Source organism: Podarcis cretensis (genome assembly GCF_951804945.1).
Source record: "Podarcis cretensis genome assembly, chromosome: 6".
NCBI lineage: Eukaryota > Metazoa > Chordata > Lepidosauria > Squamata > Lacertidae > Podarcis > Podarcis cretensis.
In genome coordinates, this window is record NC_137175.1 from 52,270,015 (window position 1) to 52,341,796 (window position 71,782).

At 44.0% G+C, this 71,782-nt stretch overlaps 2 protein-coding genes and 1 long non-coding RNA gene across 4 annotated transcripts in view; 1 reads left to right on the forward strand and 2 right to left on the reverse strand.

Annotated features, from left to right (window-relative positions):
• Nucleotides 1-4,489: 4,489 nt before the first annotated feature.
• DMAP1 (DNA methyltransferase 1 associated protein 1) lies at nt 4,490-39,383 on the forward strand. 2 transcript variants are annotated; one of them, XM_079980421.1, is made up of 11 exons: nt 4,490-4,684; nt 6,999-7,108; nt 8,139-8,230; nt 8,685-8,880; nt 10,066-10,224; nt 12,137-12,304; nt 13,444-13,629; nt 17,741-17,812; nt 30,706-30,778; nt 31,785-32,068; nt 36,352-39,383. In XM_079980421.1, the coding sequence occupies exons 2-11, from the start codon at nt 7,007-7,009 to the stop codon at nt 36,409-36,411; spliced, it is 1,392 nt and encodes a 463-aa protein (XP_079836547.1). In that variant the 5' UTR covers nt 4,490-4,684; nt 6,999-7,006; the 3' UTR covers nt 36,412-39,383. The 2 variants fall into 2 exon arrangements, with proteins under 2 accessions (XP_079836547.1, XP_079836548.1); XM_079980422.1 differs by having other exon boundaries at nt 4,490-4,679.
• A 996-nt stretch (nt 39,384-40,379) lies between these two features.
• Nucleotides 40,380-71,782, reverse strand: part of ERI3 (ERI1 exoribonuclease family member 3) — a 200,039-nt gene continuing 168,636 nt past the window's right edge. Inside the window, exon 8 of the mRNA XM_079980539.1 lies at nt 40,380-41,801. Within this exon, the coding sequence (XP_079836665.1) occupies nt 41,719-41,801 (83 nt within the window). The 3' untranslated portion in view covers nt 40,380-41,718. The remainder of the gene's footprint in view (nt 41,802-71,782) is intronic.
• LOC307218343 lies at nt 44,079-48,917 on the reverse strand. Its single transcript, XR_013839925.1, has 2 exons — nt 47,587-48,917; nt 44,079-47,195 (listed from the first exon to the last, which is right to left on the reverse strand). It is a non-coding gene; the product is annotated as an uncharacterized lncRNA (long non-coding RNA).

Here is a 71,782-nt window from a genome sequence, read left to right on the forward strand (position 1 = left end):
AAGAAGGAATGCAGAGTTCCTTTTCCCTCTGATATTTAAGCAGGAATTAATGCTGAGAGGAGAGGCGGACCTGGTAAGGGTGATACTGTAGAGCAAATAGCTAGAATCAACATTTTGGCCCAATAAACAATAAGTCTAAGGCTGTGTACACACTATACCTCTAAAATACATTTGAAGCACATTTATGCCTTCAATGAATTCTGGGCACTGTAGTTTGCTAAAGGGTGCTGGGAAACTGTAACTCTGTGAGTGGTAGACTACAGTGTACAGTGCCCATAATTATTTTGAAGAAAATAATGTGCTTTAAAGGCAGTGCTCTCCCCCCCAAAAAAATAATGTTTAGGGGTACTCTCATTTTCCTACTCATATTGAAATACTGCCCCTCAATGAAGCCAAACTTAGATTCACAAAATGTTTAGGGGGTATGCGTACCCCTGCGTACCCCCAGAAAAAAGCACTGTTTAAAGGTATAATGTGAATACAACCTAAAGCACATTGAGAAGGTTTAGATGCTGAACTGGTATATGGAGCCCACGGGAGAAATAATCCTGGGTGACTTGAGGAAAGGGGCTAATCAAGAGGGGATAGCTGCCAACCTGTACTTCTACAGTACAGCTCAAAGTCACAGCCTCTCTGGAGGTCTATCTCAGGTGTAGGGGTTGTTTGTAACATATCACTTTTATTGACCTAGGTAAAGGCAGCTCTGTTTCAAGAAGCAGGCAAGTGCACAGAGTGGACTTCAGCAGGAAGCTTCTAACTGTCTTTGTTTATTGATGCACACAGTGTATTTATACTATAGACAGAGCCTGGGTTACTCCCAAATTGGAGAAGTTGTGTACAGGAGATGTGAGGGGTGGGGGCTTACCAAAGGGTATTGTGGAGGACAGAGAAAGGAGTTAAGGGTTGAAAACTAACAAAAACCACTGTGCAAAGGCAAAAAGGCTCCTGCATACACAGAAGTGACCCAGCTGGAGAGAGTGTCCCCTGGGAGCTTGCACTGAATTTGGATTGAAGATAAAAAGAGGCTTTCAAATAATCCAAAGTGTGACATTCTAAAATAGCTTCCCTAGCAAAGTTGTGAGAACAAAGGATCTAATTCATTTGAAAACTCAGCAGGGTGTATTTGAAAAATATTCCATGTGAGGTCTATCTGATGCTTCCACATTTTTTCCTGGTGCTTTCTTATTTACTCCCTGAAGTTTTAAAATATACACCTCTGCCATACATGTCTGCGAATTGTAGAACTCACAACCAGCATAGCTGAAGCACCCAGCTTATGAACACTCAGCTTTTGGATGTGGTTTGACAGATCGCAGGATTTCTCCAAGTGGTGTTTAAAAATAAAAACCTGCAGGAGTAAAATGGACTAATTTGGACTATTAGTAACATTATTATAGTTATTAATTTCATTTAAGAATTGCTTACTATGAGGCATTCTGAATCAATATAAAATAGAATAGCAGCCATATATAAAAAATTGTATATATAAAAACCATTTAAATAAAACAATTATATATATACAAAACCAGTTTAAAACAACAAGAGAACATACATAAAATCAATTCAAATCCAAGACAGATACCCGGAGCTTTTTTTTCTGGGGGTACGCAGGGGTACGCATACCCCTAAACATTTTGTGAATCTTCATACTTTTGTCCATTTACTGTACTGTATTTATTTTTCCTGATTTGAACTATAATGGTGATTTTCTTGAGTCAAAATGAGAGTACCCCTAAACATTTTTGTAGAAAAAAAGCACTTCAGATATCAATGGGGATGAATATTTTAGAAGGCTTGTTGAAGGAGGAATTTGAAGCTACATGTCACAGAAGCGCATCTCTCTCTGTTAAAAATAAGAGCACAGATAAAGACACTTCTCCCACCCCCTTCCCCACAGAGAGGGTAGCGCCAATGTATTTTGTGGGGGTGGGTGTTGGCTGGATTACACCTAGCATTAGTAAAACATGGATAGCAGGTGGGGGACCTCAGGCTTGGGGCTGAATGCAGGATTCTCCTTAAGCCAAAGCTCCTCCTCAGCCACACCTCCATTATCCAGGCCACATCCCTCATTGGTGCTGCTTTGCAATCTCTTTTGAGGGTTTGCCTGGCTGGAATGTGCGTTCGAAGTCTCTTCATGCCTCTTACTTATCTGGATGGAGACTAGCGAGGGGTGTGTGTGTGTATAAAAACAAGCCTAGTGTACAAAGCTAAAAATTACATTAATTGCCCCACCCACTTTTGTCTGTCACCACATGGTCCCTGGAAGGTTGCCCAGAAGGGAATGAGGCCCTCAGGTGAACATGGTTTGCCACCCTGACTTAACACTAAGTATGCACTTTAAATTTGTTTTAATATATACAGTATACAGTTATGCTCCTTGGTTTAAGAGAACACCAGAAACTTATTAGCATGGCCGGAAAAGAAATGAAAGCATTGAGGCAGTAGTGGGTGTGGAAAGGAGAAGAGCAGAAATTGATGGTTGATCCTCCCACCCCAAAACACCAAAGCAAATTTTCTGTAAACCCCCGAGCGGAACAATTTGGAGCCCAATTTCCTCAACTTTTTGGATTATCTCCATATTGGACAAAGTCAAATTTACAGGGGAAAGCATAGATTTTTGTGTTATTTGACTGCACAAATTAAGCAACCACACAGTAAATTCTGTGTATACAAGCCCTTAGTCTCTCTGTGGAACACAATACTTACACATGCTACTGAGAGAGAAAGACAGGACAAATACATCCACTCTCCACCCCAACAATGAGATGTGATTGCATATGTGAATACATTTTGGCAAAAGTTACGTCTGCTCAGCAAAGGATGCATCCCACAGCTCAGCATGTGAGAGTCTGTGTTCTGGCAGAGGGAATGTGATCACCAGCAATGGTTCTTTCTTGTGGTGAGTGCTGCTCTCTTCTGGTGAGGGTGCATATATGCACTGTCTGTCTCTATTTGCATAAAATTGTCCAGGAAGTTATTGTGATTTTTCTATCTCTGCAGTTTCTTTCTCCAGGCAGGAAGGAAAAGATTCTGCTAAAAGCTTACTGAGCATGTAACCTGACACAGAATGTTCCCTGGATAGTGTGGTACCTGCAATGAGCATGTGGGTCTTTCTGTCTGTCTGTCTGTCTGTCTGTCTGTCTGTCTATCCATCATGGGTACAGTGAAGAAGTATGAGCAAAGGGAAATAATTATTGTGCATCAGATTGGTTTTACTCATATGTACAACTAAATACCATTTGCGGTAAGCAAATGCTACTTTCAGTATTGATATCAACATATGGAACCCACATTGATAGGGTAGCCATCATGGGAACCAACTCCTAGGGGTTGAGGTCTCTTCGTGCCCCCCTAAAATATTTCAGGGGCTCCCTGCCAAGTTGATGGGCATTGCCATTCAAATGGTGTGTGTGTCTCATGTCTTGTGATTGATTATGTGGGGAGGGGCTTACCCGGACCCCCCTATTTTATTCAAGTTGGCACTCCTGGTGGCTGTGTGTCCTATTTTACAGAGGATGCTCCTCTATTTCCCACCCTGCACTTTTATTTACACCTGGAAAAGAACTGGCAGTCAGTAAAGTTGGAATAAAATCAGAGTGACATGATACGCCATTGAACTGACTCTCATAAAAAGCCTCATAACTTCAGTTTGAACCAGCTGCATTTTTGGGATGCTTTTTGAAAGGGATGTGTTACCCTGACTAGTTTTGCTTTTTCCAGAAATCAGTGCAACTGGCATGATAACAGCTGGGTAAAAGTAGTCCTGGCCACAACAGCCATTCAGTAACCTAAAGCACTGGATCCAGGAGTGCCCAATTGCAGAAGTCGGCTGCAAATTACTGCATAGACTCTGTGAGGCGTCTGCCCTCCTCCCCTCTCTCAGTTAACCACTGTCTCTTCAAATTATTGCATAGATTTTCCAGGGGGTCTGTCCTCCTCCCTTGGATTTTTCTCCTCCTTTGATGGACTACAGCTCTCATCACATCCTTTGCCTTTAACACAGATACTGGGGAATAAATTTTTTTGTCTGTTTAAATCAGACTGGATGTGTTTGATTTGTAGCTATTCTATGGAAATACCACTAAGATCACTTGTGGGAATAAATATTGTACTAAAATTCCTAACTTTTTTAAAAAAGGAAAACCGTTATGGCGATCATCCAGTTTAAGAATTTATGCAGCGTGCCTTAAGGGGAGGACGGAAAACATGCTGTAAGATGTTACAGGCGCAGTAGCATTCCCTGCTTTTACCTATATTGTAAAATGTAGCTTCAACATACAGGCAGTCTTACTTTTTAGTAGCGATGCTCTGACATCGACTGAGGGGCGATGCCTCTGTTTGCAATGTTTGTATAGTGAAAATCGCATCAGAATTTGACGCAAACAAAGCAATCGCCATCTGCATTCTACTTTAGTGATATTAGTTTTACGGCTACTCTCCACCCTGTACTTTATCGTCAAAATTTTAGAAAGTTTTTTCCACTTCAAGCGGGGAAACGGAACCAGCAAGTTCGAACTCTTGACGCTAGCCGAGCCACAATTGGTGTTGCACGTTCGGACCCAAGTGGGAAACGATTCTCGGATAAACGGGGACCGGAAGTACTGGGATTCCCGTATCGGCGCTGCACAACCGGTGTCCGCTGCTGCTGGTTTAGGGTTGGTAGCGCGTGAAAGGAAAGCGTGAGGTACGGGGGAAGGGAAATGGGAATGTGCGTGGGGGATACGCTGGGAGTTGGGACTGAGTAAGAAACCGTGAAGAGCGGGAAACTTGAGGCGCGCGGAGTTGATATATACGGTTTGGGGAGCCTGGGGACATTTGAGCGGGCTGCAGCGTATATGGAGGAGAGCTGGGGGATGTATCTTTCATTAGTATCCGGTGTCTTTTCCCTTGGGGCTCCGGAACTCCAGAGCTACCATTGGAAAAAGTCCACGCCAAAACATCATGAAAAACATATATTTGTCGAAATGTAACGCTATCTCAATACTATTCCAGAAATATTGTTCCATTCATAATGCAACAATTCAGGCCGAAGATTGAACTCCCGAATTCCAACTAAGGCTGCCGTCCCAGCCCCACATGCTTGGGAGTAAGCTCCATTGAGTTTAGGAGGACTTCTGTCTGGGTAGACATACAGTGGTACCTCGGGTTACATACGCTTCAGGTTACATACACTTCAGGTTACAGACTCCGCTAACCCAGAAATATTATCTCAGGTTAAGAACTTTGCTTCAGGATGAGAACAGAAATCGTGCTCCGGTGGCGCGGCAGCAGCAAGAGGCCCCATTAGCTAAAGTGGTGCTTCAGGTTAAGAACAGTTTCAGGTTAAGAACGGACCTCCGGAACGAATTAAGTACTTAACCCAAGGTACCACTGTAGTTAGGAATGCACTTGACGTTCTTATCAGGGAGCAGCGGGGCAATCTAAACTGCAGCCAGGCAGTAGTGGGAGAGGGCAGATGGGCAGAGACACTGCCTCCTCTGCAGCCCCGTTGTTCACAGTGGCTTGGGCAGAAGACAAGAGGGCAGGCAGAAACCTGCTCTGGGAACTGCTATAGCTTTTAGGTCCAATATCATCAAGTGACTGCAGGAGTGGACAAAGCAGCAAATAAAGTCTGTGTTATTGTGTGGGATATCTTTAGGCCCGTTTTTAATAACGGGGATTAAGTTTGTGCACGTATATTTCAGTGGCCCACTTTGCACATCTCATTATACCATAGCTTACAACAAGTAATGGTTTAATGTGAATGAGCGGCATCCTGGTGCAAATGGACAAAAGTTCCCATAGCACTCCTACCCCATTTCTACCAGTGCTGTGCTATGGATATGGCTCTACACAAAGCATAAGTGTACCTAAGAATTGTTGTGGTCACCCACTCATGTTTCGTTTGGAGAGGAACAAGCCACGAGCCCAGGTTTGGATCACATAACTAGCCAAACCCTGACTTGTTTTGTCTGCAGTGCAGCAGGAACAGAGTAGGAATGCTGTGAGAATGTTTGAGCACTTGTCATGGATGTAGCCAGGATTTTTGTGGTGGGGGGAGGCCTCAGCTATGTATTTTTACTGATTTAGAGGGGGCAGCTTACCCCCCTTGGTTACACCCTTGGCACTTGTTCACTTTAAACTATAGTTTGTTTTAAACTATAGTTTGTCACATTAAACCAATGTGACATGCAAACCAGGCCAGTATCCCCTTCCTAATGCTTGTCTACCTCCATATTTTAGGATAGTTGTTTATATAAACAGAATTGTTTTGTTATGATTTCTTATTCAACTTCTTTTTCTATTTTATGTCGTGTCTGGGCCTGGATACCATTATATATTGGACCGTGGATGCAAAGGAGCTCTTTTATTTAACTCTTACTAATCAAGTTTGACATCAGGCATGTGTGTAATCTACTAAAATTTATAAATTTTGGTTTGGCTAGATTACATAGATGTGACTATGTTCCCCCCCCCCCTCAGAGATTCAGGTTTTCAAATAATTCGTCTGCTGCTTTTGACATAGACTGTTAGGAGGGAATGGCAAGAAGATTGATTTGTAGATAGACTTGTAGTGATAGAGATAGCGAGGAGCAACCATAGTAGACACAGACACATAGCTGACACGAAACGTCCATCCCCTAGGGGAAGTCTAGAAACCATGTTCTAGGATTCTAAGTCTTTATCAGATGCTGCCTGTGCTTTTCACATAATGCCAAATATCAGGTTCTGCAGTTTGGTGGAAAACACCTGGGTGCATGGAATAAATAAAGCTCTGGTCATTAGTCCCATGGGTATAGAAGTTTCATGTGCCTGCCAAGACTGTTGCAGGTGCTTGTATTTTCTGTAAGTTAACTGTATGGAGAAGAGAAAATTAATTCCTAAGTAAGTAAGTAAGTAACAAGCAGTCTGTTGTATGTAGAGGGAATCAACAAATTTCGCAGCTAATTTTGTGAAGGCTAGTCTGTATCCTTTTGGTTTTCACTTAATTTTTAATTATGCCTTGCTTTTTATTTCAGGTGACAAAATGACTACAGGAGCTGATGTCCGGGATATATTGGAACTGGGGGGCACAGAATCTGAGAACATAGGAACTATTAATAAAAAAGATATCATCAATTCTGATAAGGTACAAAAGGGATGAGGAAAGGGGATAGGAGGAGGAGAAGCTTTGTGCTTGTAATTCTAAGCTATATGCATGCAACATGATCTTCTTCTTTTGGATCTTGCTAGCATGATTGCTGCATACTGCAATATTGTTTACCCTATTCTTGAACAAGTTGTGAGACTACATTCATCTTAAAAAATAGAAATAAAAGACCAGATTCTTTTTCTTTTTTGAAATATAACACATTTTTTCAGCATCCTCATTCTGTGCTGTCCCTATAGATCTGCATTTGAGTGTCTAAAGAAATTAATATCTCTGTACCTGCTGGTGAAAGCAATGTGGTATCACTTATTTCAATTTTGTTTCATCTATATACAGCATAAAGCTGGGATGCATAATTTGAATGTCCTTTTTGGGCATAAGAAAAATATCAATCCATTCTACTTTTGTTAATGATATTTACATTTTGAATAATATTCTTTACACTAGGATTTGCAGGGTCTCAGGAAACCTCTCAGGCTATATTCACTGAAGGGCTTCTCTCTTGCTTTTTGCTGCTTCCTGTTTATATTTGCAGCATTGTTTACATTGTTGAGTATAAAAGAGAATCACAACTGCAGCAGAATGACAGAAATGTGGAGGGATGGGAGAATTAGGGAAAGTTGGTTTGTCTGCGGAACTTTGGGAGGTCTGGTTGGCACTGCAGGTATTGTCTGTCATCAAATAGAAATTGTGCTATCCTCTTAATCCCCACCTCCAGAATGTTCCTGCATTTTGAGAACTATGAGTAAAGTAGGAAGTGAAGACTTTGCAGGGAAGCAAAATACAAACAACATCCTCTTGCTGCTCATGTGTTTTTGTACCGAGAGTTTAAGCTTGACTAAAGTTAGATCAATAAAGCTGGATTGTGATGTTTTGAGGCATTGCATAGGGGAGAACAGATGCAATCTGTCAGATGTAAAAATCAGAATAAACAGAGGCTGATGTTTATGCTCCCACATAATTTTGGTGTTAAGATTGCACAGCCTTTGATAAAAACCTTATTTTTCAGAAAAAATCCAAGAAGTCATCAGAGACCCTCACATTTAAGAGACCAGAAGGAATGCACCGGGAGGTCTATGCACTGCTGTACTCTGATAAAAAGTAAGTTTTGTTACCTGGATAGTTGGTGTTTTCCATAAACCAGCCTCTCGTCTCCTAGGTATTTGGCAGGTGAAAGCCTTGACAAGTCTGTTCTTGAAAATTTACTTTCTCCAGCTTTCGATAGTGTTTTTACCTTTAGCAAGCAGAGCTGCTACTAGCCAATGCACATCCAGGCTAAATAACGGGGGTGGGGGTGGGGACATTGCAGACTCTGTACCTCACTAGCCTATGTTCACGTAAGAGACTAATATAAATTATGATCCTCTTTGGTCTGTGGAGCTTTGGGTTGTGTGCTGAGTATGTAGGATCAATCTACAGTATACAGAATTGCCCTGGCTTTACACTGATCTTTCCTCAGAGCATTCCTCAGAGATCATAGAAGGGGATTAAATATGCAAAATGAGCCTCATGCAGACAGTAGGTTCCATTAATTTGTACCCTGTCTTTGTTTCAGGGATGCACCTCCCCTTCTTCCAAGTGACACAACGCAGGGCTACCGCACAGTTAAGGCAAAGCTGGGATCTAAGAAAGTGCGGCCTTGGAAGTGGATGCCTTTCACCAACCCTGCTAGGAAGGATGGGGCCATGTTTTACCACTGGAGGAGGGCAGCAGAAGAGGGCAAGGATTACCCTTTCGCCAGATTCAACAAAGTATGGAGGCTTGATCAGAGCTTGTATTAAGTATGAAGGCTTGAACAGGGCTTGTGAAATGGGAGTGGGTGGATAAATTTGTGCCAAAGTATCTCAAAGGATATCTCCAAATACCCTCTTTCTTTCACTTGCTATCTCTAGGGTTAATTCCCATATCAACTTCAGAAGTGTAAGACTGATTCTGGTATCACAGGACATTAAACTCTGCAGTATTCTTTAAATTTTTTAAATACTTGAGTCCTGTGGGGCATGTGCACTGTTGCTACTTATCAGTGTCCACACTGAAAGTCCTGATTTGGAAGGCATCTAAGTAACATTGGGTTGTGCCTCAAAGCCACAAGTTAAAGCTAGCATGGAAAAGTCACGAAAAGTTAGCAACTTTTCACTTAGGAGTGTGCAGGTGTGAACACACACACAAACACACAAAATTATGTGAGGTCAGATTGGACCAGGAGCATTGCAAACTTTATTATACTGTGACAACAGAAACTGAAATTCTTTTCAGTAGAGTTGGCACCCCCATGGTAGAGTTGAACATTTGTTGGATGCCTGAACAAGCTTTGCACGTCTGCTTTTTATACTTCTGATGTAGTGCCCCGAGTGGAGGTTGTGTTAGGAGAGAGGCACATTCCTCAGATGTGATAATCACGTGTACATCTTCCCCCTGTGTTATGTTGAAAGCAGAAAAAGTAGATTATCAACAGGGAACACATCTGTGGCAGTTCATATCTTTAGTCTAAGGAGATAGCATTGAGTAAAGGTGCAGTTGCCCCAAAGATTGAGGGGGCCCGCCATGTGTGACATCACACACGTAATGCATGTGCAATGTTGCATCGTCTGGAGGAGGCCGAGTGCTCTGAAGGAACCGGCCACTAAAGCTGTGCCACATTCGGCTGTGTGCTCAGCCTCCTCTGCCCCTTAAACATTGGGGGCCCAGGATTGAGTAACAGATAAAACTAATGGATGGAACTAGCGGCCCCCACTGTATCATTTGGGTGGCAGCGAAGATGGGATGTGGGAAATAAAGTTTACATTTTGAAGATACTTGTGATTGGGGCAACTGGATTTCTTTCCTGTGAAATCATGGGTTTGTTTTACCTCAAAGTAATCTTGCTAGATGAAACAATCCTGCATGACGGGGAGCATGTTGTGTGAGCAGTCTCAGTCTGTGCTTTCCTTCTGCAGACAGTGCAAATTCCAATTTACTCAGAACAGGAGTATCAGATGTACCTTCATGATGATGCTTGGACCAAAGCTGAAACAGACCACCTCTTTGACTTATCCAGACGGTTTGATCTTCGCTTTGTGGTCATTCATGACCGTTATGACCACCAGCAGTTCAAAGTAAGTGCCTGTCAGCTAATACAGTCTACAGTGAAGTTGCCATGGTGCAGTTTGTTGAATGAAACTTATTTCCAGTTTAAGGATCTGCAGACATGGACTATGCAGTGTGCTGGTTAAAATAATACATGCCTGTTAAAGGTTCCTGAATTCTCTTCCTGAAGTTTTGTGTGAAACATTATAAGCACCAGCTGTGTTGGGTAAGAGACTTACAAAAGCAAGGGAAAGCTGGGTTGTTAAGCTCTGAGGGGCATCTCAACAGTGTGTATTTGAAGGTGGGATGGCTAGGACAGAATAGGGATTCTGTTGGTGTACTACCCACCCTGTCACTCAACAGTCTCATTTCTAGCAGGGGTGTTGGACTCCTCTCAGCTTGTTGTGCTGGAGAACTTCAACATTTGTGCTGATGCCTTGTCAGAACTGGCTCAGGTTCTCATGGCTGCCATGACAACCATGAGTCTGTCCTAAGTAATCTGGCCCTACCCATGCTGCAGGGCACATTCTGGACTTGGTTTTCTGTGTTGGATCGGATTATGTTGATCTTAGCGTGGAGGAACTTTCTGTTAGTTCCACTGTCATGGACTCGCTGGAGCTCATAACTTTAGTGGGTGTGTGGATGTGATTAAGATGGTCCACCCTAGGAGGCAAGGTATCTGGAGTGTGTGTTGGCATCTTAGATCATGTATGAGACAGATTATCTAGATCTATTTCAATCTGGTTTCAGGCCTGGTTATGGGAGAGAGATGGCTTTGGTTGCCTTGGTGGATGACATGCCAGGAGTTGGACAGGGGGAGTGTGTCCCTTTTGGTTCTGCTGGACTTTTCAGTGGCTTTCAATACCAACCTGGGATGCCTTGTTGGAATGCAGCTTGGAGCCACTGTTTTACAATGGCTTTGTTTCTTCTTGGAGGGGTGAATCTAGAAGGTGATGCTGGAGGACTCCTGTTTGACACATTGGCTGTTGACCTTTGGGGACTCTCAAGGTTGTGTTCTGTCCCCCATGCTCTTTAACATTTACATGAAACTGCTGGGAGAGGTTGTCTGGAACGTTGAAGTTCAGTGTCACCAGTATGCTGTTGACGCCCTGCTCTATTTCTCCTTTCCACCTAAATTCAAGGAAGCTGTCTTGATTCTAAACCAGTGTCTGTCATCAGTGATGGACTGGATGAGAGTGAACAAATAGAAACTTAATCCACACAAAACAGAGATGCTCCTGGTCAGTCAAAAGGCTGTGCTGGATGGAGTTGTACTCTCCCTGTAGACACGTTTGCAGTTTGGGTGTGCTCCTTTATTCAGCCCTGGGCCCTCTGGTTGGGAGCCTCTCTTACTCCAGCAAATGAACAATCAGCAACCCCCTTTAAGCTCCCAGTAGCTCCTTTGAATCCTCACCCTTACTTGCCCAACACCTGATGTCATGTGCAAGGAGAAGAACTAAGTTGATTAAGCTAGAAAAATAATTGTAGGGTTTCTACTGCTGGGTAACTGATTAAGTGAGATGGAGAGTGTTAGTGAAGATGTTGCCATGGAATCAGGGGATATGGAACAGAGGATTTTGGAGAATGGCTATATTTTTAATAAAATTGTATTGGTGAGGGAAGATCCCAGAATATGCAGTCCTGTCTTGATTTGTGATTATTGAATGAAGAGCAACAAAGCCTTGTTTGTAGCATGGGACCACCGTCTTGTGATACCTAGGCCTGGATACTACTGCCCAGAAAGCAATAAAGTTATTGGATGCTGTGCAGATACTGGAAATAAATATAACTATTTCCTGTGATAGAGTTCACTCATTGGCACTGATTACAATCATTTTCCTAACATTTCTCTGATGCTTTGTTCATGTCGCATAACTTTAAGCTATTTTTTCATGGTGTTAGATTTCCTTAAGCTTGGTTGTATCCTTGTTTTCTCCTTAGAAGCGGTCGGTGGAAGATTTAAAGGAGCGCTACTATCACATCTGTGCCAAGCTGGCCAACATCCGTGCTACCCCAGGCACTGACTTGAAAATCCCTGTTTTTGATGCTGGCCATGAAAGGCGCCGGAAAGAACAGCTAGAGAGGCTATATAATCGGACACCAGAGCAGGTAATGTCAGGAAACGTTGCAAGGCAGCCTGGCCTCACATTATCTTACACTGGATCTGTAGCAATAGCTTGTCATTTCTGGGTACTCCCCAGTGCCCTTCAGGGCTGCTAATGTGACTCCTGTTGGAGGTAGTAGTAGGTGCACCTGCCATCCTTAAAGCGTGATTTATCAAGTAATGGGCATACACGTATTAAGTGATCAATGTGAATAATGGAATAACTACTAGAAAACAAAGTGTGTTAAAATACGTTTTATTTGATTTTTGTCTGAGAAGGATAGAAGCGTAGTGCTTGTCAAGTTCTATCTCTGGATTTCAGACAATGCATTTAGCATATTTTTCTTTTCAGTAATGCAGTGGTGTCCACACTTTTTTCAAAGAGGGCCAGATTTGATGAAGTGAAGGGCTGTGAGGGATTGAAGTTGTTGAGCTTTTTTAGGCGGACCGGATTAGGTCCCCGAAATGGATTTTGGACATGTTTGCACTTCTGTATGGGTACTTGCATTACCTGGAGAAAAACAGTTGCTTTCATGAAACACCCTGGACACACCATCATTTTGTAGCTTGTAGTTTGTATTTTGTAGCTCGTAGTTTGGTGGTGAAGGTGCTGGCAGCAACTGCCTGATCTGGTATTGGCTGAGAATGTTAATAAACATTCATATTTCTGAGGAAATGAAACAAAGTGAGCAGGAGTATCTGTGAGGGTATAACTAGGGCAGCCTGTGTGTTGAAAATGGGGGAAGGGGTCAAGAAAGGAAAGGAAGGGACTTGTAAATTATGTGTGGTGGAAGAAAGTGAGACTGTGAAGAGCCCTTATATAGGCAGGAGATACGAAAAGAGAGACAATGAGATAGTGACATTAACAACGTAGAATCTATATACTATAGCCTGCTATATACATAGTGAGAGCTTTGGAATCTGATTGGCTATGGAATCTAGTGTTTCACGGCTTCATGAGCCTTTAAAAATTGCTTGGGTGAGAACATTGTACTATTTGTTGCTGCTTTTGTCTCTCTAGTAGTATATTACTTGGCTCCCAGAAGACCACAGGGCAGGTGAAACCCAGGCCAGAAGCACATCTGTTGCCATTAAGTGGTCCCTTTGGATTGCTTTTCCAGTCATGTTTCCGTTTCACCTGTAGGTGGCAGAGGAGGAATATCTAATCCAGGAGCTGCGGAAAATCGAAGCCAGGAAGAAAGAGAGGGAGAAGCGAACACAAGACTTGCAGAAACTCATCACCGCCGCTGACACCACCACTGAACAAAGACGTGCAGAGCGCAAGGCACCCAAGAAGAAGCTGCCACAGAAGAAAGAGACGGAGAAGCCTGTAAATATCTTGTGCCTGCCCTCTTTGTTAGGGCTCTACCTTGCCATTTGTCTGCCACGGCTTGGGGCAGGGAGTGAGGGGTGGTTTGCCGGTCCTTGCCATATAAGCATTGTTTCTGTGTTTTTGTTTGTTTCTTTTTAGACCCTCATATCTCTTGGGGTGTGGAGACAAGTTGGGTTTCAATCATATTGCAAGCTGCAGAGGGATTTTGGTTAAGCTGGAAGGACTTGAAAGTGCTGCACTAGGAAGGAGAGAAACTGGACTCATGCAAAGCCCTCTCAGAGACCAAGCAGTTCAGTGGTTAGTGAATACACAGCAAGGAACTTGCTCTTCTTTGTGCCATGCAGCATAGCAACACAAGGGGAGATTAGGGAAATTTGAAAGAAGCACATTTTTCAGCTGGTTTCTTCTAAAAAATTACAATTACAGGATGAGGTAGTGGTCAGACTCCCTTCTCGGGTTTCCCAGAGTTTCTGGGACTGGCATAATTGACAGGCTTGCAGAGGAATTGAAGCTCTTCCAATCTAGGGTTAAGCCAATATTTTTGAAATGTTAAAAGAGAATGATCTTTAGTTGATGTTCCTGCTCTATCCTAGAACAAGTGTTTTTATGCCTTCCTAAAACCTCAAGATGGTAGGTGTAAATGGATAACATAAGGAGCAGCATTGACATTCATTTATTTATAAAGCAAAAATTATATACAACCACACACAGAACACCAAGGTGGTGTACAAAAAATACCAATGTAAATGCAATGCCTCTTTGCTTCTACCTTTCCTATGTTCAGTTGTGAACTTCTCACTCATTCTATGAAATATTAGACCACAATATGATTTACATGTTGTGAGTGGTGGAACAACGGAATATCTTAATAATATATGAAATGTCTAGCACTGTGTTTTATTTAGAATACACTGTGGAATTACCGCACTGACTCCATGCAGTTTCTGGGGAGAGGACTCTGCCTTTCAGATGGCTGTAAGGAGTGAGATGAGTAGGAAGAAGCCACTACACATTTAAAAAAGAAAAGGAAAAAAAGTTTGCACCACTTTGTGTCACTACAGGCTTACTGCTTGTTAGGACTGCTCTGCTGACTTGGGTTGGGCTGCCCTGAAAGTTTGTGGTTTCAGTTTCCCTTTGCCTCTTCGTCAGCCAGATTGTTCCATGCCATGCAGCATGTGGAATCAAATAGCCACTCAAAATGCTTGAGGCATGTTTGGCTGTCTCCCCCAGTATTGCCTGGGGCCCTTGTGCCTGCCTATAGGTAAGCACCTCAGGGCTCCTGAAGGCAGCTTCTGTTGTTGCACTAGTGGTGTTTCAACCATGACAGAGTCCATTAGGAGTCAATTACCAACTGTAGCAGGGAAACGTGTGTGTGTGTGTTTTTGAAAAAAAAAAAGCATTTTAACTAAGAATTTGAATTGAGGGCTGTATCAGCATCATCTCAACAAAGGGAAGTCATTTACCAAAGAGTCAATTGAGGTTGAAGCATTTACAGCTCATGCTGGCGTGTGAGGGATAGCAACCTGTTTAATTGCTCTGATGTGAGGTGAAGACAGACTGTGCAGTGTGGGAGGGAGTTAGTGTGTCCCTCATTTTCATTAGGGTTTAGGCAGATAATTGTCAAGGTAAGATGGCAGGGGCATGCACAAAACTGCTCCAGGATTCTCTTGAACAGAATAACATGGAGAAGTTTGGTTGCATCAGTGCCTTTAGTATGGAGCGGAGTCTGCAGGTCCCAGGATGCATTGCTGCTGATCCAGTCGGTGTAGAGTTTATCTGTACCCCCTCCTGCTGCCATCACGGTAGTCCATCTTTCTTGCTTTGGCTTCAGGTCACCCTAGGCACTAGGTTAAATTTATTAACTAGGGACTGCAATAAAGTGTTCTTTAATACTGTGTGTGTCAGGCTAAAGAGCCCCCACAACAGATTTTGACTCTTTGGTGAAGGGCCAAATGATAAAGGGAATTTGTCATATTATCTTCCCTCCAGTGTCCCAAAGGGATAGAATAACTAATTTGTTGTAATCAACACAGTTTCCTGGGCTGTGAATGGGGGCTTTCCTTTGTTTGCAACGTGGGAAATCAAATAGCATAGCTTCAACAGGTTAGGTCTTGGCCAAACACAAGTAAGAAAGTTTGCTGCTAAATGATGGGAGATAATTCCCTTCTCAGCAAATTATCTCAGTGATTATTGTACTAGTCATCAGTATTTCCTTGGGTTCACAGAATATATCAGTTGTCTCATGGATGATCCATGGTATATCTCTTTACAATATTGAAATTTCTGGGTGGAAAGGCTTTTTTTTTTTTAATGAATGTTCAATAGAATGATGTGTTGGACTGGTGACAATTTTTCTTTTGAGAAGCATATATGTATCCAAACATATATGTATCCAACTCAGCCCCTGTCTTCTGACTTCCAGTCAGCTTTAACAGCTTCCTAGGATTACTATAGCTCCCTTTTAATTAAGCAAGATCCACGTTATTTGGAGGCAAAGATAAAGGGATCTGCAATAGAGCTTATTATGTTGGGTTTCTTTCTTCCTCTGCTGAGGATATGCACACACGCTTTTAAAATTATAGCTTAATTGTCCAAGAATTTATTGTATTGAAGCATTTGTGAATCTGCAGTGTTTAAACAGCGGATAAATTACATGCTTAGCTTGTAATGGGAAAATATTTGGCTAGAAGAGAAAGACATTATTCCTGGTGAAAAATGCAAGGCACTATGAGATGGGTATATTTCCCCACAGCATGAAGTTCATGCAGGAAACAAATAGCTAGAACAAGAATAGTAAAGTTGTTTAGTACAAATGGTACAGAGGTTAAATAGTTAATGGAAAGTGATACTAATCCTGGTTTATTGGCCGTAAACATGGAACAGAAAACATGCAATGATCAGGTGGGGAAAGTTTAAAGATATTCTTAAAGAATTCTTAGATTTGTTTTGCATTTCAGAGTTGCACTCCAAAATATATCCACGCTTGGGACCACGCAGGGTTTTAAAACCTGCTTTATATCCAGGTTTGTAGTTATACTAGCGTGTTGTGAGTTCTACAGGTCAAGACTATAAGGTTGCATCCAGTGTAGTGTTAAGGTGAATGTTCTGTCAGTTCAAGGGTTTCCTTTGCTCAACTGAATGTTCTTTTCTCTCCTGATGCGTCCAAAATTCTGTTCTGGGGGGTTCCCCCAACCCTCTGGATCAGATTTGGTTCACAGGGAAGAGGAAGGAAGAAATCCCATTGTGCTAGAGCTAATCCTTGCACTTGTGCAAGAATTTAATTGACTATTGCTATAATGCTTTAGGGCTGGGGGCCAGAAGGCATACCCTCCAATATTCCGCATGAAAATAGGGACATTCTATGCTTTAGAAATGTCCCTATCTTCAGACTGTTCAGGTAGCAATGGGCATTCTACTTTATGCAGCATAGTAAAAAGATTGAGGCTAAAATAATTCAGAATGGATCAAAGCAAACAGATTTTAAACCAGTGAGCAAATCAGTGTGGTGGTTGACTAACTTTGTGTAAAATGATTCATGAAAGTAATTTTATCTATTGGAGTCTGTTTTCAGGAATTGGGCAAAACAAAGATGTAGAAGTTAATTGAGGTTTTGGAGACCTAGGAGACCTGAATAGCATTCTTACAGTCCTGGCTAGTGTGAGGCCCTGTAGATTTTAGCCTAGTAGAATCTTTGTGGTTCATCCAGAAGAGACTGCTGTTAGGGTAGTGCTGCTTTTAAGGACAGTGTCACATGTTATGTCAGTATAGTTTGTGCTATTTTGTTTCGCCTAGCGCTATGAAACCCTTTCCATGTCCCACTGGTTGTTTTAGATGCAATTTGCCTCCATAATTTTTAGTACGTTCCTAGTACGGCTAGATTTGTACCAGCAGAAATTGTTGATATCTTAACATATCAAAGCCACCTTTGGCAATTCAAAAGGCATTAAAATTAATGGGTGCAGTTCTCAAAATCCATAGTTTCCCCCAGTCTTGCTTAGCAGGGCCTTCTTAGTGCAGACATTGACAGCTGCCTCTCTGTCAGAGAGTGGTCTTTGTACATCCTTTTGCATTTCCTTTTCTCAACATATGCTGTCTCTTTCTCTTTTAGGCTGTTCCAGAGACTGCTGGCATCAAGTTTCCCGACTTCAAGTCTGCAGGTGTCACACTGCGGAGTCAGAGGGTAGGCTACCATGTTGGTCATTGTTGCCCTGTGTGGATGCTTGATTGCTTTCATTTCCTATTTATTCTCCTTTTAAAGCTGTTAAAGGTCCATTGGAGTCTGGGCTGTAATATCAATGTGGGTTCTGGCTGGTCTCAGAAATAATAGCTGTGTGTTTGCACTAGAGGCCCACTAGAGGTGCCAGTTGTGCATGGCTGAACTTGCTTCTTTGCTCCTTAAGCCTCAACTGTTCTGACTATGTCTCTGCGCTCTTATGCTTCCATCTGAGGTCAGGTTATCATGCCTGATAATGGGACCCCAGCAGAATATGTAGCCAGGAGAAGAGTCCTGGGAAAATCATTGGGAAATGGATCACAAGCTAGCTCTGTCTTCTGCAAACTGCACTTTTCCCACAAGTAGTTTTAAAATAAAAATTAGACATATGGATTTTGCAGCATTCTTCATGAGAAGAAGCAGTTGGGACATGGAACTAACTTTCTGCCTCTTTTGAAGTTAATCAGAGGGCATTTTTAATATTACAATGTTAACTCGTCAAATAACTTTCTGTTTCCCCATTCTGTTGATTCATTCCCCCCCCCCCTATTTACATAATGGCTCTTTTTCATAAAAGATAAATGAGGCAAAGGTGTTAGGTGCAGCTTAGGCCCACTCACTGCCCAGCAGTCTCCCAGCCTGAGCTGACAGAGCTGGTCTCAAAGATTTTGTTGAGGACTCCCAGACTGCTAGTTTTGAGGGACTTCAACATCCATGCTGAAGTAACTGGCTTTGAGGTGGCTCAGGGCTTCATGGCCACCATGACAGCCCTGGGGCTGTCCCAACATGTCATTGGCCCAATGCATGAAAGTGGGGGATATTGACACAAGTCCCTTGTTGTGGTCAGATCCCTGTTAAGATTTAGACTTTCAGCACCTTTTCCCCTGTGCAGAGGCAGGGGATCTATTAGGATGGTCCACCCTCAGAGGCTGATGGATCCAATGGGTTTCCAGTCAGCGCTGGGGTATTTTCCAGCTGATATGACTGGTGCTCTTGTCAAAGCCTCAGCCAGCCTCTGGAACATCTGAATGGCTCGGGCTATTGACATGATTGTACCTGCTTTGTGGAGCTTGCTTGGCTCCCTGTTATACTCCAGAGCTTAGGGTAAGGAAACAAGATGGGAGATAGCTTGAATGTGAGTGGAGGAAAACTCCAGTTGAATGCAGCTTAACACTGGTGAGGGCTCATCATTGAGCCTACACAGTGGCAGTGAAGGCAGAAAAGAAGGCATACTTTGCTATCTCCATTGTATCCCTGTTGAACCGTCAGGCAGAGCTTCTTGCATTCTGGCCTGAAGGAGGTGATAGAACCAATGGTAGCTTACTGTGACTTGCTTGCAAAGCATTTTGAGGACAAAATCACCTGCATCCGCTGGTAGGATCTTTAGTTCACGAGTACAACATATGAATTTCAAAGGGTATCCTGAGCACTGTCTAGACCTGTTGTGTTGGATGAGTTTTAATTTGGAAGGCTTGATGTGGACAAGGTGCTTGGATTGATCAGGGTGACCATTTGCGCTATGGACTCTTGCTCCCCTTGGCTGATAAAAACTAACAGGGAGGGGACGGCTGGCTGGGCCAGGCAGGTGATTACTGCCTCCTTGCAAGATGAGGTGGTCCCTGCCTTCTTGAAGGAGGCAGTGGTGAAATCATTCCTCAAGAAACCCTCCCTGGATTCGGAAAATCTAAGTAACTACCAGCCAGTTGTCAAGCTCCCCTCCTTGGACAAGGTTCTTGAGCAAGTGGTTGCAAATCAGATCCCTTACTGAGCAAGCTAGTGACTGATGGCGTTGTCAGGGTTGTGGCTTTGCTGTATGACATGCCTCAGAACTCCTAATACAGTAGGAAGAGCGAATTGGCTACAGTGCATATATGAGAAATCTGTTGTTGACAGTAGGTTAATTGGTGTAACTTTGGGATATGCCTTGGAATGCTACTTGCAGCAGCAGCAGGGAGGTGAGTGGCTATTGCTTGGTTCAGCCTTAATAACAAACCATGGTTTGTTTGCTTTGAGCATGAGCCTTGGGTTTACATGGTCTTCCCACCTCTTTGCAAGTGAGGAGATGAGATTGAAAGCAATTTCTTGTTTTGTCCAAACCTGAGGAAACTGTAGTTTCTTCCCTTTAAAAAAAAACCCAAGGGAAAAAAAGGAAAGATGGGAGAGTGCATGAGACTTTCATTTGAAACAACTGTCTCAATCAGGCCAAAGCATTGAAGTGAAATGTTCTGGCAAGGTCACCAGGTTTTCCACAGTCTTCATCATACTCCAGCATGGACGGCGACTTTGGCTTATTAGGGAGGCCTGGGTTTAGTTTTGCAGAGATCCTAGACTATTAATTATTTGAGTCCCTCCTTCTGAACTCAAACCTGTACCATCTTTATCAGCTTCATTTTATGCTCAACATAGTAAGCAAGATTTTATATTTTTGGTTATTTTCATGCAACTATAAAACTAAAGATTAAAAAACCCATCCACCAGCAAGGGTTTTTCATGTTCTATATTATTAGAAGTACTTCATTAGCAGAGTTTGTCTTTTGCCCAGGACCATTTCCCCTCCCTTCAAAGATCTTGAGATGCCTAAAATTTAAGACCATAGTCATATGCCAAGACTGGTCATTGGTAAATCTACCTCCATTACTGAGATATGTTGTTATTAAATATCAACATTGTTTTGGCTAGGGAATCACTGGGTGAAAAGATATTGGGTGATGAGAATTGACCTTTGACCACTCATTTAACCTTGTCTGAGGTCCCAGTTCACGCATTAGGAGTGTAGCACGGCTGCCATTGCTTTGTAATTGGATCCTTTGCTTCGCTGGCAAGATTCACAGGGCAGAACTGCAAAGAATGGAGGAATAAAATGCTAAGTTAACATCAGTTCACTAGTGCCCAGCCGTTCCTGCAGCCATGCTATATCCATAATCTCTTAATTGGGCCTCTGTTTTCAAGGGTTAATAGTTTTCTCTACGTTGCTGGCACTCATGGAGCCTGGAGGCTTTACCAATATTTGTGTGGCATTTCCAAAGCTTCTGCAAGTGATTGTGATTCTAAGTGTTGGCCTGGATTGGAAAAAACTGGCTTTATTGGGCTGTTATTTCTGCCAGTATGTGCTTTGGTGCCAGCACTCCCACCTCTGTTTTTGATTGACAAGGTTTGGAAATGGTGTGCAGTGTGACATACGCAAAGGTGAGCAGACATGGAAGCCCTGGGGAGCAATCGGGAGAGGATTTGTTAACTGCCTGGATTAAGTCCTCTTTCTAAACAGCTTGTTCAGATTTTCTTCTGCAGTTTGTTGCAATGGACAAGCAAGGGGCAGCTTTGTATTTAAGATCAACGTGATGTTTTCTGCATAATAGTGAGGGAAATTATTTGCTTGAATATCATAAAAAACCAGTGCTCCCCCAGTTCTGGCTTAATGAAGATCTTACAAATTAACAGATTTGTTTGGAAATGCCCTGATAATGTCCTGTATTCTTTCCTACTCCTGATAATTTCCTTAATTCGATAATAGTCTTTTAAAGCTTGCAGAGTAACCAAGTGCTGGCAATCAGGAGTTTAGAGAAATTTGAAGGGGGGGAAAGCAGTTATCACTACAAGTTCTATACAGATCTTTTGCTTCTACAATTAATTATCAGAAATTAACAGCTGAATTTGGTTTTCAAAAGACCAAACCTGATCATTGTAGTCCTTAAAGAATTGAACTAAAGCAATCTTCCCTTCCTCAATCTAGACCTCTTGGGAAGAGTGGGGTGTAGTAGTCACTTTGAAAAAGGGGCAGTTTTGTATGATTCAAATATATTGTGTGCCAGTGAATTTGAAATGTGTGCACAAATTTCATATCTCCCCTCACTTTTTGGGGGGAGAAATTAATTTATTCCTGTAGACTTTCATGCTGCCAGCCTAGAATAGAATGAAGGCTTTAAATCTGTGTTCTCTCTGAATGTGGACTTCTTTCATATTTAACCTTAATATTCCCTCTGTGTTAATATACATTTTGTCAGGCAATTTTGTTGATACGTTTTCTTGCTACCCTATCCCCCTTGCTAAAGAGAACATTGGCAAAGAATAGGTGTGTGTTTGGGTTCTGCTTTGGGGCTCTTGCCCTGAGTCTATGGGATGAGGCAAGAGGTCTGGACTCTAGACTGCTAAGTCTTTGATAATGAGGCAAAAACAGTAGGATAAAAGAAAGTTCTTAGCAGCCTCAGAGCCAGGGAGCGCACTGGGAGATGCTGTGGCGCAATTGTTTAGTTCACAGCTGGACACCTTCCACCAAGAAAGGCTTCCAGCCGGCAGTTTTACTTGTTACCTGCTAACTAGGATCTTGTAGACAAATTGGTGGTCAGACCAATTAAAAAGAAATAGGGGGAGAGGGAGCTTTCATTCCCATTGATTCACACATCCACCCTCACTGGCTTTTAAATATTTACTAGCCAACTGAGCACTTTTTTAGCACTGATTAATGAGGTACAATCTACTGTGGTGCTTGCTTTTTCGGAGCACGGGGCTGGGGTGGGGGCTAGGATTGTACTACACATTCAAGATAAACGAGTATTTTGGTCAAAGCTTGGCACGAGGGAGGGGGGCGGCTTAGGTATGTGTATATATTAAATGCATGTTCTCAATATTTGATTTGCTGTGAAGCGGTTGTGTGCGCTGCCTGTTTACTCTTCACCAGAGGCCCTTGGCCATGCGCCTTCTCTCTGACATTAATGCAGAGCCAGACCTCATCAGCTGCTAACGGGGGAAACATCTGTCTTTCTTCGCTTGATCAATACTGTCCCTTCAGAGGCCGAGCCTTGAAAGCAGTTACATAAAATACCAGTAATATTTATTTGGATTTGATAAATTTAATTACTTGGAACAATTAATAATTTATCTCTTTAGTATTGACTGTGCTGCAAGGCATTTTGGTGAGATAAGCTGATGGTAATCAGCACCTTCTTATTAGCCGGAAATTGTATGTTGCCACGATGGGAAAAGACTTCCAATGGTTAGAAAGATGAAGTGTTCTTGTTGCTTTTACTGACACATTCATGTAGTAACAGCGTGCAGAGCTAGACTCCACTACACAAATGTGTGAGATAATAGCTTGGGACATGGAGCACGTGGCAAGATGGGCAGAAAGTGTGATTTGAATGTCATCTCTGTTTTACTAACAGATATTGAGCACTGAAGCAATACAACTCAGAAGTATTCTTCTAACCCTTCATCAGTATGTCCAGTACTGCAGTGGTTCTCAGATCTTTTACTTATGGGAGACTGGTTGTAAAAAATGTGGGGCTTGTGTAATACTGTCATGCCAGTGGATAGGATTTCCTCTCCTCCCCATCTGCTCCAAAGGGTCTCCCAGCTCTCTGGAGGGAATTTGGGGAGATTGCGGAAGGAGGAAAGGAAGGGTAAGCAGAAGTTTTTGTCATGCCAGTGTGATGCCACAAATGGCTGTCACCCTTGATTAATTGAAAGATGAGATTTCATAAGCTAAAGCACCTGATCACAAATGCACCAAATGGGCAATGAAGGTTTCGTATGAATGTGCAAGTGTGTGTGCACCCACTTACCCCCTGCATTTGGGACCAAATTTAAAGTGCTGGCTTTAGCGATTGAAGTCTTAAGTCCAGGTTATGTGAAAGACTGCCTGTACCTGCATCAGGCTGCCTGAGCTTTATGATAAGTTATGGACACTATATTTTCTGAACTGTAGATTAGAGGCTAATGGGTATCAAGAAAAGGGCCTTTTCAGTGGTGATCCCACAGTTACAGAATATGACCCCCACCCCCTGCCCATGAAGTGACTTTTACTTGCTTTCAGAAAAGGATCCTTAAGATGTTCTAATTTTAATCATCTTTTTAAATTCTTTTTTAAAAAAATAGTTGTCTTTTACTGCTAACTTTAAATGAATTACTTATATGATTGAATGCATATGTTCTATTACTGCTTTTATATGCTGCCTTGGGAGGACAATTGTCCTGCCAAGTGGAATAAAGGTAAAGGTAAAGGTACCCCTGCCCGTACGGGCCAGTCTTGACAGACTCTGGGGTTGTGCGCCCATCTCACTTAAGAGGCCAGGGGCCAGCGCTGTCCGGAGACACTTCCGGGTCACGTGGCCAGCGTGACATCGCTGCTCTGGCGAGCCAGAGCCGCACACGGAAACGCCGTTTACCTTCCCGCTGGTAAGCGGTCCCTATTTATCTACTTGCACCCGGAGGTGCTTTCGAACTGCTAGGTTGGCAGGCGCTGGGACCGAGCAGCGGGAGCGCACCCCGCCGCAGGGATTCGAACCGCCGACCTTTCGATCGGCAAGCCCTAGGCGCTGAGGCTTTAACCCACAGCGCCACCTGCGTCCCTGCGCCAAGTGGAATGTAAATCCTTAAATAAAAAAATACCTGATACCTGAATTACTAGTTTTGCTAATAATATTTGCATATATTGGTTTATTAATTCTGCCTATAGTGCACTTCTGAGATTTAGCTCTAGGCAGAAGGTTGGACATTGAAAGGCTTCTGGTCCTTTCAGAATATTGGGTTTGGGGCATGTACCCATGTAGTAAGGTGTTAAGTTTTGTTAGAGCCCATTATTTGCCAGAATTACTTCTAGGCATGTGCCAGATTGCTTAACATGGCCTGGAAGTAATTTTTGCAGTGTAATCTTAGAAGAATTTGGTCCCCAATCAGAGTCAACCTTCCTGTGATTTGCGTATAGTAAAATGCAGCTGTGAGTGAAAGAATTTCCTTAAAAGTGAGCTGTCATTACAAAAATAACCTAGAATCCACATAAAGGAAAGAACAGCTGAAAAGCGTAAATACTTTGCATAGCTGTGAACAATCAAATACTAAAGGAAGAACTCCACTCAACCTGCAGCTGTGACTGAAAAATGCCAAGAGGATGTTGGGTCACATAAAGGAAGGGAAACCCATATGGAAAATATCCTAATGCTCCTGGACAATTTGATGGTTCCCTCTTATCTGGGTAATGTCTGCATCGCTGCTCACTTTATCCTTCAAAGGAAATTACTCCGTCGGAGCTTGAGAAGGTGATTTCACAACCTCCTTGGGCAGCCTGTTCCATCGCTGTAGTGATCTGACAGTTAGGAAAACCTTTCCTAATAGATGACTTAAATCTAAATGCTTTTAATTGAAATCCTTTGGTCTGTGTCTTATTCCTAAAAGACATGGTGAAGAAAAGTTCTCTCCATCTTGGGAGTTGAGGATGGAGGTGGAAACCCACCAGGAATGCCTTTCTGGGCAACCCTCACTGAAATGAGTTGAAGTTGCATAGCAGTACAGTATTTGTGTGTAATGCCCATTGATTCCAGAGCTGCTGGCTCAGAACCCAAAGTGGATCATGCTCTGCATGTGAATCTTTAGATATGGTTACAGGAAATCTAGGACAGGATAAAAATGGCTGATGGTATGCATTTAGTAGATTATTGTTTTACAATAAACCTTGAAGAGTGGCAGACAAAAATCTGCCCTTTGATCAGATTTAAATACAACAGAGGATGAGCTCACTTCTCTAGGGTGACCATAGCGTGGAATTTAAAGCCAGTTTGGACATTTCTGTGAGTGAAAAAGAAAGCAATTCAGGGCTTGAGCAATTAACAGGAAATAAAAAAACTAGTTCCAGGGATGTTTCTAGTGCCTGATTGGAAGCTGTAGAAAAAAGAAGACAGATTTTTCTGATACTTGTTGCTGCAAGAGTCTGGCACTTTTGTTTGAATGCTTTGCAATTGGACCATGGACTTCAGTTGAGCCCAGATGTGGTGGCACTCTCCTTGCAGAATTTTATGCGACCTAAATGTATCTCAATCAGTGTTCTGAGCAGGCTTAAGGAAAATGGTAATGGTTTAAATAATACGCTCATAATAGCCCTTACACACATGCTTACACATATTCTTACAGTGTCTGGTAGGATCCTTGATCATTGTGGCATAGAATGTAAGCACAAGTTCTTCAGTAGCAAAACCCATGAAGAAATGTACTAGCTGTGCAGGACAAGTCAGAGCCTTCTTTGTGGTGGCACCCTATTTGTGGAGTTTTCACTTATTAACAGCAGATGTGGCAAACCTTCTTAAAGACAAAGGGTTGCATTCCCATCTGTGAAAGCTTCTTGAGGGCCACATGCCAGTGGCAAATGAGGCTAGAGGCAAATGTGGGCCAAGCAACAAATGTAAATGTTGTCTTTATACCATAAACTAGTTTCTACACACACTGACACACCCACCCTGCTATTCTCTGTCAAGACAAGCAAGAGGCATTCTCAGAGTTCAAGGACACATTCCAGCCAGGCAAAGGGTATGAAGCAGGGCCTGTGATGGGTGTTGCCTGGGGAGAGTACTGAGGTTCAGCCAGAGAAGTCTATAGGGTTTCATTTGGCCCCAGGCCTGAGGTTCCCCACCCACAGCTATGTTAGGCACCTACAGTGTGACCATGTGAACAGCAAGTGAGGTGTACCTGTTTACTCAAACTTTTTAGGTTTTAAACAACTGACTGATTTAGCTCTCTTCTCCTTTTTAGTTGTCTTTGTTGGTGTAAGAACATATTTTTTGTTTTACTGCTTTTTAAAAATAAAAGAGGGCTTGGAAGTGTGCCAGGCGTGAATATTCTTGCCTGTATTGGTTCATTGTCTTACTCTGGCAACCAGGAGGTTGTTTACTAGTCTGCTCCCTGCCAGTCTCATTGGTGGTTCAGGGAGAAAGTCCCACCTACTTGCCCCTCTGCAAACTTGCTCTCTTCTTCCAGTCACGTGGCCTTGATTCATATATTGGTGTGTTGCCCTTTTATTTATTTTTCTCTTTCTGCACAGTTCATGCATTTACTGGTTGTTTATAGCGAGGACAAAGGCTCAGAGTCCCTAAATCAAAAGTGATGCTGGCATAATTATAAGCACAAGCTGGCGTTGCAAAGAGGGCTGCAGGGAGAGGTTGTCAGAAGACGGGAGAATCCAAGATATATTAACCTCAAAAATTCCAGCTAATCACTTCTTCAATGTGAGCAATCCATTTTTTGAGATATGATTATTTGGGGACTTTAGTAATAATAAATAATTCTAATAGATTACAAAGAGGGAGGGCCTGACACTACATGCTTTTCAAGAATCCTTCCATTGCACTTGCTTAACAACGAACTTTCTCCGGTGTTGCAGTGGGGTGCTAAGGGAAGCACTTTATTGCCTAGTGGAAAATAGCAGGTTGTGATTGGCCACCTTTTATCTAATGTGGCTCCCGAAGGCTTTCAATCTGCCATAAATCCCAGCATGCAGTGTTGCCATTTTGAGCTGAGATGTGTTGCAAGATACAGAATGGTCGTTTCAGATATGTAGCCTGCAGATTCCATCTATGGCCACCAGCATTTTTCGGAAGCATCTTTGTCAAACTGATTCAGCCCTGTGCCTCATCCAAGTGTTTTGTTTCCAGCACTATCCAGTCAAACAGCAATGCTAAACAGCTGGATTATTGCATTAATCTGCCCCCATTAAAGATCCATGCAAGACTTGTCTGGGAAGGAAATGGAGAAGTGTGCGTAGGAACAAAACTGCTGCTAATATCAACTTCATACTCGGTTTTACATCAGCCTTCAGTACATGTACCAACATGTGACTATTGACATCCCCAGTTTTGCTCATAAATTGATACAAGCATCCTTTTGAAGCAGAAAGGGTTAATTGACAGAGTTGGGAATGAAGCTGTATCTCTTCTTATCGAGTGTAGTGGGATCTCTGCTGAAGGGCTGATGTGGAATGTGGACTCTTAATGCAGGGAAACGTCCTTCCTGCACATTATTAGGGCAATAACTTGGGACTCCTAGATTAGAGGAACTTTAGTGAGCTCTGTCACAGGCACTGTCGTGTCAGAAAGGCACTTCTATTACAGGCGTTGGGTTACCCAGATCTCTTTGCGGGCAAATAGTGCTGAATCTCACTTCTGAACCTAGATAGGTCTCTGAAGGAAGCAGAAAAGAGCATAGAACATCAACAGTTTTAGTCACAGGTCCTGCTTGAGGGAAACACGACACATAGCCAGGGGAATAGGTCCTCGTGGTAGCCAAAACCAGCACCGTTTATCAGAGTCCTGCATTTTGTAGCCTTAGAGTTCTGTCAAACTTGATTGCACAAAAAATCTTGCAAGATTTGAGAATGCCTGCTCTTCTTAGCTGCCTGTGCTTTTGGCTGCCGAGGTGAGTGGAGCATTGGGCCTTCCTGTTGCCGTTGAGACAGCCAGGCTAACGGAGCCTACCTAACAGATTATCAGCGCCCTGTGAGTAATAGACTCCTCATTTACTTTTAATACATTTTGCATAGAGAGCAATCAACCTTCATCAGTCTTAAAGATGAATTGGCTTAGCCAGCTAAATTTTAAAGATATTAGTTCGACAGCAGCCGCATAAATCATAACGTTTTCTTAATGACGGTAAAATTAAAATATACTCTTGCTTGAAGAAGCCAATGGAGCTTTCATGTTCACAGGCCAAATCCTCCCCCAAAATTAAAGGAAAGCTTAATTGATGTTCTCTAAAGCCGAGTAAACTCAAAACAGTCCCGCTTCTCCTGAGTTGGCCTCGTATTTCTTCTGCGGTCTATTGGTAGATCTAAATCCATCCAGACTGCTTCTGTCCCTTTCTATTCTTGAAGCTGCCAATATATCAGGCCAAAACATAGCAAGGCAATAATCCTGGCTGTTTAAAGACTCTGGGTCCAGCTGTCAGCCCTTCCTCGCTTGTCATTGATGGAGCTCTGATTGACACATGAAGGAGATCCTCCTTATTTCCTTCTGCTAGTATATAGAAGACAGCATATCTGGAGCTGCGATTAGCAGGGAGGAGTGAGCTAGAAACCTAACAAAGCTCTTTCAGATAGGAAAGGTGCTTATTCTGAATGGAAAGCATCACATGGCTTCCCCCCAGATCTCAGCCATACAAGTGTTGTTCTACTGGCTAGAAAACCTATATAGTGAGATGGTAGATTTTCTAAGGATACATGAAGAGCCTCAAAACAGGATGTGATGAAATAGTGTTGCCTTGTGAGGAGATGCTGTTCTCTTAAGCAGGGTACCATGTGTTAAGAATCTAATCTTCCATGTTTTATTGTTGACCCTTGTTGGCATCTTCAGAATCCCATTAGACATCTCATTCTGGCTACTTCCACATACTCTAAGGCAGGGTTTCTCAAACTTGGGTCTCCAGCTGTTGTTGGACTACAACTCCCATCATCCCTAGCTAGCAGGACCAGTGGTCAGGGGTGATGGGAATTGTAGTCCAAAAGCAGCTTGAGGCCCAAGTTTAGGAAACCCTGCTCTAAGGGAACCTCTGCCTGCCCTTTGCGGATTTGGGAATTCTTCACAATCCCCATTTCTGGCCTGAAGTTCTGAGAACCTACTGCAAAGGGATGGGCACTATGGAGGGTAGTAATGACTAAGAGAAGGCAAAAATTATTGTTGCCTCATGAGAATTCTGATAGTGCCTACCTGAAACCAGGCCTCTGATTGGCTTACCTTGGCAGCCAGTAGAAATCTGTTTCCCTCTCACCACTGCAGTTGATCCCTTCACTTGTAGGTGAGGCTGATTTATGTGAGTATCTGTGCTGCGTCTTTCCTGATTTTAGGCTGATTGTTTTTCACAAGATGGTTATAACCATGCTGTGATTGTCCATGAGGTTGGCAGCCTTGGTGGTGTGTCCCAGCAGTATTTGTCAATGCAGAGAGACGCTTTACATGATATAATCCTCCTGCGAGTTGGTAATGCGAATCTGCTCTAAATTATTTAACTGGTCAGAGGCTGGAAGCAACTGGGAAGTTTTTCCAGTTTCCGGCTCCCAGTATCTTCATGACTTGGAAGTGGCCCTTTGAGAGAGGCTAATATCTATATTTCCTATTGAAAAATCAAGGAGCACTGACCTGATACTGGAAACTGAGCAGTGGTGCAAGGATCAACTTTCTGCTTGTGTAAGAAAAGGGCAAAAGGCAGGAATGGAAAGAGGCAGGTATCCAAACTTGATGCCCTTCCAGGTAGTCCTTGTTATACTTGGGTTTTTGGAAGCCCAAAGGTATGTTTGAAGGCCATTAGCTTGGCTAGTTTTCCCTGCATGCTCAAGTCCCCTTTTCCCACTTGAAATTGTGCTTGAGTTCTTTGTACTTTTCCTTAGCTGCTTGTTCTGAGTTGCTCCTGCCTGTAGGGTTGTAGTGAGGGTGGTTTGGGTTTTTTTTTTTGAGCTAAGCGTGATCTCATGCCCAGCTTGGGTTCCCTGCCCCTGCCTAATACTTCCCTGCTCCCCATACCCCCCTCAGCTCCACTGTGAATGTGTGTTCACACTTCTGCCAATTGAGTTAGTGTGTGTGCTCTTTGTGCCTCTTTGCGTCTTTTGTTAGAAAACTGGCTCTGTAAATGAATCCCACGGCTCTGGGCTCGGCAGGTAAAGGGAGAAGGAAGTCTGTTAGTGCACGAGTCTAATCAGGCTGGCAAGAGCAAGTAAAGTAGGGCAGCATCGCACATTAGCTGCTGTGTAATTGAGCTCTTTGATGGGCAGGGCACTGCGGGAGAGGGTTCGAAGCGGAGCAGAACTTTTGTTGTTAATTCAGTTGCACATGGAAGCTGTAAAGCTGTGCATCTCCGCATCTTGGCACCGGGAGGAACTGAAAAGCCCTTGCGACCAGGCTTTTCAGTCCCTGCCCTTGGCCCTCGTCTGCAAACTTTCAGGCCTTCTTTCTGCCTCCCTCTCCCAGCACTTGATTTCCCTTTTCTCTCTTTCTTTCTTTGGCTCGCTTTTTTCCCCGTGCACTATAAAAAGCAAAGCTCCCTTGCCGTTTGAACTAGGCGGCTGTGAGTGAGGGCTAGCTCAGAGCTGTGTGGCTGTTACCTTTGTATTCCAGATGAAACTGCCGAGCTCCGTGGGACAGAAGAAGATTAAAGCCTTGGAGCAGATGCTGATGGAACTCGGAGTAGGTGAGTAAAGAGGGCAGGTAGAGAGAGAGAGAGACCCATGGAGCAAAGCCTTTGTAGTCGAGAGGGGCTATTTTTCCCCCCAAGTAATACAGCCAGTTCCTTGAATAACACTATGTGAATGGGTTTGAAAATAAGATCTTATGTGTTTTGTTAAAAAAAAGAAGCAGCAGCAGAGGGGTAAAAGCCAGAAGATGATGCACAAGAATATCCCCCCTCAAAAAATTCCTCCCAGTCAAAAAGTATTTGAACAGAGTCTTTTGTCTCTTTCTCTCTTGTTTGGGTTCTTTAAGCCATCGAGAGTGACAGCCCAGTATTAAGGAGGCAAATCTCTTCGTGCAGGGAGAGGTACTGTGAAAGGGGTTAGTGGCCATTGTCTGTGAGACTCTGCCTGGCTTTTGTGCTTCCTTGTTGCTCCTCTTCTGGATGGGTCCCACGCGACCTGTGTGGGGATATGCCTGGCCTGCACTTTTTGGCTAAGGGGCAAAATACAACCCCCCCCCCCGCCTTTCCGGCGTAGGGGAGGCAGTGGACTCCCTGGATTCAGCGAGAACAGTAATGCTTGGCTTCAGTGGCTTGCTCAGGTTGTGTACTAACGGGGTTGCTCCTCCTTTGAAGAGGAGCTTCTTCTAGACCATCCCAACCTTGGGTCTCCAGCTGTTTTGGGACTACAACACCCATCATCCCTAGCTAGCAAGACCAGTGGTCCGGGACGATGGGAACTGTAGTCCAAAAACAGCTGGAGACCCAAGATTGCAAAATACTGATCTAGACTGTCCTCACATCCCTGGCTTGACACAGCAGTGAAGGCTTGGCTGGCAGTGAGTCTGATGCAGGCAAAACTTCCCAGTTGTGCTACATCTGAGTTAATAAAGGACTTGACTTTTTAATGCTTTCTGCTTTAGCCAGTTTGGACTGAACCAAGACCTACAGAGGAGCATTGGAGCAGTCTGCAGCTGGCAAGGGACAGAGTTCCCTTGCTTAACTTTCTTCCTTTCGCCTCCTCCAGACCTGAGTCCGATGCCAACAGAGGAGATTGTCCAGATGTTCAACGAGTTGCGCAGTGATCTGGTGCTGCTGTATGAGCTCAAGCAAGCATTTGCAAACTGTGAATATGAGCTGCAGATGTTGCGGCACCGCTATGAGGCATTGGCCAAAGCGGGTAGCACAGGGCCCAGCACAGATGGTGGCTCACATGCTGATGGACAGTCAGGCTTGTGCACTGAAGAGAGCAAGGGTGACGCAAAGGAGCAGATCATTGATGTGGTGGGGGCTCCCCTCACACCCAATTCGGTGAGTAGATATTGATGTTGGCATGCCCTTGCACCCCTTTAGGCCTGCTTGAAAAAATAACACTGCAAACCAAGAATCATAGAATTGTAGAGACCCAAGGGTCATCTAGTCCAACTCTCTGCAATGAAGGACTGAACTAAAGCATGCATAACCATCCAATCTCTGCTTTAGAACCTCAGAGAGTCCACCACATCTTGTGAGGGTCTGTTCCACGGTCAAACAGCTCTTACTGTCAGAAAGTTCTTCCTGATGCTTAGTCAGAATCTCCTTTCTTGTAACTTGAAGCCAGTGGTTCAAGTGCTACCCTTCAGAGCAGGAGAAAACAAGCTTGCTCCATCTCCTCTCAGTAAGGGAGAGCCTCTCTCTTTCCGCTCCATGGTTCTATGCCCAAGAAAGTTTTTTCCAGTGGAGTAAATGGGATTAATGCAATGACTTGTGCTTAACATGGATATGATCAGGTCATTAGTCAGCTGGCCACCAAACCCTTCTTGCTTCCTTGCATAATGGCTGTCCCAGTATGTTGGCACAGCAGTGTGTCAGGATGTTTTTTTAAAAAAAAAAATTACTTCTTTTTTTGATATTCAAGTAACTTTCTCTGTAAGCTCTAAAGGTGACATGGAGTTTTGAGTAACCACTCATTCTTAGAGGCTTCTCCTACTGAATGGGCTTCACCATACTATTGAGCCCCACATCTCTGTGTCATAAATTCTCACCTGCTTTGGGGGGCAGGGTCAGCAAGCCTCAGCAGCAGGCCAGTTCAGAATCCTTTTCTTCCTCTAGAGAGTTTTCACTGACTTGTGTCTGTTTGCAAAACATTGCACTTATGTTTCCCTAGTGCTGTTCTTTTCCAACTCCATGCTTGGAATAGGAACAAAAAGAATGAAGGCAGCACCAGGAGGGTTAATGTGACCTGGGCTCTGACATATTTGAAAGAAATATAATCAAGTTAATTCACTGCAAGGCAAATTTGGTACCTAAAGGGCCCCCCTGTTAAATACAGCTCTGACCTTTACCGGCTGGTTACACAAAGACGACACAATTAGATTAGTCCAAGACAAAAGGTCAAGCGCATTCACACTGTGACCACTTTATGCTGTCTTTGGAGGGGAAAGAAATTCCACCCAGCAGGAGGGGGGCATCTCAGGGAGGTTCACTGTTGCTGCCAAGATGGAGGGGAGGGGCATAAGTATGTGGGGGAGTGGTGTCATTGGGGTGTGTGTGGAATGACACTGCTGCCAATCAGAGAAGCTGCCCCACTTTCGATGGAGTGTGTGTCTCTCCCCCTGCCTTTCAGGGAGCTGATCCTGCTGCTGTGGGAGTTATTTGGGCATAGACCCATTCTGCTCCATGACTAAAGCATCCGGAGTATTTTTCCTACTGCCTGTCTCTATGTATATGACACCACCTGAGTGAACAAGTGGACATTGGCTTAAACAGGTGGTCAGTGAGCGATAATTTTCTGCAATTCTCACGTGGGAGCCATTGTTGTTGTTGTGGCTAGATTATTGGGGTTGAACATGGGAAGCCTGGGTTCAAATCACTATTTGGCTATGAAGCTGAGTGACCTGTGCAAGGCAGCATTTCTCAGGCTGGTCTACCACATAGAATTGTTGCTAGGCTAAATTGTCATTCTGAGCTCCTGTGTGGGAAAGTGTAACAAATAAAATACTCTCTAAATGCTTGCAGCTCCAGTGGTGTGGCCTTTCCCCAATCCATGATATGCAGAAAAGACAAGAGCACAGAACAAGCCCGGCACTGACACGCAGAATGAAGTCTATTAGACTTCACCATGGCAGCCAGGGTGATTCTGTAGACTAGAGAACACATAAAATATCATGCCTGTCTCCAACAGCTCTTGTTAAGTTGCCTGGCATGGAGCTACTATGTATGTGGAGAAACACATCTTGGCTTCATGTTTCACCATATTCTCTGCATATTAAAAAGTGTCTTCTTTGGTATTTTCCAAAAGTTCTAGCTTTCAGTTTTCTGCTCCCTCTCCTGACAGCACCTCCTTCCCACTAATGAATTTGGAATCCTCCCCACTGTATCCTGCATTAGCAACAAGCCCACCCACCACATGCTCTCTCATCCCAAATAATATATACAGGCATTTGAACCACCTGTGAATGGCAACCAAATTGCTGGTCATTGGTGTGGACCTGAAAGACTACACAGGAACCTTAGAGGAGCAATTGTTCCTTCCCCAAAGCTTCTTCAATATTTCACTTGGGGTGCTAGCTCTGTTACAATGGAAAGTGGACTCTTTTTTGTAATTCTGTAGGAGAGATGGTCTAGTATTCAAGCATCTGCACGTGACACCACTAGGCTTTTAGTGCTACATTTCCCTCTCACCGCAGGCTGGAAAAAAATAGAAGAGAATATCCACCTTCATAGGCTCAGCTTTTGGCCATTGGACTGCCAGCCCAGTGCACCCCAGCCTTGGTTAGTCTGCTGTGGGCATGTCATGATGCCCACTGCTGGCAGCCCACAGTGAAGGGAGCCTTCTCCCCACCCCCACCCCAGAGCATTGCTCTGCTGACCCAGGAGGGACGCTACTCTGGGCCTTTGCAGGGTGAAAGGTGAGTATAACTTGGGAACAAATTAGTTCCAAGCAGAAGTGCAGCCAGTTACTCCAGATTAGAGCCTTTGATTTGTGCGACTCAGACTCCACTCGCCCATCCATAATGAGTTGACTCTCCTCAGAATTCCTCACATCAGCGCACTTTGTTCCTGGGCTCACAAGTCAGCCCATTAATGGGGAAAGGAAAGGACCTTGCCTCTAAGAAGTCTCAGGTTCAGAGTCAGAATCATTTGACTTTTAAGCTGCCTTTATCTGAACTCCTGCCGGCTCCTTGTTTTCTGAGCCTGCTTGAAAGTGAGAAGTTACATTGTTAACATCAAACATCCTTCCTTCCAGATGGAGTTAGAAAGCTCGCTTGCGCGTCTATATAAATGTGTATCTGTATCATGATACGTGTGTGTTTTATAATATATATTTTCTCATTTTAAAATCATTCCTTTCCATTAACAGGGAGCCAGGTTCCCAGGCTCTTGTAAATTACAATGTAGAACATTTTTCCTAACCAGACACTTTCCGTTTTTGCCCACGGCGACGGGCAGAGCCAAGCTAGGGAAGGTGATTAATATGAATTTGTGACATATTTGAAAGATGGCTCTTTTGCCATATAAAGATTATCAAACACATGCGCTCATCCCCATTAATTCGGCAGTCTCCCTGGGAAGCTCTCGGGCCCCCACTCCTTTGTTTCCAGGTTGGGCTGGCTGCTTTAAATGTACCTTTGCTCCTAATTTCCCAAAATTCTGGGTATTGTTTTTCACAGGGTGCCAGTTAACAAAGTGGTGCGCTTTCCCCGCTAATCAAAGCCACTGAAGGCAGTTAGGCATGCATTTTCTGCCATGGAGATAGTTGCATCCCCAAGAAGTGTGGGGGCTTCATTATTAATACAGGCTCTCAATCATTTATGCCTGAAACATTTAAAACAAGGAAAGGTGGTGGATGGCAGCCTGTGGTTCCCAAGAGGGCTTATTTTAATTTCTTTCCTCCATTCACCGTGGACCTGGAAAAGGAAATGGTGGTGGGTGTGTTTGTTTGTTTGTTTAAATGCCTTTCACTTCCTGCATTGGCTTTAAACTGCCAATGTTGCTTGATAATTTCGGTGGATCATTTCTCTTTTCTCTGCATTGCACTCTCTCTCCCAGTTGATCTGTTGAGGAAACTTCAGGCACATTTAGTACAATTTGCAGACATCCCAACTCTTTGCTAAGTTTTCACTGTGTGCCCTTGGGAGGGGCCTGTGACTGATTTAGGGGTCATGCATCAGCCAGTGGAATCTGCTAATCCCGTTAAATGCTAATTCACAAGATTCAGGCAGGCTTGTGGTTACCTCTACTCCTTCCCTTTATGTGTCAAACCTAGAAATACTGGCTCCGGAAAGGTCTGCACCATACCAGGGGGTTTGTATTGGAACTTTCATCCTCTTTCCATCCCTTCCTTAGTTTTGTCACTAGAGTCATTTATAAGACCATTTTATGGTGAAAAAACAAGCTTAATGTTGTGCCCCAAAGTTCCTCCAGAGCTTTTAAGTACCAGGCCTGGTCCAGAGTCTTCTCAGGTGTTGTGTGGTGGTTTTCTTCCTGAATTCCTTGTCTGGACACACCCGATACCTTGGGTTCTAGAAAAGGGTTTGTGTTGCATCTAGCACTGAACTGGATGGTCTGACCTCTTGTTAACACCTGTCTTTCATTTCTGCTTCTTGGAACAGAGAAAGCGCAGGGAATCTGCTTCCAGTTCATCGTCTGTCAAAAAAGTGAAAAAGCCATGAATAGCCTGGAGTTCCAGATCCTGGATGTTGGAGGATCAGGACACTGACTGCAGGGGCAAGATGGCTGCATTTGCCAGTATGTGTACATTATGCTATGGGATTCCTGCGGTGACATTGCCCTCTCTTGTTCCAGAAAAGGGTGTTGCTGCCCCAGGTAAATGGGTTGGACTTCCTTGCATTAACAGCCTCATACTGGTTGTTGCTGTGGTGATTGTGTTGTATTTCCTATGTCTGATTTTTGTAAACTTCCTTGTAAATACAGAATCCATTACCTCTTGTTCCGTAATCTGAATCTAATCCAGCACTTGTGGGTGGGCAGAAGCACCTGTATGGTGGTAGGAGTTGCTTTTGTCTAGATAGATCTTGAGCTGGAGTAGGCAGGTGCTGGATCATCAGCTAGATCTTATGGATTAGAATAGTTTTTATGACGCATGTGAGGCAGGAGGGGACAAACACACGCCTAAGACTCCCTAGTATAATGCTACACATGATTAACTATCTCACAACTGCAAGGAAGACTAAGGTTGTGGTAGCAGAGACTGCAATGCAGAGCTACATGGATAAATTATTTTATTGAAAACTTATCTTTGCAATAAAAGAGACATACCTCAGGCTGCTTTGAACACTGAAAGTCTTCCACCTTTTGCAGTGCCACCATTGAAGCATGGTCTTTTTATGGTCCTAGTTGGGCACTAATTCTCACACCACCATCCCATTCCCACTGGAAGACATGCTTGCTTGTTTCTGTCTTATTCTTACAGAATGTTCTTCTGGATGCCCACAAAGTTCCTATTTCCCTCAGTGTTTCATCTAATTATAGAACAGTTGCTTGACTCATGTGCCCTGCATATGAATTAAACAATAGAGTTGAGGAAAAGAACCCCATACTGTATCTTAGGTGATGCATTCATTCGTTGCAGGAGGTATTTCCTGCTCTGATGAGAGGGGGTCATGCCTCTGCCAAGATGTTGCCTGCTCTCCATGTATTTTTCTAAGTCCTTATAGTAAAAATAATTTAGATCTTCCGTTTGATTTAAGCAGTGGCACCTTTTTAGTTAAACAAATTTTCAATATCAATTTAGCGAGCCAATTTAATGCTGCATCCCTAGTTTTCTCATCTCTCTGGTAGGTGAGGTACCCTCCCATATCTGTTAAGAGTAGGCAGAATTATTCTGTGTTATATTGTGGACATACATACCCATACCGAGTGTCGCGGTGAGTTCTTTGTGCTAACATAAAAAAGTAGTTCTACAGACTCTTTTAACAGGACAATCCTGTGTGTGTTTACTTGGAAGGAAGTTCCATTTTGTTCAGTGTGTTCACGGTTGCCTTTTCCTGTTGTAGCCTGATGCACGCAGACCAATATCTCTTATACCCTCCAGAGGCGACTTGGTGTGTGATAATTGTGTTGATTAGTGACCAATGGAGCAACCAGCTGTAAGCATGCTGGTTTTCCAAGAACCAAGAAGTATCCATTTCTCATTGCTAGACTCAGCTTCAGCTGTGAAGGTTTGGTTTGGTAGTGTAGGGTTGAATATTCCAAGTCAGTATAATTAAGCCTGTGTATACAATTGCAGGAAAGGCTATGTTTTGCTATTAAATATAGAATTCAGCACCAAGAAGGAAGTTTCTAGCCCATAAGCTTTTACAAAGGTCACCTTGAAAGTGTGTGAGTATCTCTGGTGAGATCTCTGAAGCCATAGGAGGGCTGAGTAGGACTTCTAGTGATCAGACCGTGGTGTTTTGCATAGCTCTTTACCCTTCCCTAGAGTAGCAAAATAAATTATGCAAAATGAGCAAATATGTGCACATTTGCATAATGCATACAGGCCATGGAATTCCAGTTTTAATTTTAATTTTGATGGGGTTTTTAGTGCAGAACACAAAGCCCTAGGTATAACCCTTGCCCTCAGCAGGAAGAAATTGACTGGCTACGTCTAAGACTTCAGTCGCATGTTCTCCAGTGTGTGGCAGGCAGTGAAGCCAGCGATACCCTCAAGAAGAGCTAACTGTAAGTAACTTTGGTTTCTCCAGTGTAAAAATATTGAGTGCTAGCCTATGAGGTAGCCCTCCATTCTGGTCTGGAGTTTCTCCAGCTTACTGACTCTTTTAATGACTGAATTGTGCTCTTCTCCCCCCACCCCCGCCCAGCCCTTTCAGATATTCATCTTCCATCAGAAACATGTTGGAAGAAGAGCTATGATACTTTTGGCCTGCTGCTGTCAGACCTAACTCATGCTCTACCTTCCCCTTCCCATTTCAAGTGCAACTGGGAATCAATAGTGCATGACAACGCCCTTTGATTTACATTCTTGCTGGCAGAAAGAAAGGTCAAAGGCCAAGTTCTTCGTTTTCATAGAAAACTAATTAGACGACTCCATCGACACTGAATCAATAAAACTGATCAGGTGATTACACAGAGGGAGCCATTAAAATCCCTATGACCTTTGATCTCAAGTCCCTAACCTGAGGTGGGAAAGGCTCAGTTATATTCTCTAGTGCTTGGAGGACAAACCTCTCAAAGTGTGATGGACTGGCCTACAAGGCTTCAGTGGGTGGTGGTGGACACAGGCTTTGCTGAGTCTGCTGGCTGTATCTAGTATGTTCTCATTTCAACCCCTACTGCATGAATGGTCATGTGGATGGAAAGGCATGGCAGACAGACAAAGGGTTGATAAGGCAATTACTTCTGCAGTGGTGCCATAAAGAGAGAGGTGGCCCTAACTGGAACAGACCCCCAAACTTTTCACTGCTACAATGGGAGGGGAAAGAGCAGAGACCAACACTGAAAGGGGATAGTGATTTATTTGGGGCTTTGTCTGAAGCTACGGAGTCAATTAGTATGTTCTCCAAGCAGCTTGCTTTGTTTTCAATCTCCCATTTGTCATTGTTGTCTAAATCATAAAAGATTGTTCACACTGGTGCATAAGCCATCTTAGGTCATGTAGCACTAAACAAACATTTGGTAATTATTCATTGGCCTTCTGTGTTCAAGTTTATTTGACTTCTATAAAATGAGTCATGATTTTTTTAACATGTAGCTCCAGGCTTTGCTCTGTTTTACATGGTATATTGTCGTAGCTAACGGAGAGAAAAGGATGGGAAACTATATAAACTTCAACAGGGGCCAGTATCTAGACCCGAGTATTGCCCTCTGTGAGCACCACTTCTACCTGCAGATTGGGGAGGCTGCATGAGCCAAAGTGTTCTCCTGTGGCCCAAGCAGCCTATGAACTTTGTGTGCTACGCATCCTTGATGGTGCAATGAGCTGAGGTGATAAGATGTAAATATTTGGCTTCTTCAGGATCCTCCTTTCATTGAGGGGCCCTTCAGTAATGTTAAACAGATGGTATGAAAACATTTTAATGGTGCCCACTGATTGGCAGTGGGTGCAAATACCACTTTCAGCAAAACTCAGCTCTATTTGGGAGCTCCAAATCTAAAAGGTGTCAAATACAAGCTCCACTTGCTAAGGAAGAAGCAGGATTTCTTTAAGGTTCCTGCTTCTTCCTTTGCAGCTGTATTTTTGCCTTACATCACATTATGTCAGGTGTGAGGCAGGTGAGTGTGACTTGGACAAAATGGCCCCTGAGGCCTGATTAGGGCTGTGGGCTGGAGGTTTCCCACCCCTGGTGTAGAGCACAGGGCAGGAGGCTAACTATTGTGAAGGAAAGTATGACCTATTCTCAAGATACTTTCCTGGGGAAGAACTAATAAGGAAGCAGCTTTTGTTTTGGCTACAGATGGGAATATGTGGGTGATTTTCTCTCATGAAGGTACATGATACTTGTGTCACAAAACAATCCCAGAACGCAAATCCATTTAAGGATGGGAGAAACATCTGTGCAGTTACTGCCAGATTACATGGGCAGTTGAAGAGGTATTGGGAAAAGGAGTTTACTTAGCAGCATATTTCAGATAAAGCCTCCCCCCGGCCCCACTCCCTTACAGCATACAAGGAGCCAGGTTCCTTTCCCCCAAACTTTATTCATGTGGCACATTTACAGCAAGGATGGGAATAACGAGCCAATGAGGAGGTCAGGTTGGGTTCAGCTGGAACATCCACACACCATGCATTATTTACCGGTAAGGCCCAGTGCCTGTATCAGCTCACAGCCTGACTCTTGGTGTGGCTCCCAGGTAGGTGGCAGCTGGAGCCTATCCATCTGGGGATCCATTCAGCAAAAGCTAGGGCAGAAGGTTTCAGGAAAATACTGAGCTGGGAGAGGGCGATTCATTCTTTATTTCCGTCTTCCCACACTGGACCAAGGTGATGGGAATAGGATAGGAAGAATAGGCCACACCTCTCAAAGCAACAAGTCAGTTGCAGCTGTTGTAGGAGGAGGAGGAAGTCAGGTGAGCAAAGGAGCAGTAACAGAGATGTCAGTCAATTTGCAGATCCCTGCTGGGTAATGGGAACACAGCCCCCTGCTGGGCTAGCAGTAATGGGCATGTCCACTGCCTGCAATGGACTGCATGCTCCATAGGGGGGCCATGCGCAAGTGCAGGGTGGATGCACAGTAGGGTTCCCCATGTTCTGAGGAGGCATGAGCAAGGGATCACAGGGTTCAAGAAATGCAGGACATGGCGATGAGCATCAGCCAGGATGCTCCTGCCTACGATAACCCCTGCTGAATGGAGCCCCAGGGAGATAGGTGGCTCTTGGTGGGCAGGGAATACAGGCACTTTACCTTGAACAGAAAGAGCCGAGCTTCCTCAGATCACATACAGAAGGAATCAGAGGGTTAGTGTTTATTCAAAACAGAAGGGAAGGAGCGAAGAAGCCTGCCGAAGGGGGGGGGGCTGTCTGGATGCTGCTCAGTCAATATTTAGCTGACACGCAGGAGACACAGTAACAGATTCACACAGGAAAAGGGGAGGGGGGCTTGACCGCGGTTGTTGCGATATTGGACTCAAAGTAATAAGGGCGAGTGCCCCAAACATGGCGCCACGGTCTTGCTACAGGCGCAAATATGAGCAGAGAGAGAGAGAGAAATGCCAATGGAAATCGGAAGCCAACAAAAGGGAAAACAATCTACGTCTCTAACCATGTGGAGCAAGCGCCCTAGGGGGCTGCAGGCTGGGCCAGGCCGGGCAGGCAGCCGGCCCCAGAGAGGGAGTCACGTCAGGCCTACACAGAGATTCCAGTTCCATATATACAGCCTCTACTGGCAGAACAGCAAAACTGACGGAGTCGTGGGGTTGCTCGTTCCTCTGTCCTCTTTCTGTCATTCGAATGCTCCAGCCCATCACGCCCAGGTAGCAGGAGCCGGCCGCATGCAGCCCTGTCTGGCCGGCCCCAGAGATCAAAAGGGCTTGGAGGTTTGCTTGAAGATGAACCCTCTGTGAGCCAGTGTCTTCATGATGTTGGCAATGTTCTTGCAGTCATCTGCCGGTCAGAGGAAGAAAGGGCGTGAGAACAGTCATGTTATTCTTATTCTTATTATTTATTTCATTTCTATACCATTTCATATTTTAAAGAAAAATCTCAAAGCAGTTTACAGAATATTAAAACATAAATAAAACAATGTTGAATTGGACAGGTACGAAAATTCTTGGAAAAAAAGGATCACACACATACCCCATACTTATAGGCAGTGCTTTGCTTCTAGAAAAAAAGCTGCCAGTGTGCCCATAAGCATGCATGCATGCAAACACCTCTATGATTCATGCACACCCTAGATGTGCTGTGGTAGTACTGGCAGCATGGAATGTGCTTCTTGTCTCTGGGCTCGTCCACACTTCTGCTTGTCCCACCACTTTCCCCTGGGAAAACCCGCTCTTTACCACTGAATCGGAGTAAATGCCAGTCAGGATTTTGGCATGTTGATGTTTGCTCTGATTTAGAGGTAAAGAGTGGGTTTTCCTGGGGAAAGAGGCAAGGCAAATGGAAAGCTGCTCAGAGCTGTGCCTAAAAAGCATGGAACAAGCAGAAAGCCTCTTGGAAAGCTGAAGTGTGGATGAGCCCTTTGTCTCAGCCCTACTTAAGCTTCCTGACTGTGGCAAGTAGATCTTCACGGTGCATTCTGCCATTTCCAATAAAGTGGGGTATGGTTTAATTCAGTTTTACAGCCCTCCTCCACCTAGCCTAGACTGCATCCTTTTACTGCTTGGCTGTGCCCCCACCCACATGCATAAGCTCTGGGAGTTTCCAGTAGGTCCCAGCTTTTGAAAAATGGAAGACCACTGCTTTAGACCAAGGCTGCAATATACCAGCTACTCATTTTTGTATCAATTCAAGTGGAACAACTACTTCCTCTTCGAAACAGGAATAATATGGCATGTGGTAATCCTGATATGATATAATTGAGGCTAGGTCTAGCCTCGATTTAGTATTTTAAGGAGATTTTTCATTTCATATCTCATAAAAATACATACAGATAATATGAGAACACAAAACATACATTGCTGGTTTGTATTCTTTAATTTGTTTTATAACATTAGAAATATAGTTAAATAGAAGTTTGGCATTTCTCACTTCAAAGAGAAATGAACAAGGAGCAGTTTTGTATGACCGTACAGCTTTGGGAGTTACATTGACCACTTGAAAATTGAAAAAAATTAGTTTTGTGAGCAGGGACACATCCTATTGGGGAAAAAAACACATTCTGTAACACCGGGTGGCCCTGCTGATTTCTAGCGTTGGAGCATGCATATCTTAGTTGCTAGTCTTAAATGCCAGGTTGACCACAAAAGAAAGAGAACAAACACCATACAATGGTTGCGCTCCACTATAATAACACTAAACCTGTGGAGGGATCTAATAACACTCATTAGACGAGGGCCCGGTGGGCAAAATGTCCACATTTCAAATTCTGAGGAAGTGCTATGGGTGCCAGCCACAAAATGGCTGCCGTGGGAGCATGGCCTAACACAAAACTAGAGCATAGTTATTGCTGCTTTCCCCCACCCCCAAGACAACCTCAGGTTTTCCATGGGAAGTGAGCTATGTCCTGCTAGCTCTGATATTGACCCCCTCTCTGTGATACTGTTGCTGTCTAATAACAATAGGGAGCATTCCCCAGTACCAGGAAAAATATACAGGGTGGCCACAACACACTCTTGCACACGCATCACATGCACACATTCACCATACACGTACAGACATGCACACATCTCTCATTCACTACATCCACACTTCAAGCGCATCTTTCCCCATCTCTCAGCCCAAATGCATCTTTCCTTCTCTCCCTCACCACATTCATATATACTCCCATCTCCCCCACACATACACCTCTCCCCAACTGCACCTTTCTCAGTCACACACATGCTTGAGCAATCCACCCACCCACCCATTCAGAAAAGGCTATCCACAAGCAAAGGGAGTGCCTACCATTTCAATCCCCGCCCAACCTAAATAAAACAAATATTCACGGGGGGTCACCAGCCCCACCACCCGCAGGCATCGGGCATTGGGGAAGGAGAAGGAAGGCTTTGTGAGTGCTGTGGGGCCCACAGGGGCCAGGTTGGCAGTCCCAGCATTAGAACGACTCCATGAATATAGTAAAGACGAAGAAAAGGGCTCAGCTCCATGGACTCAGCTGTGTTACTGTTCTACCAAGATATCTTGAATTAGGTGTGCAAAAGATTTTGATGATGATTTAAGCAAATTTCCCTGCAAAATGCCCTTTATTTATACAAAATGAAAAATTGCAAATCAACAGAATTTGTTTTTGGTTTTTTGACAAAACAAAGGGGGCAGGGGTTTGGAGACATGAAAGGAAGCTGTGAAGGGGAAATCCCCCCTCACATTCTCTAAATGTTTGAAATAGAAGATAAAACTCCTGGCAACACCACTCATCTATTTTTTCATCCTGAAGCATTAACAGAAACTGCTCGCATTTCTTTCTTTTCAAAAACCAACAATGAGGGATAGAAACATGCTTTTAAAGTTGCATTTCAGATTTTCTAGATTCTAGATTCTGTATTGCACAACACACTAAATAAAAAGCCTTGATTAGGGCAACAGCTATAAATGTAGGTTTCCTGCACACTTTTGGTGTGGACTTTCATCACAGGCCCCCACTAGTTCCAGTCCAGCTCTTGCACCTTTCCTCATTTTTTATATTGGAAGGATGACAGAAGGATGGACCGGTAAGTGGAGCAAGCTCCATTCTCTTCTGAACTAACAGGGAAGCAGGGTTGGGCTGGCTCGCATTATTTACCTGGGACTAAATGCAAGCAGAGTTTGCTAAAATAGAAGCAAGCCTTAAATTGATTCCTGGTGTCTATATTTCATGTTGAAAATTGGCTTGTAAATCCATGTTTTGATCTATGGTGGCCGTCTCCTTAAGAAAAAGCAAGAGTAAATGTGTAATTTCTCCCTTGACAGCACACGATGGCGAGGCGATCCTTCTTCCCGCTCCCCTCCGACTCGGGACAGCTCCGCTGCCTCCCATCAGCACTCTTTCTTCCTCGCCCCACGCCTTGATGTCTCCATTTCATTAGTGTGCGCCCATTCATCACGCTGTTACCGTAAGGGTGACTTTGCCCACTTGCATGTGGCAGGCAGGGCCTGGATGACATGGGGTGGCGCTGCCACTCTGACGGGGGGAGGGAAGCAGAACACCCACCCACACCCCTGCTAGTAAATGGATGTTGTGGCAGAAGGACAGCTGCATCATTACTGATGTGTAAATGATAAAGCAGCGCCTCCACACCCGTCTCTTAACTGTAAATCCAGGGAGTGCTTTATAATCAAGCGGCAGCGATAATAATGTGAAATTAGGTCTCTCTATCAAAGGGGGGAGGCCTTTTAATCACGGCTTAAAGGGTGCAAGCGCTGTTTATCATAATTGAACTGTATCTGGGCTAATTGTGGCCATATTTCACTGTCTAGGAGACAGGCACACCGACTGAGGAATGAACGCCAGGGGCCGAATGGAACAGGAAGCTGCCACCCAACCTGTCTTGGCCCCAAAGTGCAGGAGCTTGAGTATTTGGGGAGGGTGTCAACAGATACACGAAACAGCCCCCCATCTACCTTCCCCCTGCTTAACCTATTGAATGCTGGTAGCACAACTGGGGGGAAACAGATGGCATTCTACCGTTCAACTGCGTTGGGAGTTTACACAGCTAGGCTAACAAAACCAATAATTCTTTTATCAAAAGCAACTAGAAGATGAAAATTCTGTGTTTAAAAAAAAAAAAGGAAATCGGCATACACCAAGGTGCATAAATTAGTCAGATTGGTAACAGCTGCAAAGAAGCAGCAGAATGACCACAGAAATGGGAGGGGGGCAAGGGATCTTATATAATGAGCAGAGCTTGCCCATTTGCAATGCAACCCTTACCATGTCTACTCAGGAGTAAGTCCTGTTGAATTCAGTGAGGCTTACATCTATGTAAGTGGGGATAGGATTGCAGAAAAAAGTCAGAAGGGCTATGATACCCTTCTGTAAGAGTACCCTAGAGAGTAAGATAGATTGCAATGGAACATGTTATGTGGTGTGTAGCTGCAAGTAGTCAAATAGCCTACAGCTGAAGCTGTAGACTATTTTTGGCCTCCTCAACACTTAATTTGCTCTGTTTATGAGTTTGAGGCACACCCCAAAAAGAATTGGGTGGGGGAACATCCATCAGCTTCACGTCTCACCCACACTCAGCCAGAACACATTCAAAACAGGGATTGGCCATATCTGCAACAAGTCACTACTAGTATCACTTTCACCAAACTTACTGATCTTCAATCAGAAGGAAGGGCATAAAGGCATAAAGATAGAAGTTTGGCCATGTGCACACCTGAGCATTAGCTGCTTCCTAGTACAGCTATCTGGCAAAGTCTCAATGGCTGAAATACAAAGCAAATAGATCCACTTCTAGATGTACAAAATGTCTGATTATCTGCTGGACATTAGTCCCATAACTTCTCTGCCTTGTACAAAGTCTAATGGCTCGTCAAATCTGTGGTGATGTTCAACATTCTTGCAGTATGTTTTTCTACCTGAAGAGCTCTGATTCCTCTCTGCCCTTGAAAACATCTCATTGATTTCCAGCTAAAGAAACCTGTGTTTTCAGGAATTGCGGAGGGTATCTCTGAGGGGTTCATATTCTTGGAATCTATGGGGGAAAGCAGACCACCACCAATGGTCTCTCTTGATATGTGAAAAGATTTTTAAAGGGGCAAAAAACCTTAAACAATGGACCCTGGTAAAAACTTGGTTTACAATTATAGGCAAAACTGAGGACCCACTATGACTTAGTGGAACAGAAACATGGACCTGGTTCTGTAAACTCCGTATGTTCCATCTTCTCTTGAGAGATCTCCTTAGCTGATTCGATAGAAACATCAAGAGTCTCAAGCCTATTGCTTGTCTACAGTGGGACTTCCTCTTTCATACACCCTCTGAAACCTGCTCTTTCATGCCCCTAGTGCCTGTTGAAGGGGATACTGCAGGCTATCTTTCCAGATGTTCTTTCCTTAACTTCTATAGTTGGCCTAAACTGACCTACACCTGCTCTGCCACTCGTAATTTCTTCAGTGGGTACACACAATGAAAACATCTGGGGAGGGGGATTCTTGCTTCCAAAGCTCACTGTTTTGGTTGCTCCCCTTTGGACCATCTTCAGTTTATATTGTCTTCTCTCTCTGTATGCCCCTTGACTGAATCCATACTGACCTTTCTACATCAAATGTTGAACTTTGATCCCCACCACCCGACCACTGTCCATACTGGGGGTTGTCATCCAATACCTGAGCACCCAAGGCAGGAGAAAACACCTGAGGATCCAAGGCAGAGAAAGTCTGCCTTAAGATTCTCTTATCTTAGCTGCAAACCCTCTTCTGCAATATGGTGATAACTAGTAAAGGTAAAGGTAAAGGTAAAGGTACCCCTGCCCGTACGGGCCAGTCTTGCCAGACTCTGGGGTTGTGCGCCCATCTCACTTAAGAGGCCAGGGGCCAGCGCTGTCCGGAGACACTTCCGGGTCACGTGGCCAGCGTGACATCGCTGCTCTGGCCAGAGCCAGAGCCAGAGCCGCACACGGAAACGCCGTTTACCTTCCCGCTAGTAAGCGGTCCCTATTTATCTACTTGCACCCAGGGGTGCTTTCGAACTGCTAGGTTGGCAGGCGCTGGGACCGAACGACGGGAGCGCACCCCGCCGCAGGGATTCGAACCGCCGACCTTTCGATCGGCAAGCCCTAGGCGCTGAGGCTTTTACCCACAGCGCCACCTGCGTCATGGTGATAACTATACTGGTCTAATTCATAGGGCTGTTGTAAAGATTATTGAGATACTGTACAGGAAGAGTTCTAAACACCTGGAATACATTACCCTATTTACTACAGTAATTATTATACATAGCATCCCAGTACAAGTGGCAGTCTGAATGAGATCACCAAAGATGAGCAATAGACAAATCTCCATACAGATTATATTAGGTCTCCAGTAGCTAGAAGCGATCAACTGGAAGTACCCTAATGTGGGTAACGTTCTGCTAGGCATTTCTACTAAAAGATCCAGAATTAATCTGAATACTCACACATCAAGTTCTTTGATTTCTGACATCATATTGCAACTTGCATGTGTGAAACAGTCATCACAGATTGAATGCTACAGTCAGAGCTTTCGTATTGCCCTACATTTCCCATGTAAAAAGTTTTCAATGTAGGCAATTCACAAATTTGCCTGGGAGCAACAGGTCAAGTGAAAAGCTACTACATAACACACATGTGAAATAAATTTCCATTGCAGGAAGATTCAGGATACTAAGCCAATCACATGACCCAGTGTGACTGTTCTCAATTTCTTGCCATCTGTGGGCTATTCTTTCTGGGCAAATTTACTCTGGCTATTACCACATCCTGTCCCATTTGGTTGTGTTAGTGCAAAGAAAGCCAAGCTGCCAGCCTTCCCACCCGGGACACTCTTTTGTGCCCCTCTATCTTAAACCAGACTATGCCAGGTGTGTTTCAGACACTTGGTACAGGTGGCTCCTAACAAGCCATTGCAAAACTCACTTGCCACAAGTCATTTAGCAAGACTGACTTCAAATCAGCACGAAGGTAAACACGCTTATTACAATTATCCGTGTACAAAAAAATCAACAACAGCCGAACAACTTTCTAATATGCAATTACAGCCGCTTATTGATTTTACAATGTAATCCGCTCCGATTGATTTAATAACACAATTATAGGCTGGCTCCCGGGATATTAGTGCGGGAGATTTTCATAAACTCCAAAGCAAAAAACTAAGCGGCTTTTAAAACAACACCGTCAGATGGCTGTTTAGGGAATTATTAGCCATATGAAATCTCCTAAATCTCCTCGTTGTTACCTTGAAAGAGTATTTTCTACAAAAATGGCAACTAAGAATAGGAGGCTTTGCTGACACTCAATCCATTTCAAGGGTAGACACAGATGCCAGGCTGTCCACATTTGGACCAGCTCTTCAATGCAGGGAAAGCCACACAATTTGACCCTCTTGTGTCTAGCTGTGCCATCCCTGCACTATAGCCAGACCTGGTTCAGTTTGCTCTTGCACGGTATATTGTCTCACCCCAATTTGTTTTTGTTTTTTTAAATGATATTTATTAAGATTTTCCAATTACAACAAAATAAAAACAAAACAAAACATCCAATTTTAAAATCTTTTTCCCAATAACATCTTTCCGGGACTTCCCCTCCCCTCCCCCTCCTGTATTCCAATTCTTACAAATAAACAAGAAAATTCAACAAGTTCTTATCCCAAATTTAAACTTATTATCATTGACCCAATTTTAAAAATATTTTTCCATCCCCTAAAATCGACCTGTTCCCTTCCGCGAGTTCCCCCCTTTAATATGCAATACAGATTAAAATAGAAAAAAGTAAAAAAAATAATTTTACACCCTTTGGATTCCAAATTTCCCTCCCCCCTTTCCCAGTTGCGTTCCCAATGTTCCTCAACGTCTGATGTCTTCCTGGAGTTCCCACATCTCTCTAAGCCATAGTCCTTTCCCAGTCATCTTTAATTTCGAATGTCCAATCTTGGAAGGAATCTGTCTCAAAAAAGGCCCATTTCTTCCATCCAGATTTTTATATCTAGGAGTAAAAACTCCAATTTTATTTCTTTAAGCCTGTCAAATCTGGATGTCCCAAATGTTCCCACTTCCAGCTTTGTCCCGTTCTTATTATTTTTGTTGTTCTTGTTGATCTCACTCCTTTTTTTTTTTTTCCTGCTCTCCTGCACAAATGTTCTAATTCCAAAAGCTTCTAATTCCTCTGCAGAGGCTTGTTATTCAGGAACAAAACATTACGTCAAGTCCCTTTCATTCTTCAATAGATAAATCTATTGTCTCCTTTAGTGTGTAGACCTCTGTAGACAAAATAGTGTTCCATTTCTGCAGTTTCCCTGGAGATAGAAAGTTCTGGTCAAATTCCACGCCAACAATACTTGTAATATCCCTCGGCTCCTCTAGGTGGTTTGCAATAACTGAATTCCCTTCCAGATCACGTCCACCAGTCAAAATAACTTGTTATTCCTTGTTTAAAACAATTTGTATCCAATTTGTAACAAATGTAACCGGCAAAGTCCTCGTAACAAAGTTCTCTATTTTATTCTTCCGCTTTGACAGCTCTTTGACAGCTGTCAAAACCTCTATTTCTCTTCTCCCGGCGCTCTCACAAATCGCTCCCAGGGTTCCGGGGGGGGGGGTTGCTTTTTAATTCAATTCAATTCCACTTTTCTCCTCCAGCTCAGTCTTATGATTTTCCCTCGCGAAGTTAATAACTTTGTCAAAGTAGGGTTGCACTCGATCTTAGTTGTCAAATCCTTTGCTTTAACTCTTCTACAACGGGGGGGGGGCTGACTTCCTTTTTGCGCCTCCCCCGCTCGCTCCGATTTTTTTAAAAAAAATTATCCCCCTTTTTAGTCCAGGTTCCGATTACTCACGGGTTATTCTTTTAAGTCCAGATTTTCAATAGAAGAAGTCAGCGCTCTCCGTCGAATGGCATGCGGCTTCGCTCGGCAGGGGAAGCGAAGGACTCAAAGCACCACCACCCCCGTCACCCGCTCCGCAGCCTTTAAAAAGGCTCCTTCGCGGGTCGGGGGGGCGCAAAAGGTGCCAGCCGAGTCACCATGTCCATGGGTTTCAGCGCCCATGGTTTTTGAGGGTCCCCGCGTCGCCGGCGCGGTAGGACCCAGCCCCTGCCGAGCCGGCTCCCTCCGGAGCTCGGAGGGAGTCCGCCATTCGGCGATGGCGCCAACCCGGAAGTGTCTCACCCCAATTTGAATGACTTTGTTGCTTGTGCTCATCCTTTGCATGGTGGGTTGAAGGGTTTCTGAACATTCCTCTTTCCTGTACTTTTAATACTTCCTTGCAAACAAATTAAAGACTTTGAGAAAGTTCTCCTAAAAAGATATCCTTTGCATGTCACAACTAAGTTGGACCAGTGATGAATTCTTCCACTACCATCTAACACCCTGAGAGAGTCACACAGTGCCAGCTTGGAAAGAATATATCAGATTGCAGATTGCACAAAATGAAACCAAACCTCTGGACCCAAGCTACCTTGTCTTGATAGAAGTGAACAATTCGGAGCCATCTGATTGATACTGGAACTGCTCACCCTCAGCCAATATTGCTACCTTTTCTTCCACTGCAATGATTCCTTGCTGTATTTGCACCAGGTGGGTGAACCTGGTTGCTTTAAGCAGAAGGCAGGGAGAGGCCATCCTGGCACTACAACAGTCTTAGCTGAATCTGTGTAAGAGCCATAAAAAGAAGGGCCTGCCATGTGGGGAACATCCACAACCATAAAGACAGAGACCTACACAACTGAGCACCTTCACTCCTAAATGTCCAACCATCCCACCTCCCCAGCTGAGAATGCCACACGTTTGTTCGGAACTGACAAATGCTCCCTTTGTAGGCCTGCCCACTGGCACAGAATGGCTCCCAAACACACAAAACACACATGCTTAGCTCTTTCCCCGCAATGTATTTGCCAGCTTTATGGGCCCATTTTTCTTGTCAAGCTGACAGCGCTGCTAAGTGGATTTCTCTCTGATATGCGGACAGATTATCACATTACCCCAATGTCCAACACAAACATATTACTTTATATTCAATAGCTCTAATGAATATAAACTGCTTTTTCTCTTTTTGGGAGGGGAAGGAGGCTGGTGGGAGGGGGCAATCTATAGATTTTTAATGAGGGCTGCTATTTACTCCCTCCTCTTTAAAACAGGCTGAGGTGCAGCCTCTGACTGGAAAATCAATGTTGTTATTGTTGGAATATTGTATATTGATATTGTAATAATAAGATGCAATTGGTTTAGGGGTGCGTATGGATGGGGTCAACCCAGGGTTACTCTGCCTAGAGTGTGGTGCTGTCTCTCAAAGTGGACCATTTGTTTTAGGCAACCCAATTCCCCATTTGAACGCAGTGAATCCTCCCATCTGCACCCCTCCAAAAAGAAAAATGTTTGCAAACGGTAGCATAGCACTGGTGGCAACCCCCAAAGAAGCACCAAAGCTCTGCTAAAGAAAAAACAAACAAAATCTGGTTAAGAGCTGATTAGGTCCCAGCCCCCAAGGAAAAGTAAGAGGGGGAAATGAGAGACACTCCTAGAATTTCAGAAAAGGTGGACCTCTGGGCTGTGTGTGAAAAACAAAAAGATGAGTTGGCCAAGCATGGGGACAGGGCAACAACTTTATATAGTTTACATGACCAAAAGGCTAAAGCCTGCCCTGCCCTTGTGTAAATGAGAGTTTAAATTCTGGCCCCAGCAGATGCAGACACAGACCCAAATGTGAAGTGTGTGCAACAGATGACCCTGCACAGTAGGGACAGCGAGGCTAGAGATGCTGAAACTGTCCCTCATGAAATCCCAATGAGATGCTGGAACTAACTGGTCTCTGCGCCCGGCCTTGGGAAATGTGCTCATTTGGAGTGAAGCTGGCTGCACCTGCATTATAGCCACCAAGACGGATCACCCAGTGGCCTGCGCTGAGCAGGTCCATATTTAAGCTGTCCCCATGCTTTATGGTCTGTACAGGAGCTGATGCAGAGGCAGCGAGAGGCCATTTGTCACTGCTGGAATGGCAGATTCCTGTTAATGAATAATATCGCTGCTCTCTTTGTACAACAGCTCTCGGCACTGGGGGGGGGGGGGGAGAGGATGTTCATTGGGCTGCCTGCCTTGCTTCTGGCTTCCCTTTATTTGCCTTTGTTACCCAACGAAAGAGTCTGCTCAAACAACCTGTGCGCCGTCACCCACTGTCACAGTATCTCACAACTCTGCCAATGCAACTGGAAATAAGGATGTTTTCTGTCTTGCCATCATACCTGTAAGTCCTAACCTTGCTGCCTGCCAGTTTGCTAACAACCAGCGCCAGACTGAAATCCATCACTCTGTGACCGATGAGCTGTCAGATGATGGCTGTATTGTTGAGAGAGCACCAAGATGCCCCCCACTGTCCATGGGTGGCTTGCACCTGTGCCTCACTCACATTGGTCTCAGCCCCTTCACCCCTTCCATGGGCCAGCTTTCTCTCAGGTTTTTCTCAAGAGCATCCCTAATGTATCACAGGTCAGAGTGATACAACAGGAAAGACAGGTGCTTTCTGGATCTAGTTAAGCATTATCTCCTGATATAAAGCCTTTTCAGCATCCACTGGCAACTGATCTGCAGACTTCCAGGGCAAAAATGAAAGGCAAGTTAGGGCAGAGTGCATTTTTCTTAGACCAATGCCTCTTGTAGGCTGAGGCAGGTTCTTCAAGGTTCAGGAGCTTCTCCCCCCAAGATGGACCAATAAAAGACAGCATATGCCTCAGCTTCACCTACACTCATTTACTCAGAAGCAAGCACAGCTGATTTCTATTATTTCACTTCCTTGTAGAAAAAGAAACAGTAGTTAGGAGGTCTAAAACTGTCACGACTGCCCCGGCCCTTTATCACAGATAGACAGTCCTGGGATTCTTCACAACTGCATGAACACAAGCTTCCTTCAAGCCATATTAATGATGTTAGATATTATTTGGTTGTGTCTGATTTGGTTCCACTTTTTGACATCCTATACTGAATACAAAACAGAAAGCAACAAGAATAAAAATACAAGAACAAAAATGCAGGAGTACAAGAATAAAAATAGAAGTGTTTAAAGCAACATGTTTCTAGTCCTCATTATTCACAAAGCAACAAAATGCACCTGTGTCAATGGGGACACAGAGCTGCATGAAGTAAAGAAGACTGGTCTCATGGGAAACACTCGTCCCCTTCTCCCCACCCCAATATCCTCTCTGCTTTCTGATCCTTTATTATTAACCACAAATGCAGTAATTTTAGGCTGCTGTCCTGCATGCTAATATGACCCTCTGAAAAATAAAACAGGATGCATGAATGTGCAAATGTAAGGTACTAGTTTAAGCTTTAGCATGCATAATGTTTTTCAATACATATTGCTTCAGTTATTCTCAAAACGACCCTATCAGTTTTGCAAAAGGTGGGGAACTTAGGCAGGATCCACACTAACAGTTTTGCCACTTTTCATTTCAGAGAGGTTCCTCATTGTCCCAGGACACATATTTCTGTCTTTCCTGTAAATGCACACTCCTCACAGAATCGTACTTGGTTTTTAAATACATTTTTCTTCGACAACATTGAATTTGTCACATTTCTGATAAGTTTGATGTATTGTGATTTAAAAGGCAGCCAGGGCAAGGGGAATGTTGAAGCAGGATATAGTTTGGATAATATCATCTCCTTGTGGTATTTTCCCTATAATTTTCTCTACTACTTTTTTAAAAATAGTATTTTGCAAAACCTGCAATCAGAATAAAATATAGCAGATTAAGAAACTCTATTCGAATTCTAATGTGTCATATTTGCATCATTTCTAACCAAGGGCACCCTACTGGTTCAAGTTCCAGGTCAGATGCAAAACTAACTCAAGTGAGCTCCCTTTGCTGTCTCAAGAAAAACCACGACATTGCTGCCTTTCCACAAATAAATTCTCAGCCTTTTAATCGCCTTGTCTTTAGTCACAGGGGATCACAACAGTGCCAGTTTTTAATCCCAGTGCCCTTTCAAAATATAGGAAGCTGAGAAGGGGTTGTTGCCACCATAGGCTCAGAACCCCTTGAAGTCAGCCAGTTTATCTAGCCTGTTTGCCCTATTTGTGTCCAAGTTCTGTAAATTTTAAAAGGGGGGGGGGTTATTAAGGATGATGGGATAATGAGCATATGGAATAAGCTTGTTAGAACCAAATACTAATCTCAACATACTATAGTTTCAAGTACGATCCAAAGCAAATACTAAATTTCTCTATAGCTCTCATTGTTTCACCCATACTTCACAATCCTTTGCACCCTCCTTTATTTCCTGTTTGGGAAATTTCACTGCTCAAATAGTTCAAGCCCACACTTGTTTCCATATAACTGCAAAGGTCAGTTTCTCATACTGGCGCATAAAGAATGAAGTCCTAATGCTGACTTCATCCGATCGCTGTGTACTCTGTGAGGAACATCTAACAGATAATGGAGTTAGCCTGAGCATAAACTGCTGATCAATTAATGTGTTTTTTGGGGGGATGGAATCATGGCTCAGTGCTTAAGCACATGCTGAAGGGTTCAGTTCCTAGCATCTCTAGTTAAAGGGTTCACAGGTAAACTGGACTAGGAAAGGCCACTTCCTAAAACACAGGTAACTGTTGCTGCCAATTGGAGCAGGCAGCACTGGCCCAGGTGGATCAGTGCTCCGACTCAGTATAAAAAACACATAATATGGCCATAGAAACAGGCGAGGAACCTGAGTCATAAAACAGGGCATCTTAGAAGCCATTCCTGTGAAGCTGATTTTCACGTAGACCTGTCACTTTTAATCACAAACCTCTTTGAGGGAAATGAACTGCTTGCTACATGGAACAGCCACACTGTAGTACTTTTTAAATAGTCACTACTGTGTGTGACAGCTTTTTTGCATGAATCAGACCAAATTACACCACACTTAGCTCTCAAAGCCTCAGCCACCAACTAGATGCAGCCGCTGCATGTGTATTATCTATGCAAGTTCTTTATGTGTTTACACACACAACAGAAATCTGTGGCTATGAGTTCCACAGTAGAATAGCATGTTTAGTTGAAATAGCACTTGCTGAATTAAAAAGATGAAGTTAATTCCTTCCAAGCCCACAAGACAGTCGCAATGCCACCAGAATACAGAATGACAACAACGAACCAGAAGTGAGAATTAAATTGGGGTGTTCTCTCTCTCCTCCCTCATACCTTCAATATGGCCCCAGTGGGAAGGTCCCTGGGACTGCCGGCAGGTATCTCAGATAGTGCTGACAGCAGATGGACAGAACATTAAGAATAACTTACCTCATTATCTGCAATTACATTACTGCCACACACCTCATTTCTTCGCAAAGAAAAGAAAATTAGTTTTATATTGACTTCATCCTAGCACTTTTCCCAACCGGCCACTGGATAAACCACTCATTGTTTGAAGGCGGGGATTTGGGACATAGAGTGGGGGGTGGGCTTTGATGCTTCAATGAATAACAATTTATCCTAACCTGTTGCCTAAAGGTGATACTCCCCTCATACACAGGAGTCCATGTTTTTGTGTGGAAGGATAGGTTTAGGAATGAGACACAAGTTACTAGGGCTTGATCTTGGATTATTAGCCCCTGAAATGAGAAACTTCAATTCACAAATCACCCGTATGGTAGTCAATGGCATTCAAAAGGCCCAGCTTGGAGGTGAGAAGTTCTCAGGCCATATAGGGATCTGTGTCTGCTATACACAACATGCTTCATTTCCATTTCCTGTCTGGCCCCTGCCATGGGATGTCACCTTTCCAACTTACATAAAGACCCCAAACAATGGCCTGCCCCCAAGGGCCAGCATGCCTGAGAACCGAAATGGGGAAAGCGTGCAGGGAAGGGGCAGCAGGTTACAATGGAGACATTTCCCCCTGTGTCGGCATCCTGCAACCTCTCCATCCATTAGCCGTAATTGCTGGCAGCAGAATAACAGCATTTTTAAAAGCAGAGCTTTGCTCTGCTGGGCAGAAAGAAGGGGGAACATGCTCTCTGCTTCAAGGTGCAAATGCCAGGCTCCCATCTGTCAGGAGGAAGGGCAGACGGAGCCACCCGAGGGCCCGTCACATATCCAATTTGCTCGAGAACATGGGATGGTCCTGCATGCAAAGGGAACACAAGGAATCCTTGAGCAGGTAGAAATCATGCCCAGCTCTGAGCTAAACAAGTTGCCCCCTGCTGAGAGATGAAGAGGCTGACAGTGATTCACATCTTCATTTACAGCCTCAGAAAAAGGCTAGACCATCCTAATGGCTCACCACTTTTATCCCTGCAAATATATACTATATCTGTATCTCGCCTGCATCCAACACAATGAGCCAAATTTAGGTTTTAAGGCACCATCCAAGCCACTCTAAATACAGGTTAGTGGTGGCTTGCCAGAATCCTAATCTGTGCTGAATTCAGCCTGTGGTAGCATATGCTATACTACAGGCTTGGGATGGATAGCAGTGTACAGTACAAAAGTTAGAAGTAGAAAGTCATTTCCAGTGGTTACTATGAGCTGAAATGTTTGGTGTAAATCATCCCTGAGGCTCAGTGAGGAAGACACTTGGCCTGCTAAATTTCTCACATATTGTGGGTGGTGCTGAACTCAGTTGTGGGTGGTGCCATCACTTTTCAATGTCTCCCTCCCCACTTTGTGGGTGTGGAGGGGGGCCTGGCCCTTGCCAGAGGTCTGACTTCATCACTTGTAAATTCCTTTGAATCTAGGCTGAGGGTTTCCCAACTGGCCTGTGCCAACCATGCCAAAGGTCTCTTCACTGAGGACAAAGAAAGGCAACTTTTTTGGAGAATGGCCAAAGTATTGTTTGGATTGCCATTTAGTGGCCTCGGTTAACCTGGCATGCAATGAGGTGGAAGGCTGGTGAGGCTCATATCCAGTTGCCATTCAAAACAGATGTATAAATCCAGCCATCACATTGCCTGAATGATCTACTGTTCTATGTAGTTGTTTCATGTTTATCCTGCTGCTCAAGGAGCTCAGAAGCATTTTGGCCTCCTGAGGTAAACTGGGCTAAGAAAGGGATTTGCTACCATATCTACCATACTTTCAGGAAAATATTGTTCCCAGCTAGGAGTTCACAATCTTGTTCACCATTTTTGCCATACTGACATACAGTCAGGCTCTAGTAAAAAAGAGAAGCCCAAGTCTCTGCTGAAGGGAGAAGGAAGAGATATGTTGACTAGTCTCTGCCTTGCTAGGGATTCCAAGTACTGTATAGAGGCAAAACAAGTACAGATGGTGACCATTTTAGGCACGATCACTGATGTGTGGGTCCTTTTGGACCTGGAAGAAGTCACAATGGGGCAAAACAAGGCACAAAATGGTTGTTGCCTGTTGTCAGGGACTCAGCGGGAGCGCAGGGAGGAGAGGAGATGGAAAGCGAGGGGGAGCAATCCGAGGGCAGCGTAGGAGAATATGACAGCAGCCCGATAGATTCCATGAGCCTCTCCAGCGAATCGGAAGATTCACAGAAGGGGGCGCCGATGGGCAGGGCAAGGGGCGACCCAAGGGGGACATCCCAGAAGCAAGGGGCCAGCGGGGACTCCCAGAGCAGCAGTTGCAAATCAGGACCAGCTTCCCCACCAGAGCGTAGTGGGGGGGAGGAGTCCCAGGTGTCAGAGCCCACATATGCACCACCAGCGAGAGAAGATGAGTCAGGGTGGACCACGCCTCCATCGGAGAGCGAGTTAACGGTTAAGAGGAAAGTTGCAGGCTGGGCGCGCGCGCCAAGTTCAAAGGTACAGGCGAGCGGCACAGAAGGTAGCCCGGATAGGGAACCAGGTCCTAAAGCCCGCCGGAAGGAGGGGCAAGAATCGTCAGGGTCAGCGTCAGAGGAGTCCAGGAAGGATGAGACCCTAGCGGGCAGGAGGGCCCAGAGGAGAAAGGAATTTAGGAAGAGGTGGAGCAAAGCGAGAGTCTTAAACTGGTGTGGAGGGGGAGGAGACTCAGACAGGACTTCGCCGGTCTAAGGTCGGGACGTAGAGCTGCACGCTGCGGCTTTGAAATGGAGACTGAATCTCAATAAAGACTTTTGTACATAACTACAGCCTAGCGTTGGTCCTCTGTGAGCTGGGACCTGGAGGCAGCTCTGACACCTGTAAACTCATTTCCACTTCCCTTGTCTAGCTCTGCGATGAAGCAGGGGCAGAGGGATGTAGAGGCACATGGGCTTGTTTGCACCTGCCATGCATTTTGAACACCCAGCAACTGCAGAGGCAAAGCAAGCCTTTTGTCACCTCCAGTTCCAAGATGGAGAGGGCAGGAAGTTATTTTCACACTGTGCAAAATGTTCCACCACCACTCCAGCTCCGGACTTCCAGCTGGAGAAGGAAGCAGGGGAATGCTCTCGGATTTGTGCTATGTTTCAGGGGTCCAGTATGCGGTCAAGGACCAGGCCCCACCCGCTGAAGGATGATGATGATACTCTTGGCACCAACAAATTTTGGGTTGGCCACCAAGGCAATAAATATTTACTGGCCTCTAATCCCAACTCTAGTACCTGAGATGCCAGAGATGGAAACTGATACCTTATACATGCAAAAAGAATTGTCGCAAAGCAATGATTCCTCCCATGCTTCTCTTAATGACAATTATGATTATGTTATGAAAACAGTCACTGTTGGCTTGATCCCTAGGATACACCTGTGCATAGATGAGTGTCCAACAGCCAAGGCATTTGTTTTCTCCAGCATTTCCTTCTTTCCTGGCCAGGCCTGCTATACCCTAGGAGCTGCATTCCTCATCAGCCTCCTTTCTCCCTGGCCACCATCCAAATAAAAAAAAGAACATCCCATGACATCATAACCCCTTCCACTCGCTCAACATTTATATTTGTTAAACTTTTTAGCAAACTTTCAGATTTTTGTGTGCATTTGAAGTTCTCAGGATTTACTCAACATCTTGCACCCAGTAGTCCAATCAAGCTGGGCCTATTTATTAATCACCTCCCAAGAAGCATCCCAAAATGACTGAACAATAAAAACACCAACAGCAAAAAAACATATAAAAACAAGTTATTTATTGCACTTTTAACCTGCTCTTCCATCAAAAAGGCTCCCAGAGCAGCTTACTTATCAAGAAGAAAGTCCCTGCCCTCAGGTTTATAATCTAAAGCATAATAAGATCAGAAGAGACTGCTGGATTCAAGCCAGTGGCCCGTCTAGTCCAGCGTCCTGTTGTCACAGTGGTCAACCAAATGCCTATGGGAAGTGCGCAAGCAGGATCTGAGCACAACAGCATACTCTCCTCTTTTGATTCTGAGCAACTGGTATTCAGAAGTATAATGTCTCCAACAGTGGAGGCAGAACATAGCCATCATGACATGACTAGTAGTCAATGACAGCCTTATTCTCCATTAATTTGTCTAATCCTCTTTTAAAGCCATCCCAGTTTCAGAAGCCAGTTCTGAAAGTTACAGTTCTTATGATGATCAGCTGTGATAGAAACAGTTCAGGTAGACTGACGGAAAGGCTGCTGCTAAGTGATGGTAGAGAAAGAACCAAAGGCTGCTGGTCTCTCGGCAGAACCAATAGAATAGTCCTGCTTCCCTTCTCTCCTTCTGCTCTGCAGCCAGATTCCACCTGCCTTGCTTTGATCTGGAGGGTCAGAAGCTGTGCTCTTTTGCAACTTAAAGTGTTTGTGTACCTAGGACTGCATTGTAAGATTACCTTTGGGTCTTGTATAGCTCTGTAATGGTATGGCTATCATTCAACCCAAGTCACAGCTTGCAAACTAATTCTGGGGCTCATATAGAAAGGTGCTTTCAAGGCATGTGAGGAGGAAATTTCTATCAAGTCTCCCACCATCAGCCATTTCTAATAATGAGATGTGGTAACAGCCTCCTGTTGTGACTGGATACTAAAGAAAACCAGTTCTTAAAAAGATGTAATTTTGTATGCATTGTTATTTATTCTATGATTTGGCTGCTTGCTTTTTATTTTGTGTTCTATACACCATATCTGTATGGTAGGTTATAAATACTTTAATAAAATAAAAATAAATCATAAATGTACATCAGCTTTGTAATACGCTATTATCTGCATCTACCTTAAGATTCATAAATGCTTTCGTAAATCGGAAAAATCCTGTAAGCCAGGCCCCAAATGCAGCCATTATCTCTATTAATATATTTATTTGTATCCTGTCCTTCCTCTAAGTAGCTCAGGGTGAAATATATGGTTCCTCTTCCCTTCTATGATCACACAAGTCACGTGAGTTAGGTTAGGCTGAGAGGCAGGAAACAGGCCCAATGTCAAATAGCAGGCTTTGTAGCTGAGCAAGGATTTCAACTCCAGCCTTCCTGGTCTAAGTCCAACACCACACTAACTCTCACGAGGCCACAGGCAGCTTCTGCTGCATGCTTGAGGTGGCCTTTGGCCCCAGCAATTCTTTATGGGATGCTATTTTCCACAACTCCTGAACACAGTCATGTTCTAAAGGAAAAAAGTCTCAAAGAGCTGTATTTCTGTCAACCAAGCCCACATTGGGGCTTTCTGACGGCTGTCTTAACAATGGCAAGGCTGGTGAGACATCTTCATTAAGCACAGTCTCAGCCACTTGCAAGGTCTCCCATGAATGTCCACCTGCCCTTTCGGACTTACTCTTCTTCACTACTTTTCCTAAGTCCCAACTCTTTACAGACAATTTGAACACTGAATTTGTACTGTTGCAAAGAACTCCAGCATTGGAACCACCAGCACCTTGAAATTACCATATGACAGGACACAAGCTGTAATAAAAATATCTTTACCTGTCAGTGAAAGACAGTCAGAGAAGGAGCCACCCACATTTTGTCAAGCAATGTCTATCTCCTGTTCCCATAAAATACTGAAGCATATAGTATTTATTCACAGAAATGCAGGGCATTCTCCTCCAATGTGGTACCCACTCTTTGGAACTCCTTCCTCTGGCAGATCAGACTGGCAAGGTTGTGAAGAGTTGGTGAAAAACTGCACACCAAGGTGCTTGTGGCTTTCATGACTGTTCTTTGTGTTTTTCAATAGTGTTTTATTATGATGGGTTTAGATAGCCTTGAGTTCCTAGCAATGCCTAGAAAGAGTTCTGAAAATGTTTATGCAGAAACAAATAGATGAATAAATGCAGGGTGGACTTGACAACCATATGTCAGGAGTGCTCTGATGGTGTTTCCTGCTTGGCAGGGGGTTGGACTCGATGGCCCTTGTGGTCTCTTCCAACTCTATGATTCTATGATTCTATACCTGGGCATATAGTGGGACACCAAGGACCTGCACTGGAGAAAAAATTACTCAGCCTCTGTGATTAATACCACTCACCCAGCCCTGATGCATACATAATGCTGCTCAATAGTAATGAAGTGTTAACAGAGCCATTTCCTCAGAAATTCCTTTTTATCTTTCCATAAGTCTTTATAAAGGCAGAAGCAACGGCATTTCCCACCTGTCAGGATATTTGTGGAATGGGACAAGTCACTTACGACACTTCTGAAAGTTCTGTTTTATTTATGAAGGAGTTGGACAGACATCCAGTTAAGAAAAACATCAATCTATTTAGCCTGGTAGGTTCTACAGAGTTTTCTTGAGTCTCAGGAAGACGTCCTTCTCAGCCCTGCTATGTGAGAACTTTTTAACCAGATAACCCAAGGAATCTATCTGTGTCTTCATATGAACACTGCCAAGCTGATGTTCTTCCACACTCCTCTCACCTCAGAAGTTTCTCCAGTGGCAGACACTAGACTGGTACCTAGCAACATAACCTTGTGCCAAGTCAGACACTGGTCCATCCAGCTCATTGTTGTCTATACAGACTGGCTTGTGGCTCTGCAGGGTTTTAGGCAGAGAAGTTTCCTCCAGACCTACTTGGAGGTGTCAGGCACTGAACTTGGTACTTTTTGCATGTAAACCACATGCTCTTCTACAGAACTACATTCCTTCCCCTTGTAGTGAGGTCATGGTCCACAAACCTGCAAACCACACTTGGAGGCAGTATACGCCTGAAAACCAGTTTGTGGAAACCATAGGAAGGCAAAGTGCTCACATGCTCATGCCCTGCATGCAAGTTTCCCACAGGCATCTGGCTGGCTGCTATGAGAACAGGATACTGGACTAGATGGGACATTAAGACTCTTCTTACATTCTAATGAGATGCTTCATCTGGTCTCTTCTCTGTGCTACACTCAGTTTTATAGCCACAAACTCAAAAAAAAAAAAAAAGTCCACATTGGGGCCACTGAAAGTGCTTGTGTGCACAACAAGAATGCTGGGAGATAGAACTGAACCAGCAGCTGACTGCAAATATAACCTCTGTTCACCAGAAAGCTCTCTGTAAACTCTGCCGAAATGAGAGCTGAACCTTGCAGCTACACTGAAGCTTTGCAATATGGGCATTGCCTATTCCTTTGTATAAAGACAGAGATGGCAAGTCTGGATGTGAAAAGCCATGGCATGGTCAGATGCAGTAAGGCTAAAACTGTGCCCCCTTCCCCTCCATGAGATAACGACCAGGCTGATATTGAAGGATAACAGTGGTTCGGCAATAAGGGGGGGGGGAAGCAATTTCATCTTTATTAGTGGGAGAATTCTCTTTTAGTAATAAGCACACTTCAAATAATTAGCGTGTTTTACGTAATAATGAAATTATGGAAATGCAGTCCACTTATTCAAACAAGTCACCATTACCATATTTTTAAATATTAGACTTAATTAGAGTTTATCACTTCACAGAAGTACGAGGAGTGGAGATTTTTTTCCCTACTTTGCGCAAAAAAAAATCCTCATAAAGTGTTTATTAAGAGCGGGTAAGAAGGGGATAATGATGTGTTTGGAAATTAAGGCAATCAAACATTTAATGCTATGCACTCCTGTAGGCAAAAGCATTCAAATGAGTCAATTAGACATCCATTATCCAGGCACGATTAAACACGGCAGAACGAGAGGCTGTCCGCCCCAGTGCCTGTTTGTGCTGAGGACTTATGCCCACTTAAAGCTGGCTAATAAAACACTAAACTTGGAAGAGGATGCAAAATGCGGGGGGGGGGGGGGGAGGCAAAGGAAGGAAGGTAAGACATAAGGAAGTGGATTGCCAGGATGACAGGCAGGCCATGAGAGGAGGGACAATGATGTAGTGGTGTCTTGTGGACCAGGGTTTCATAAATCACAATAATTAAGTTAACACGGAAATCAACTTCACCATCCCGTTAAATTACAGCATTTGCATATTAGGGCTCAAATGAAGTCTGTGTTTTGGCAGGACAAGGAGCGGGCTGGAGAGAGGGGAAAAGTAGGGTGGGAGGGGAGGAAGGAGGGAGCTGATAAGGGATCCATTTATTATGGTGAATAACTAATTTCAGAATTTATAGTGCTGGATTTTCGTCCCCATGCCATTTATATTACCGGTGGAAATTAAGGGGCGGGCAGGAGGCTGGCTGGACATCTTTCTGCGTTATTGCTTGTCTGCCATTTGCAAATCATTATTAATTGTGGCCCACGCACATGGTGCAGCAGGCCACAGCGCCTGGACAGACAGTGCCAGCACACATATCTCTTCATCAGGCCCCCAGCCACTGGCCCTGAGAGGCAATTACCCCTCCCTGATTGGTATCAGATAAGGAGGGAATTTTTACAAATTAGAGAATAAATAGGATTTCCACACATGGAGCAGAGAGGACTTGAGAGGCGGTAATGAAAAACGATACATCACCATCAGCTAGACAATCCTATTCATACAGTCCTGTATTATGCTCACCACTCATAAAAATCCCACCAAATGACAGACCGACACCGACAACATGTCTTACAAAATCAGACACACTCCCCACCCTCAGAGTTTCCGTGGGCAGTTATCGGGGACCTTTCCCTCCAAAATGGCTACCACTAGAGATGCAGTCCTGACAACAGCTGTTTTTTTCACATAAAGATTTCCTTGGGTTAGTGAAGCCATGCCTTCAGGTTTCAACGTCTTGTCCCGTAACTGGAGACGTGAGGTGTGGACTGTGAGTATACAGCGTGGGAGATGCTCAGTTTGCACATCATCCTTAAAAATACTTCTGTGTTAGCACTTCACCTAGACCAGGGCTGAACCCAGCACTGAGAGGAATGAGCTGGAGTTGCACTGAAGACTGATTACCAGTTTTCCACCAGAAAGACCAGGGCAAAACTAATGAATATATTTTAGAGATACAAAACTAATTTTCTCCATCATGCCAAATTTGACTGGCAATTCTGTTTTGTTTTTAAATTCCCATAGCGTATTAACATAAGAAAACTGATTTTGTTGCAAATCACAGCCTTGAGTGGACTTCCTCTTGCACTCTCTCTTGCTATCTCTAAACTATGCCTTAATTCCCTTGGAATCTGTTTGGCTTAATTATATCCCAAGAGGCATTCATTTCTGCACTTCAGGTAGAATTTTGGGGGTATACAAAGCCTGGCTTAGAATAGCAGTAAAAATATCTGCAGGCTTTCTAAGTGACTTCCTTGTAGTGCAGCGTAATGTCCCTCTCCTGGAAATTAGTACACCACTCTGCAAGGGAGCATTTTTGTGCTGTACAGTTTCTATAGGTGTTAAGACATTTCAGAAATCCAGCATGCATCCGAGCAGGGAGGCAAAGAGGACTCAAAACTCACCAGTTGCTGGGCCAATCCAGAATGACAGACCCAGTTCCCTAAGCATGTCCCCTCTGTGAAATGGACTTGGACAGTTGTTAATCTGGGCTTGGTTAAGAGATCTTGCTATGACTTGTTTTAAAGGTTTCCACATTGGCTGATGTACCTATCCAGACCTCAGTCTAAGCAAAATTATGAGAATTCCTCCCCAAGTATGACTCATCATTTGACAGCGCTAATTCTGGTCCCTATAATCCACAGAAACCACTTTCACTTCAGAATATGCCTTGGTCCCACACTGCTCCCTTTACAATGCTCCTCTAATGTCAGAGAGAGGAGAAGAGGGGCATCTGCAAGGAGACAGAAAGCAAACTGGAATCTTCCATCCTGGATTTGCAGTTAGTCCTCCACTGGGGAAACCATGATATTAATAGCCCTTACAAGGTTACTGGTTTGATCCACACATGACTATGTTCAATTATAACCTTTAATTAACCCCCCTCATAATTCTACAGCGACATTTCCTGGTCTGCAATATTTCAGAGAAGAATCTTAGGGCCAAATAAATGGGAGAACATTTCAGGCATTAAGCAATTAAATGAATTTTTGGAAGTATGGATGTTAGGCACGAGAGCCTCAATCCTGACTGAGACCCTGTTTGGAGGAGGAATTTAAACCCTTTGCCGTCACTGCAGTCCCAATCCAGACCAGGCCCCCATACCTGCTACACCAGCTATATTCACTTAAATGAACATTCATACAATTGCTAACTGAATGGTACCATGGTTAAGTTGGCCCACAGGCAGTTATACTTTGGCAACAACATCGTTTTCTGTGCAAGCTCCAGTGAAATAAATGGCAACTGAGCCAAAGCATATCCATGTTTTTGAGCAAGCCCCATTCATCACAGGAGCCTCACACAGAAGATGCTCAGGTTTACTGTGCCATAGGTTGAGTGGTTGTGTGATGCTATGGAGAACAGCTTAAAACATACCTAATGACCAGAAAGGACCCCAAATGGGATTTAAACTGGGGCAGAATTTGTTAGAAAACAATGGTCACAATCCGTTATTTCCTCAACTTTCTTGTGCATTTAGATGCCTAATTGTATGTGCCAGCTTGATTTAGCCATTATTCCCCAGTTTTGCTCTGGTGGGTGTTCCCGGGAGCACTCATTCACACACCCACACACACAAAACAGGCAGAGAGTGTAAGGGTCAGGGGTGAAGCAGGAGCCAATACTCTTAAGCTGAAAGGATCTCCACCCTTCACTGCTCCGAATCAACCAGCCAGGTGTTTGACTGTCTTGGCAATGGGGATGGATTGCCATTTCCGGCACAGAAGCTGTTCTACATGCAGTTCAAAATGCGTAAGGGAGCTCAGAGACTGGGAGTTGGGGGAGGGGGGCACAGTGAAGGTCTGCACTACGGAAAGATACGTCATTAGGTAGTGCCTGAAGCACAACTGTGTTTAAAATGGTAACACCAGGGGAATTGCCCGTATTTGTCTGTGACTATTGTGGGGGAAAGGGTTTGAGTATGGAGACTGCTAGCCCCAAGTGATCCAGTGCATCTCTTTTTGAACAAGAGTACAATGGTACCTAGGTTTACGAACTTAATCCGTTCCTGAAGTCCGTTCTCAAACCAAATCCGTTCTTAAACCGAGGCACACTTTCCCTAATGAGGCCTCCTGCCGCCAGTGCCCTTCCACGATTCAGCTTCCGTTCTTAGACCGAGGTAAAGTTCGCAAACCGAATAGTTTGTAAACCGAGGTACCACTGTATATGTAGGAGCAGTACTATTTTCCACTCCCTGATCTTCCATGGATCTCTTGTGTGATCACAGATAAGAACATGCTCTGGGCTACTTCCCGAACTCTACTATAGGCAATTCTGGTTACAAAAAGTGGGAGAACACTGAACTTTTCACAGCATCGTTCCATGGATCTAGTGTAGAAAGAGGTAAGAAGTCACAATTCAATAGCTGAAAATGTTATTCTAAAAGCAACATTGGGAAGGCAGAGTGTGGGGCAAACAGCAGTAGTATATACCTGCCTGCAAGGACATTGCCACCTCTCTCACTAGAAGAAATGGCTAGAGCAATACTGCTTCTGGTATACAGCCATATATTCTCTAGGGGAAGGTCAGACCTCTGCTCGCTGTAAAGGAGTCATGTCTTAGCACTTATCCTCACAATATTTATGGCAAGTTTATGTCTGGCTGTTAAAGTCAGCAGTAGTTACTGCTGATAAAGGCAGGGCTCTGCTCCCTGGAACTTTCTGCCCTTGCTAAACTGCTCATCGCTGTCTCTTGGCTGCTCCTGCTGAGAACCTCACATGAACACTGGGGTTTCCTTTCCAGCAATGAGGAATTTCAATACTCGCTGCAGAAAAGCACCAGTCACCTCTGCAGGCACTGAAGCGCCTCTGGGTTCTATATTCCTATGCTTAGATTGCTACAAGCAAGGACAGGCTTTTTCTGTCTACACTTGCACCATGTGCTAGGGACTATAGCCTGGCATCATGGGTACCTTCACAACCAAAGATTTTAAAATGAAATTATAATGATCACCCATTCAACTCCACTGAAGCCCCACTGGTCTCTTGTGGATATCCTGGGTTGCAAGAGGAACCTGGTCCTAAATATTAACAGATATTTTTGCTTCATTGGTATCTTACACAAGAAGTATGTGACGGGCAAGAAATGGTGAATCTTATCTTCCAAATAGCTGCTTGCATCCTTACTGCCAGATAGAAAGGAGATGCACCCTTTGAGTAGGGTAGCTGGTCTTCCAGCTACTCCACTTGCCCGTTATTTTTACCTTGTCAAGAAATTATTTTTATCATATTCATTGACTTGAGAGCAGCTGCCCTTCCATCCCTTTCCATCCACTGCTCATGAGTGGGATTCAGCTAATAAGACCATTAATGGAATCCCTATGCAAGGGCTTTCATTTGTGCAAGAGGGGCTTTCCCACCTGCACCCCCCAATATTGGCTCTTGGGCAGGGGGAGAACCCTCGGAACAGCCTGCTCAGGAAGGAAAGGGGATATTGTTCAGTCTGCAAGCCAAAATGCTTGCCCTGATGCAACAATCACCTTAGCACAGCACTGAATCCCTCCCCACGTCTCACCAGCAAGCCTTGAACAACCCCCTGGTCACTTCCTGGTTCAGCTGAAGCTACTGGGATTGGGACCCTAATTAGGAAGAGACATCAAAGTCAAAATGGGAGAATCTGTTAAGTAGAGCTACTTCTCCCTGAGAGTGACACACCATGACAAGAAAAAGGAATGAAAGGGAAGGGTTGCAATTCCGGAGCTTCCAAGAGTCCTAATATAAAGTTTTCTGCTTTAAAGCCAGGCGAGATGGCCTAGTTATTGCGTTGAAAGGCTTCGGAATGAAACTGCAGAGCTACACTCAAAATCTTTCAAATAAGCCCAGCTTCATTTTGGCAGGTCCAGCAAAGCAGAGGCACTGATTGCACACAGAAGGCCAGCTCTCTTTATCTTGGAGGGAGACCTGCCTATTTTTAAACATTAGCTCCCAATCCTCAGTCCAGCCCTTTGTCTCTCTTGCCTTCGGAAGGACAGATCAAACGCCAGACCCTTGCCATTGTTTCTCTCCCAGCGAGAAGGATGCAGAGCTGTAATCTTCCCACAAAGCCACACGCTTCAAAGGAATCAAAAGTGCTTATTAAAAGTCCTGGGAAACTAATTTAATAACATCCCAAAGGGCTGGAAAAATCAGCACCGGAGGCTCAAAATATAGCCAGGGGTGAGGAACTATTTTATCTAGCTACAGATGCACAACAGCCTCCTGTGCTCAAGAGGGAGTTTCTTCCATCTCCACAAGGGAAGAATCTACATTTGTTTTGTGCCTTTAAATGATTTCTCTGGTACTCTGCCTACTGATCGTTCTTTGCCAGGACTACTTCTAAAAATCCACAGCTCTTCATCAGACTACATGGGCTCTAATGAACTGATCAACATTATCAGTAGCCTCAAAAAACTTTTATTATGAAAAGCAACCAATAATGTTATGTATCTCTCTGGGTCCCCACCAAAGACAAGGACCACACATTCAACAATAGCCCAGAATTTACAAGAAAGCCATACTAGGAGGTAACGCCATGTGTGTGTGTGTGTGTGTGTGTGTGTGTGTGTGTGTATTTGCAAATGTGGGGAGACAATAGATTAATAAATCAAAGCATAGGATAATTTATTCAATAAACTATTACTTTAAGGATTAGCTATGGGCACTGCTTTTAGAAATAAAGTTGATGCTTAAATTTACCTGGTTTTGCATATGCCTATACAGTCGTACTTTGATTTTCGAACCGTTTAGTTTTTGAATGTTTTGGCTCCCAAATGCCACAAATCCAGAAGTGACTGTTCCGGTTTGCAAACTATTTTGGGAAGCCAAACATCCAACAGGGCTTCCGATTGGCTGCAGGAAACTTTGGTTTCCGAACGTTTTGGAAGTCAAACAGACTTCCAGAATGGATTCTGTTCAACTTCCAAGGTACGACTGTATTGAATGGCTTAGCACAGGCATAGGCAAACTTGGCCCTCCAGATGTTTTGGGACTACGATTCCCATCATCCCTGACCACTGGCCCTGTTAGCTAGGGATCATGGGAGTTGTAGTCCCATAACATCTGGAGGGCTGAGTTTGCCTATGTCTGGCTTAGCATATATTATAACCCCCAGGGGTTGTTGGACTAGAATTCCTTCAGCTACAGCCAGAAGACCAATAGGGATGACAGAAGCTGGAGAAGGAACCATGTAGTTCAAGTGGTAGAGCACCTGCTTTCCATGCAGAAAGTCTTGGATTCAATCCCCAGCATCGCCAGGAAAATGCACAACCCCATATTCTTAAACTCCAACTACCTTAAGCAAAAGCTTGTGCATAAAGCTGCCAATCCCCACAAACAAATAACTCCCAGAAAATAAATAAGATAGAATCAGACAGAATAAAGATTTGGAATAATTGTCTGCATCAGTGGAGCTACAACATTCTTGTAGGAAATAAAAAATGTTAGATTGTGATGATGTCCTAACAAGATTATCTCATGCCCAAAGTTGGCCTCAGGTTCTAGCAGCCCTCAAATGTCAAAAGATGACTGATCAATAAAGTTATTAAGATTAATATACAAAAAAGTATTGTTTCTTCCAACTTCACATTTACATGAGGTTAATATGGTGAAGTTGACCCAGGAAAAGCTGCTGAGTGTCACCATGATAACTGCTTCAGACTGAATCTAAAGAATCTAAAGAAAAAACAAGCCTGCTGCAGTTGAAAGTCTCCTTCTTTTCACCATATGCAGAGTTATAGCTGTGGTAACAACTGAATTCATATAACTATTTGGAACATTTGCAGAACTTCACATACAGTACACTGCTTTCTTGTAGTTCTTACAACAGCCCTTTTAGGTAGGCCAGACTTCTTTTTGCTTCAGTAGGCATTTTAAGAAAGTTTTACTGATTAATTTTCTCTATTGTATCTTTCTTCTAACCTATGATATTAAGTGGATATAAATTGTTGAAATAAATATTCTTATCAGCATAGCACAGACTGGGGGAAGAGGGATAGAGCTGAAAGTTGGTTGCTTAAGTGAGTTTATAACACTGCCAAAACGCAAACAGAGAAGTTTGCAAGTCACAGCTCAGTCTCTTAAGTCACTATGCTACACCAGCTGATTGATTTATCAACATAAGGGGACATGCAACAAAATGTTGCAGCATCTTAGAGCAGAGCTTTCCAAATTTTTCATGTTGGTGACACCCTTTTTAGACATGCATCATTTCATGACATAGTAATTCAGTTTTACTAGCAAACTGGAGATTAAACCAACCCCTTTGTAGCCCTGGGAGGAGTCTAGGGAACGTTCGTGCGGCACACCTACACACTGCAGCCGACACACTAACATGTCACAACACACAGTTTGGAAAGCTTTGCCTTAGAGGAATGCTTCTGTTGAAGGTTCTAGAGAGTCTGGACTGAGAGACATGCAGACCTGCCCTGGCCTCTCGGGAAGCCGGGAAAGTTTCAGGAAAGGTACCCTGGCAAGACCTTCCCCTCTGGTGTTACAGCAACAGAGAGCTGCTAGCCCCAAACCTCAGTATTTTATAACTATTTAGCAGGGAACACACAGTTCTGGAGATGGGAAAAACATCTCATCTCATCCAACACTACCCCCCACCCCAGTACTTACTATAACTTGTCTGGGGCTTGAGCAGGTCCATTCCTTCTCTTCTTCTGCCTTCCCATAAATGCTTTGTTCTCAAATGGCATATGATGATTCCATGTCTCAAACAGTTCTCAGGCACAAACTTAATTCATAGACTCACACAGTTTGCCTGACCTCAGGTTTCTTTAGGTCACGTCAAAGTGGGTTTTTAAAAGTGATTTTCATTTAATATAATTCACAAACCTGTGTACTTCTGTGTACCAGGGGTGTCCCCTGAGTATGCAGAAGCCACTACCTTATTTTTGAGTGGTTTTGTTTCAATTCCACACCAAGAGGGACTCAGCTACCTGAGCTCATTATTGGGAGCCTGGATAGCTCAGCTGGTTAGAGTGTGATGCTGATAACAGCAAGGTCACAGGTTTGATCCCTGTATGCATATTCCTGCATTGCAGGGAGTTGGATGAGATGACCCCCAGGGTCCCCTCCAACTCTATGATTCTATGAGCAAGTGGAATCTGTAGCAAAATGTATCAGTGTATCCCTGCTTCTCTTGAATGGAGTTTTG

Coding starts and splice junctions, on each gene's coding strand:
- DMAP1 (XM_079980421.1), top strand. CDS start 7,007: ATGACTACAGGAGCTGATGTCCGGGATATATTGGAACTGGGGGGCACA. Junction 8,231..8,684: donor CTGCTGTACTCTGATAAAAA/GTAAGTTTTGTT, acceptor TCTTTGTTTCAG/GGATGCACCTCCCCTTCTTC. Junction 10,225..12,136: donor ATGACCACCAGCAGTTCAAA/GTAAGTGCCTGT, acceptor TTTTCTCCTTAG/AAGCGGTCGGTGGAAGATTT.